At 44.5% G+C, this 68,489-nt stretch overlaps 6 protein-coding genes across 16 annotated transcripts; 4 read left to right on the top strand and 2 right to left on the bottom strand.

Moving 5' to 3' along the window:
- Positions 1–10,214: 10,214 nt before the first annotated feature.
- On the top strand, positions 10,215–18,949 carry fermt1 (FERM domain containing kindlin 1). 3 transcript variants are annotated; one of them, XM_067241388.1, is made up of 15 exons: positions 10,215–10,250; positions 11,711–11,869; positions 12,479–12,709; positions 12,884–13,021; positions 13,984–14,170; positions 14,397–14,499; positions 14,607–14,714; positions 15,337–15,468; positions 15,640–15,689; positions 16,669–16,793; positions 16,901–17,007; positions 17,241–17,465; positions 17,823–17,947; positions 18,082–18,223; positions 18,365–18,949. In XM_067241388.1, exons 2-15 carry the CDS (start codon positions 11,722–11,724, stop codon positions 18,536–18,538), a joined length of 1,995 nt encoding a protein of 664 aa, XP_067097489.1. In that variant the 5' UTR covers positions 10,215–10,250; positions 11,711–11,721; the 3' UTR covers positions 18,539–18,949. The 3 variants fall into 3 exon arrangements, with proteins under 3 accessions (XP_067097489.1, XP_067097487.1, XP_067097488.1); XM_067241386.1 differs by having other exon boundaries at positions 12,476–12,709; XM_067241387.1 differs by having other exon boundaries at positions 10,218–10,250; positions 11,708–11,869; positions 12,476–12,709.
- Positions 18,950–19,218: 269 nt separating this feature from the next.
- On the top strand, positions 19,219–23,662 carry trmt6 (tRNA methyltransferase 6 non-catalytic subunit). The gene is made up of 12 exons (XM_067241925.1): positions 19,219–19,434; positions 19,686–19,813; positions 19,902–20,011; positions 20,113–20,204; positions 20,289–20,372; positions 20,719–20,843; positions 21,141–21,311; positions 21,545–21,711; positions 22,021–22,106; positions 22,437–22,539; positions 22,850–22,936; positions 23,049–23,662. The coding sequence occupies exons 1-12, from the start codon at positions 19,328–19,330 to the stop codon at positions 23,199–23,201; spliced, it is 1,413 nt and encodes a 470-aa protein (XP_067098026.1). The 5' UTR covers positions 19,219–19,327; the 3' UTR covers positions 23,202–23,662.
- Positions 23,663–23,757: 95 nt separating this feature from the next.
- Positions 23,758–28,552, bottom strand: chgb (chromogranin B). Its single transcript, XM_067241651.1, has 7 exons — positions 28,507–28,552; positions 28,223–28,269; positions 28,016–28,109; positions 26,622–27,337; positions 25,774–26,582; positions 25,589–25,643; positions 23,758–24,174 (listed from the first exon to the last, which is right to left on the bottom strand). Exons 1-7 carry the CDS (start codon positions 28,550–28,552, stop codon positions 24,091–24,093), a joined length of 1,851 nt encoding a protein of 616 aa, XP_067097752.1. The 3' UTR covers positions 23,758–24,090.
- Positions 28,553–37,907: 9,355 nt separating this feature from the next.
- On the top strand, positions 37,908–49,973 carry gpcpd1 (glycerophosphocholine phosphodiesterase 1). 7 transcript variants are annotated; one of them, XM_067241155.1, is made up of 22 exons: positions 37,911–37,995; positions 38,216–38,299; positions 38,405–38,553; positions 38,643–38,757; positions 38,948–39,038; positions 39,157–39,241; positions 40,207–40,282; positions 41,379–41,420; positions 41,967–42,090; positions 42,462–42,696; positions 42,916–43,078; positions 43,256–43,385; positions 43,651–43,705; positions 44,118–44,210; positions 44,333–44,410; positions 44,522–44,561; positions 44,872–44,930; positions 45,061–45,126; positions 45,413–45,549; positions 45,950–46,085; positions 46,238–46,398; positions 48,454–49,972. In XM_067241155.1, exons 4-22 carry the CDS (start codon positions 38,709–38,711, stop codon positions 48,650–48,652), a joined length of 2,019 nt encoding a protein of 672 aa, XP_067097256.1. In that variant the 5' UTR covers positions 37,911–37,995; positions 38,216–38,299; positions 38,405–38,553; positions 38,643–38,708; the 3' UTR covers positions 48,653–49,972. The 7 variants fall into 7 exon arrangements, with proteins under 7 accessions (XP_067097258.1, XP_067097256.1, XP_067097259.1 ...); XM_067241158.1 differs by adding an exon at positions 47,405–47,457 and having other exon boundaries at positions 37,915–38,299; positions 48,454–48,635; XM_067241157.1 differs by lacking the exon at positions 38,216–38,299 and having other exon boundaries at positions 37,908–37,995.
- Positions 49,974–51,666: 1,693 nt separating this feature from the next.
- Positions 51,667–57,771, top strand: napbb (N-ethylmaleimide-sensitive factor attachment protein, beta b). Of its 2 annotated transcripts, XM_067241480.1 has the most exons (11): positions 51,667–51,806; positions 53,403–53,482; positions 53,822–53,938; positions 54,994–55,040; positions 55,387–55,464; positions 55,551–55,606; positions 55,692–55,776; positions 55,856–55,960; positions 56,059–56,127; positions 56,206–56,256; positions 56,482–57,771. In XM_067241480.1, exons 1-11 carry the CDS (start codon positions 51,706–51,708, stop codon positions 56,581–56,583), a joined length of 891 nt encoding a protein of 296 aa, XP_067097581.1. In that variant the 5' UTR covers positions 51,667–51,705; the 3' UTR covers positions 56,584–57,771. The 2 variants fall into 2 exon arrangements, with proteins under 2 accessions (XP_067097581.1, XP_067097583.1); XM_067241482.1 differs by lacking the exon at positions 54,994–55,040 and having other exon boundaries at positions 51,770–51,806.
- gzf1 (GDNF-inducible zinc finger protein 1) lies at positions 57,728–63,330 on the bottom strand. 2 transcript variants are annotated; one of them, XM_067241479.1, is made up of 8 exons: positions 63,216–63,330; positions 60,965–61,982; positions 60,679–60,862; positions 60,360–60,535; positions 60,151–60,245; positions 59,864–60,031; positions 59,289–59,446; positions 57,728–58,968 (listed from the first exon to the last, which is right to left on the bottom strand). In XM_067241479.1, exons 2-8 carry the CDS (start codon positions 61,954–61,956, stop codon positions 58,261–58,263), a joined length of 2,481 nt encoding a protein of 826 aa, XP_067097580.1. In that variant the 5' UTR covers positions 61,957–61,982; positions 63,216–63,330; the 3' UTR covers positions 57,728–58,260. The 2 variants fall into 2 exon arrangements, with proteins under 2 accessions (XP_067097580.1, XP_067097579.1); XM_067241478.1 differs by lacking the exon at positions 63,216–63,330 and adding an exon at positions 62,535–62,628.
- Between the last annotated feature and the right edge of the window lie 5,159 nt (positions 63,331–68,489).

Below are 68,489 nucleotides of genomic sequence, written 5' to 3'. Positions count from 1 at the left end.
GTTGACCCTAAACTACAAACCTCTGCGGAGGAGTGAGAGTCCACCTAACATCACAGTTTACCATGCGGCCTTTGCGGATATGACATTCACAATCCCTGAAGTGATGAATTGAAACTCTTCGGTATCCCTCCTGCATGCATCAGGTCCCCCAAGCAACACCCTGAAGGAAGGAATCCGGCCAGGTTCCTTCTTAATTTACACTAGAAGAGCCATATATTTAAGACAGGTCTAACTCCCTCCCCATCAGCCATGTTCTCATCCCCATATTTAACAGTCTGACGTCAGGCAGGCAGGCACAGAGTGGAGGACCCATGGAGGAGACTTTAATACTAAATCTCTCCCCCTGTCATTACGGGGTAGTGCGACCGCCTATCAGGGGCCTGTGAGTGATGTGGGAAACTCTGGGCCCTGTCCTCCCAAGCCTGGCTCCCTCCAAACCCAACTCAAAGTACAGGACAGGCCGGCCCGCTGACATCACCGAGCCGCTGAGCTCTTTATGCCCACTCTGTGGTCACGAGGAGAGAGGTCTGGATATTAATCTCTCCTTCGCTCTCTCTCTCTCTCTCTTTCCTTCTCTTTCTCTGTGTCTCTCCTCCTTCTGTCCCTCGCCTCTCTTGCTCGCAAGCTCGACTCAGCGGAAGCCGTATTTCTGGCCTTTCTTTCCTATTAGAGCTAAATCAAACGCAGGCAGAGACTGTTCTCTTTGATAGCCACCATCTTTGGAGGAAGTATGTTCTCACACTGCCTTCTTGGACGGGACACAGAAGGAAATGAATGCTGCAGCCCCAGCCTTGTTCAGGGTGATGGATGGTACCTGAGGTTCAAGTTGAGGTCCGCCTAGTTTCAAACGTTAATTATTTTTATTAATCACAGCCAGTCATGTTTTGCTTAACCCGAATAAGTCGTCCTCCCCTTACCAACCACTCAGTCAAAACCACTGATACCAAGTTCAACCCTCTCAGACAGACTGAAACCTTATACGGTACTTTCACCTGTGCAGTGAAACCCTAATTACTCATACAGCAGAGAACATAATATTACTAATAGTCAGACCTTGTTGGATGTTCTGAGATGTGAATGATTATACAGAACAAAAAAAGTTTAAAAAGCTTTAAAAAGCACAGTTTAACTACACAGATGTCCACGCAACAGGAAGTGTTCCTGCATCTAATTTAACGAGAATCCCACCGCCACCTGTAATGAGAACAAAACAACCGTAGCACTCAAAACACCCCCCCTCCCCAGCCCCCTGTACCCTCTCAGTCCATGTGACGAGGATCTGTGTAGCCAGCAACACCTGCAGCCCAGAGTGGCTGGGCTGTGCCATTAAAAAGACTGAACTGGTCTGGGTACAAGAGGGGGGGGGGGGGGGGGGGGACAGGGGGAGACCCAGGTCTGGCCCTGCAGGCCTTGCAAGCACTCTAGTCCACGGGCTGCTTTTGGCCTTGCTAACTGTCCCATGAAATGGGCCTCAGGAACAGTGTGAGCCGCCCAGAAACAGTGCTCCCTTTGTGTGAAATTGTCAAAGCTGGCTCTTTTCCTTCACTGGTCCTCCCTTTCTTTTGAGCCTCAGCTGTGAGCAAACAAAGCTGGCTTGACGTTTCGCATGGAGCTCTTGCAGGCTAGCTGGCTAGCTACAGTAGCGCTGATGTCAATGAGAGCAATGGAGTTTGTGTTTCCTGTGATCTGCAGGTGGGTCTTCAATAGGCTAATGAGAGGAGTCTCTGTCCATGTCCCACTGATGGGAGGACCGTAAAACCAACAACCCTGAGTTGACATGGATGGGAGGAAAAATGAGCTAATTTAAGGATCTATAGGTCTTGTGTGTTCCCAGTCAAACGGCAAGACTTCAATGGCACCCATGATTATTAGTTTACACTGTCAAAGCCAGTGTGTATAAAGCTTACCAAAAATATCATTGCTCCCAACCATTGACCGCAGTTTAGATTTCCTGTAATCCTAAAACGAAATAAAAATGAAATAAAATAGTGTTTATTGCCCCACAATAATTTTAAGTAGAGGGGAAAGAAATGATTACTTTAGCAGATGAATAAATCCTCCTTTATTAATTTCACAACAGAGGCTAACAGCCAGGCATGTGACAGGCTTGCCACTGATCTTAAGGATATTTATTGTGTAGTCAGAACATTATACTGTAGCTGGAAAAGCCAATTACAAAATTCTCTGAGGGTTTATCTGCATCTCTAATGGACCATCAACTCACCGCAGCCAAGGGTTCACTTGGGCTTCGCTGTTTCAGCGAGACACGGGCTACTGACACCAAACAATAAAATCTAAATGGACTCTAAGTTCAGTTTCTCAGGAGCGTTAAACACCAATAAGCCACAAAACACAATCCAAAAGAGAGAGTGAAAGTTGGAGCTGCCAAAACTAGGATAAATGTTTAAATGTACTTTTTCAGGCAGATTGGTTTTTGCTACTGCAGATTCTTTTTCTCTGGGTGGAAATGAAAACCAGTAGCACTTGGTTTAACGCCTTTCACTTTGCATAATTGTTCCCAAGGTTGCAGTTTTTTATTTCCAGGCTTTCTGAGCCAATATAATTCAATTTCTGTGGCCAAGACCAATATTTGCAGCGTGGCCCACACGTCTAAACTGAGCTTCAGAGTATAGAAGCTTCCTGTGTGCCACAAGTGGGCTGTTGCTCCACAGACCAGACAGCACATAGATGCTCATCCACTGCATGGATCCTCGGTGGAAACATATTTTGAAATGAATGCATAAATCCACCACTAATGCATTGGTGGAAAGTATCTAACTTACTTATATCATGTTGGTATGACCATAAGCTTGTCAATGGATAAACCTGTTTTCTACTAAATTGGTCACACAGACTGAGTCGGGTTCTTACTCATTGACAGTTTGTTAGCTACCCAGTGTCCGGCCTGTAAGGTGCTTATTCCACAGGCGCTGCCGGTAAATATTTGCGATGATTTCCATTTAAATCTAGGTCACTCAGTTCCATAGATATTGCACAGGTGAGTTGGACTGTGTTTGTTTGGCATTGGTCCCTGGCTGTGCTTTCCTTTCCACAGGGTTTGGGAAACAACCAGCGCAGCAAACAGCTCAACAGCTCACTTCAACAAGAGATGCTTTTGTCCAAAGCTTAACTCTGCAAAATTACACCACTAAGCTGCTCGCTGCCCATGTAGTCCAGTTCTTCCAGGACAGCCCCCAAGGGCCGAGAGACCTGCTGCAGGAACAGAAGAGAGAGAGAGAAAGAGGGAGTGGGGTAGTCCCCAGAGAAACTGGTCCCACTAACAGCCAGCATTGCTCCTGCACCACCAGGATGAAAACAGCCTCTTTCTCCTGGGGTGTGTTTTGGCCTAAGAGGCCATAATCATGGAAGATTAGCCTAAGAACTCCAAACTGAAAAAAATCCTTATTCCTGTCACTCTGTCAGAAATTATATTTACCTACCACTTCACTGCTCCATCCAGGGGCATGAAAGCATGGATGATAGATTGACGTAAATCAGGGAAGGACGTGATGTTGGTTTTAATGTCAACCATTAAACCCATGATGAGTAAAGGCCTCGGTGCATTCAGCCAATAGTGGAATTGAATGGTAAAAGTATGTCCCACAATTTACAATCTACCAATCAACCAAGGTAAAAGTAAAAAAAGTTATATAGATATATTTCATGGAAGCCCTTACAGTAAATCTAACAATCCTAGTGAGAGAATAGAAACATGTTTGGGCTGTGTGGTTTCTTAGGAGAACTAGTCTATGTAAGGCCTAATGATAATGTTCCATACAGACGGGTCCCTTTGGCTGTAAACCAGTTCATTTTCTCAGTCACTTCTCAGAACTGATGTCACCCATGGCGGAAGTCTGTCTCACCCAAGGACAGGTGCAGCTTGTCCTGTTACCCGTCCCCCCTTTTTCTCTCCCTTTCCCCTCTCTCTCTCTCTCTCTCTCTACGGTTCTCCCTCTCCAGCTTGTTTTCTCCTCTGCGTGTGGAAAACAACTGCATAGGTGGTCTCTCTGTCCCTCATCCCTCTCTCTCTCCATCCTGTTTTATTTTTTTTATTATCTCCCTCTTTCTGTGTCTCTCTCTTCCATTATATCCTATCTCTCTCTCTCTGCCTGTTGGGTAGTCAGTACTGATAGTAAATACACGAAAACTGTCCCAGAAGAAGCGGGTTGCGTATTTCTGGAGTGGAGCTGAGAGGTTTACCGAAACGTATTTTTATCACGAAAAGCCAACATGGAATGGCCTGCCTTGCACAGCTGCTGGTCTAATTTGTTCTAAGCATGTACAAATAGGACGGCCCACACAGGCCATAAAAAGTGAGTGGAGGTTTTGCTCAACGCGGCACTTTTGTCTGGCCAAAGAGAGAAGGATGTCTTCCAAAGAACAAACAGATCACAAAAAGAGGAGGAGGTGGAGGAGGAAAACACACACTGAGATAGACACTCACAAAGTCCTGAAGCAGCCAGAGGGGGGAGAGGGAGGGGGGGTATACTGTACTAGCATAGCGTGTCCAGGCTTGTATAATATTGATTACTCTGCCGTGTATCAGGACTACAACTGCACTGTTCTCCTATCTTAGTATTCCTTGATAAAGCATTAAGAGGATAGCGTCCTGTCCAAAGCTTCCGTTGGGAACAGTAGTTCATATTTATCAACAAGCCAACTGTATTTTAAACTGCACATTGTGAGTTTTCCCACTACATCTAATACTACTCTTTCATACAGAGTCAAGGGCACCCGCTGTCAAAACGTATATTTCAAACCCATATGTATATATTTTTTCAACATGAATTCGCGAAGTTGTTTCCTACCTTCAGAAGTTCACCATGTCTGCCCTGTTCTTTCCCTATACATTTTATTGCGCCATGGAAAGTTTTATTTGCTCTTGAGCAATTTGCTCTGGAAACCCCCTGTGGATGCAAGAGTACTGTACACACACACACACACATATATACATACGTCTGAACGGGGTTCCCCTTTAGGCACCGGATAAATAACAAACTTCAAACACTAAACTAGGTGCTAATGAACTGGATCCTGACAGAGTTTGCTTTCCCTGAGTTGAGACTAACTCCACAATGGATCCATTCACACAATCTCAGCCATGGAAAGTGTCGGTAAAGTAATCCTGCTAAAATTTGCGCGACCTTTTCAAACCCTCAGAACGTCTTCCTACCCCTGGGCCTTTAAGCCCTGTCCAACAACGACACTGGCCCGCATCAGCTGATACAGGCAGAGGCTGCTCACATTTGCATGCGTTAAAATGGCGTTCATTCAGAGCCAGTTGGCAGATTGATGAGGGGAGAGGAAACGAACGCAACAGTCCTCTTCCTCCTCAAACCTGTAACTCCCAGTAAACTGAGAGTCGAGTCAGCAGTGTTCTTGTTGGCCACAGCACATCATAGGCAGCTGACACACACACACACACATCTGGACGGATCAGGCCACAACCCTACCTGTAGAAAAGACAGGTTTGTGTCTCCAGGCAACAGTGGATGGGCTGTGATCCCACTGTGTGTGAAGTGTGTGTGTGCTCTGACAAACCCAATAAAATTCAGTCCCCTGTTTTTCCTCCAAGTGCTGGTGTTCACTTCCACAGTGGACTGCACTGTGCGGTGTTCTGATGTTTGCCAGGTCAGAAGAGAAGACACCTGTTAACTTCTTCATGGACAAAAAAAAAAGGAAGAGCCAAGAGCCATTTTGACATCGGTCCAAAACTAACAAAAGAGCACACCTCGTCTAATCTGTATGAACGATCTAATTCTCTGACCTCTCTTTATTTTTAGCTTGAAGAGAATGTGCCAGTGCTTCCAGGGGAAGCCCCTGGATGAGTGATCACCATCTAGCCACATGGCTCTGTTCATCCATATCTTTTATGTCTCTGGACTGTAAGAGGATGAAATACGGCCGGTGACAGGTAAAGCGATACTCTGTAATGGAAGTTGTTTTACAGTAGCCACTTTTCAAAAAGACGTGCAATATTTAAACATGTGATATCCCGTTCCAAACCGCCGCTTTTCTCAGTCTCCAGACTGGCTGTGAGGGTCGGCTGGGCCCAGCTTGGCTGACAGGCTAGATTTATGGCTATCTGACCTGACACCATGAAAAGTTTTATTTCTATCAGATGTTTCCATGCGAAGAGAGCAAGCAGAGGAAGGGATATCAGACTTGGCCGTTTCAGATGGAAAGTTAAGATCTATGGGTGAACAGAGAGATAATTGAAAATGCATGCCCTTTGCAGTGTTAGTTTTATTTTTTCACACTTTTTTCTTTTCTCCAAACATTTTTTTGTGTTCTTAACATTTTTATAGTGCGGACCTCGGCATGGTAACATTTTCATAAGCTTCGATGGAAACATCCACAAGCAAAGACATGGGACGCCTTTTTAACGAAGCACCTATGGTTCCACCCATATAAATAAACAATTAATTTTGAAATAGAGGAGTCTTTATGCTGGACCTATACTGCAGTACCTGGCCTCTACCGTCTATATGAGGAACTGTCTGTCATACGGATGTAAATAGAAGGACTTTTATCAACATATATAGAGCATAAATTTAGTCAATCATTCTGCCTTGAGACAGATCCTCTCTTCACCATCACATCTGGAGTTGCTTAACTTCTTCCATGTTGTACTCTCACAAAACCTGGCATTTTATGTTCACAATATGAGTATTGTCCCTATTGTCTTATTTGACTTCCTTAGTGGAAAAGGGATAACTTCCACAAGTCAAGTTGATTTTCGATTGAAGTGGTTTATGGTTTTTAAGTGGAACAGTGGCATTAAATGCCTTCATATTATATAAGAAACTGAAATTGAGAGAGATTAATACCCCATCCTCTCTAAGAGAATGAGAGATGGATTCCGAGCAGCGTTAGTAGGGCAGAGGGCATGAGTAGCTCTACTCAGGTGTTCCCCAGAGCCCCAGAGCTGTCAGGAACCTCTCCTCCGGTGCTCCTCCACAGCCCTCCTCCGCCCCTCAACCCCTCAACCTCCACCAGCCCTACAGTCCCTGGGGTCGTCCACTGGATAAGGCTGGGTGTTGTGTAGGGCTGTGGAGGTGGGAGAGATGGAGGGGATGTGGAAGGTTGAGGTGAGCCGTGGTTGGCAACCTTATGAAAACAGCCTCTTTGAACAGTGTTTACCCCTGCGCCTGTGTTAAGTCATGAATCTGAGACCTACACTGACACGTCAAAGAAAGGTGAGGTAAGTCCGTTTCTTGTTGCATTCATTACTACTTCCCCCTTGCCTCCACGTCCACCCCCCCCCCCCCCCCCCCCTTACCTAAAACCCCCAAAGCGTGGGGCTCGGCGGCATGAATGGGGCATTGTGATGCTTCTCCATCACGCCGAAGAATGTTTTCACTTCCATTTGATCCTTCGGCGAGGCTGCTAATTGGGTAAGCGTGTTCTCAGGTCACCAAGAGGTTTCTCTTTCCTTAAACACAGAGAATGCTTCTACAGATGTTGTGTCCCACTCACTTCCAAGTAGGTTCAGACGAGCTTTAGGCAGCAATGAAATGTATTGTGTCTACCGTCCAACTATCTCCTCCCCCACATCCAGAGAGTTGCATTTGATGATGAATGCCTTCATTGTCATCGCACATAACAACGAAATTCAATTTGGTGTCTCTTCCCGTCAGCCAGTGTTAGGGGTGAGGCGTCTCTCTTGTCTGTGAGCCTTACTTGACACATGATGCTGCCTCTACAGCCACAGGTGCTATGATGACATAGGACTCTGCTTTACTTGGAGGGCGCTACTCCCTCCTGTCAGGGCCTGGCAGGTTGACATGATGTGATTTTCCATGTTACTATCCACCGATGACACAATTTATGACACCGTGGGTTGCTGTGTTTGTTTTTGTCAGGGAATTTATATCCCCTCTCCTGCACAGAGACGCAGAAAAACTGCTTCAGATGTGCGCAGTAAAGTATCAGTTGGAGTGGAGCTCCTGACATGCTGCTGCCGCCCTTCATCCCTTTTCCCTATCTATGCACTCCTATTCCAACTACTAACCAAACCTCGACGATTTACTGTGTGGGGAGAAAAGTAGGATTCCATTTTGAATCCAAGAGGAAGTGACATACCTCTCAGTAGTGCTGGCAGTCATACTGTACTCAAAGGCTACATACTGCTTCAACAGCTTCTGCAGGCCGTTCTCCCAACTCTCTAATGACGGCCATGGAGAACATAGTCTTATGGCGCCACCGTGTGGATGTACAGAGAACTGACGGGCCACTGGTCACAACTTCACATGGTGCCATCGGTCATTATGTTGGTGTCAACATGATATCCACACAAGCCATCAGCACACAGGTGTGGTGGAAAGACGGGGTGGACATATAAGTGAACCCCAAAAAATCTATGATTTCAATTACCTCAATTATTATTTTTTTTCAATATTAACCATGCCTTTTACATGGAAGCTAACAGTGTAGGCTACTGAAGATAAAGGACCAACATATGCAGTAGATCGAGTGACAACCGTGTAAGCTACCTCTGTGACTGTAATAACCAACAGCCGCATTCAGACAATGGCACACGACTTCTCTAAGATAACCACCGTCCTGACCTATTCCAACTGTCCGTTTCATATAATATTTTTTCTAAAGCCTTGTAAAGTCAGTAGATACGTGTAACAGCAAAATCACCCATGAGCAAATGCCCGGCGTCAACATCATATTAACATCCGTGGAGATACATTGTATATGACAGCTAGAGAGGGTACAATTTTGGGGGAATGAGGCATGCATGCTTGCTTTTTTTTTTTTTTTTCTGTATTGCAATGCAATACCCGAGATTAGCTTATTTATTATTTTTAGTCCGTAGATGTAAAGGGAACAAAACTTATTCTAAACGACCTGTCAGGCTAGTTTTAGTAGAGGCCGCCTGCTTGATTTTTCAAACGCAACACATAAAGGCCTACGCTACTGCTCTTGCGTAACCCGTCATCCACACTTAGAACTGGTCCCAATGTTACAGTAATAGCCTACATAAAACCACAATAGACATTCTCAAATCAGTAGGCTATAATATTATCCAAATTTTATTTTCCAACCATGCAATTTCTCTATGCAAGAAGCGCCATTTAGCCATCACCACGTGTCAGTAACAACTTCCCTGTTCGCCTCCTGCTTCTAGAGTTATCCACTCCAATCTTTGTTTGGATATTGAATGGCATCGATTGCTCTACATGACTTACGATCATCATTTGATACCCCTTTCCTGGTTTATTGCTTCAATATTATCAGTCCCACCACAATACAAATACAGCGCAAATACAGGGAAATCAAAGCTGACTAAGTATCAGCTAACTGGTTGGTAGCTAGCTAGTCGTCAACGTGCGGCTACCAGCTGGTACATCCGATGCGTGAAGAAGTGCATAGTATCAAGAGCACTTCCTAGCAGGAATAATGTACCATTTTGCTCACCTGGAGAAACTGGCATGTGCTCCGTTTTGCGCATAGCTTCAGACCTGACCCCCGGACCGTTAAGAATCTTGTACAGTGAGCCAACTACTGCTGCGTGGGTGGTAGAGCTAACCAGTACCAAGGGCGAACATACAGGGTGTTGATATCACACTGCCTGGAAACACAGCTAGCTACATACGATGTTATTACCCTGGCCTGTTGCGTTTCTTCTGCTTTTTGTTGTTGCAGGTTTAGTTAGCTAGCTATCTCCCAAAAGCTAACGAGTTTAGGTAATTGCGCGCAGGTTTTTGACGTTAGTGACGTTTGTGACTGTTAGATAGCTACCGTTAACTTCACTTTTCGCTACAAAAAACTAAATTATACCTAAACCGTACAACGGAACCTTCTAGGCACAAGCAACGCAGTCGTTATCAATACTAACATTTATATTTATTTATATAAATTTGTATTTATATAAAGAATGGTTGTGGTTCGCGAAGGAAAGCACATGCAATTACACGTTGACTAGCTCTAAGTGTACCGTGATTCATTCTATAGCATGCTCATAAACAGGATGAGTGTGGCGGTGTTCATGAAAAGTGCGCTGAATCATAATCCTGCTCTAGTCACTTTTGATCATCCTTTTGCTACACGTCCCAAAATACGTAGCTAAGCAGACGAAAGCCAAATCACTGTAAACTTAACACACTGTTACAGGAGGGTTTAAAACCCACTTCCTTACCTGTCCGGAATGGGGCGGGTTTCTTTCGAGCTGTTACTGACTTTACACTGGAGAGAGAAAAAATCAGGGCAGGATTATCGGTTAGAGGACTTTGTGTAAGGTAAGGTTCAAATATCTCGTGATTTATAATATACACTTTCATTATATTCATTTAGAACTTTTAGTCTCAAATAGTTCATTACATTTTGCTGCATGGTTTTTGGTGTTTACTGTCGTATAAGGGAATTAGACAAACAACATCTGAACAAGTTGTGGTTTTGAATCAACAGTCGCTATTGATAGGCCTCAATGTGTGTGCCCACGGATTCATTCACTTCCATTAGTCCGCATTCAATGTTGTTTTGCCCCCATGACCACAACGCGAGACTATTGTCACATTTCTCACCTGATTAGCAATGGGTGTTAATTTCTCGTATTAGGTCTACTTTTATTCATGAATGAATTAATACCAATACTAACTGTTCAACTACGATGAGTTCGGAGTTTATATGCCCTTAGTCTATCGTGAAATACAAATGTAATATAATTCAATCGCTCTTTCTGTTTCTTTGACACCATGTGTCTGATCTAGTCAGACAAAACATGTTAAACACAAGTTGCACTGTTGCCGCACCTAATACGGTAGGCCTATGTCTCTCAGCTATGTTTGTTCTCAGTTGTTTTAACTCGATACAAAAAGTTGTTTTCTCGCATTGAAATATGTATATTAGCTATCTACCACATGCCTTGCAGACAGACATGCTCATACACAGATTGTACCCTGCAGCTGGTTTTAACGACACACTGGAGAAGAATTGTGCAATCTCGTTTATTTCAATATGTTGGGTGCAGGTATTCCCACCAGTAGAGAACGCGGCAGGTATTTTTGCTTAGCCTCAAGCAACAACATTTGAAGTGTCACATTTTTTCCTTGTCAGTTGCTCTGTGTGTGTGTGTGTGTGTGTGTGTGTGTGTGTGTGTGTGTGTGTGTGTGTGTGTGTGTGTTGTATTGTTCACTGGGGCAGAGCTGAGTATTAGGGGGTAGTGTTGTGGGATGCATGGATGTTGTTTTGCATGGAACTCTCCTGTACCAAATTCATGTTCCAGCTCGTCACACATTCCATGGATGAAGCCTTAGGTTTGGCCCATCTCTACTCCTGCTTTCCTGTTAGTCATGAATGTTTACTCTGTCTCTCTCTCTCTATCTCTGTCTGTTTGCAGCTACACAGTCAGCACTGCCTATCCAGCAGTGTGTGTCTAGTGGTGAATTCTCAGATGGTTTATTCGTAGCCCAGAGGCAACTCTGTGGATGTATTTCTAATAGAAAGTACACCAGAGCTCTGCCTAGGGCCACAGCAGGACTGGAACACTCAGACAACACACTGCACACAAACTAAAACATTCTTATATAAATAAATGTTTCAACAATGTTCTAACAATTTCAAAAGTCTCACATACAGACAGCAGAGTATTGTTGAATGCAGAGGGCAAAAGTAGGAGAGAAATCAACATTAGACGGTGGCATCACACAGCCCCATTCATCATCTTCCCTGCTCTCCTCCCTCCTGTCTTTCCCAGCAGACGGGGTCAGGATGGCTACAGCGGAGGAACTCCAAAAGACATGGGAGCTCACAGTCCAAGTGGACCAGAGAGCTGGAGATGAGTCCATGAAGTTCAAGCTGAGAGTGAAGGGAAACCTGCACATCGGAGGACTTATGCTTAAACTGGTGGAGAAGATCAGTGAGTCTGTGAAGTCCTCCTCCCTCTTTTATCTCTCTGCTACAGTGCTATGGGGGGCACGCCCTTGTTTGCCCTGCATTTTTCCAGACTGCAGTGCCATTGTTCTCCCACAATGCTTTGCTGCAATAGCCGCAGGGGCTGAAGTTCAGCTTAAGTGTTAAGTGTGTTTACTCAGGCACATTGAAGGAACTCTAGGGGGATCACAACATGGAGGTGCTTATAGCTCTGTGTATACAGTGTGTGTGTGTGTGTGTTCTGTGTAAGTACTGTAGGATGTGAGTGGCATGACTGTTGGTCATGACTAAGCTGCTAGTCATCAGACCAGACTGCCAGTGGTCTGGGTGAAGTCAAGCACCAGAAAGTGATGTCATACGGAATCTCTGTGCCACACCTCTGTGCTTCCTGTGTGTGTGGTAAACCTGGTAGACCCCACAGTAAAACAGCTCTCCATTCTTGGTACAGTGGGGAGAGGCCCAAATACCGCTAGTGTGAAGTAATTCAATTATGCAATAAACCTTTACCACATCCCATAAACAGGCTGACTTAACCAAGATCGTATTCGCCAAGAAGTAACATTATGCCGCTTTGTGGCTCTGTCCTGACCAGTAGCCCCTCAGGACTGGTCTGATCATGCCCTATGGTGGGAGCAGAGGAACTGCTGGCTGCTGAAGACCCATTGGACCCTGGACAAGTATGGGGTCCAGTCAGATGCAGACCTGCGCTACACACCCCAGCATAAGCCCCTGTGTATACAGCTGCCCAACATGAAGTACATCAAACTGACCGTCAGCTACTCTACTGTGGTCTTCAGGGCTGTGGCTGAGATCTGCAGAACTCTCAGTGAGTACTGCCTTGCAAACTGTGGTCTTGAGCCATGACTCGCTTGATCATGGCTGAACGAGAGTTGTGCACGAGCAAGGGGGTTATCACCGCATGGACCCATCCCTATTGTTCTATAGAATCGATGAACCAAAAAGCTGAATGATGTCATGTATTTTCTCCTTTCCCATCTAGACATCCGGAGATCAGAGGAGCTGTCCTTGCTGAAGCCTACTGATGAAAACTCCAAGAAGAAGAAGAAGAAAGACAAGAACCCTGTGCTGGAAGACATCATAGACATGGACGTCGTCAGCGGAGGATCTGGAGGCTCAGGTGATACAAGGAAGCACTCCTGAGCTCATGTTTGCATGTATGGGGGTCAGGTGGCTGAGCGGTTAGGGAATTGGGCTATTAATCAGAAGGTCGCCGGTTCGATTCCCGATGGTTCCAAATTATGTTGTCCTTGGGCAAGACACTTCACCCTACTTGCCTTGGGGGGAGTGTCCCTGTACTTACTGTAAGTCGCTCTGGATAAGAGCGTCTGCTAAATGTAAATGTAAAGGTAACAACGTAAACAGAATGTGCTGTCCTAGTCTTCGACCAGCATCTCAGCTGGACCAGGATTGGTTTCCTCTGTGGGTTAAAAATATAACGAAACAAATCAAAATCTCTCACACCTCTCAACATCATAGTGCTTTGAGTGCCAGAAAGGTGCATTACAAATAAAATGTATAGTTATTATCAATGTTACAATCATAACGTATTGCTCGCTTGTGACTTAAGTCACTCCCCTAGAAACGGTACCAAAACTTATTTTACAGTCCACAGAAATCCTAAATACCTCCTCCATTTCCTAAGATGTGAAAGAATGTTATAGCAGGCTACCATGTTCTCAATGCTTTCATTAACAGTTTCCCTCTCTCCGACACACACACACTGATTGTACAGTGTGGGTTAGTTGAGAAAGCTACACCAACAGATGGTAGTCTCTGACTGTGCAGCCCAGACCGCTTCAGAAGACTTGTCTCTGACTAAGGCTCTGCTCCTCTTAACGAAGACCTCCTGCTCTCTCTCTCCTACACACTTCTCTCTTCCTCCTCTCCCCCCTGTAGCTTCCAGCACTTCCTCACAACATCTGATTAAATTTGCATCGGCTCGCCCTGCCTTCACAAATCTGTCTTTCCGAAAGATTTACCGTAAAAGTGTTTAGTCTCTGGACTTTTATGCATGGATACAACCAGAGTTTCATTGATGTTTCCTTTTAAAATCTTTGCCCCACCCTCCCCTTCCCTCAGCCTCCCCTTTGTACAGTAAGACCATGATCCCGACCTACGACCCAGAGAATGGAATGCCAGTCTCGGCCACCAGCATGTGGTTTGGGGACAATCCTCTAACCTCCAGCCAGCCCAACCTGCCCCCAGCAGAGCTGGCCAAGATGTACCAACCAATGTCCATGGTGGACAAAGCTGTCATCAACGCAGGGTGAGAGGCAGCAGGGGCTCTGCTCAGAATAAAAGTGTTATCTGCTGTTTGTGGGAAATCAAGGGGATCTTTTGGTGGTATCTTGAATATATTCAAAAATCTGTCTACCTTGTACTGTAAGTGTACTGCTCCCTCTCTCAAAGCAGTATGCAAGGAAGATTTGCACTCAACTATGCAGTAGATAAAAAACCTTTTAATTGTGATTAGTTGCTGCTTTGATCAACAGGTGGCTTGACTCCTCACGCTCTCTGATGGAGCAGGGCATACAGGAGGAAGACAGGTTGCTGCTACGCTTCAAATACCACTGCTTCTTTGATCTCAACCCTAAGGTACAAGTCTTGGAAGATACCACAGAGTCTTTCTGCTCTGTGTCTGCATATGACGATTTCACATTTATTGACGACCTGCTTTGTGCGTGTGTGTGTGTGTATTCCAGTATGACGCAGTGAGAATTACCCAGCTCTATGAGCAGGCTCGCTGGACCATTCTGCTCGAGGAGATTGAGTGTACAGATGAGGAAATGCTCATGTTTGCCTCCTTACAGGTACATTTCTATCCACCAGTTTGCTCATTCTATCGTGTTAACACACAGTGTATCCCTGTGGGTACCAGATGACAGTGTTTGGGGCTGGGAGGGGAGTGGGTGTAAATGAGCCCTGGACCAGTGACTGTGTGGCTTGCGGCTCAGACTATGCACCTGGGAGAACTGGTTTGGTGTCCTAATCCCAGGAGACAAGTTGAGGCACGAGGACAATCCTAGACAGGAGGGATCTAGGAGAGGGAGTCTGGTTACTCTCCCATGTTCCCTGAGGGCTCAAACCAAGTACATAAATGTGAGGTTGTAATTTGAACTCTATTAGGAGTCATAATTTGAAGTGTTGAGGCAGGACAGCCTCCTTGTGCACGTGACACTGTGCACCTCTGTCTGTGAGCCACTCTGAACCCACGTCTGTCATGGCTGAGATTGATCTACACAGACAAACGGCACCAGACTGTTAACAAGCCTCTATCTGATCGTATTGTTTCATAGTGAGGGAATACAAGCCAGGTCCCTCCTTGCCTTTTGTAAAAGCTTGTAAGGCTTTTTTACCAATTGTGGTACTATTTACACAGTATGGGCCTGATCAATATATTGATTGAGAGTTCTGCCTTTTACGATGTTCCAGTATCACATATGCAAACTGACTATGTCAACTGAACCACTGGACTTCTCCAATGAGCCGGAAATTGATGAAGTAGAAGCTGCCTTATCCAACTTGGAGGTAACACTGGAAGGAGGACACGCGGACAGAATTCTGGTAAATAGTGTTTAAACCGTGGATACAGAATAAACAACTGTTTGTTTCGAGCTTGTTTGTCACTGAAGAATGGGACAACAGCTGTTCTAGAATGACATTGGAACATGTCTCCACATGATGATGTCACTGGAAGTCACAGGATAATTGACAGTTGCTTGTTCCCGCCCCCAGGAAGACATCACAGACATTCCACAGCTGGCAGACTCCCTCCGGCTGTTCAGGTAAAGTCTGAGGCTAAGACCTCACTGAACTGTAGAAGCACATCCACCAAACATCTGAGACATGATGACCTCTCCTCATACCATATCCTTCATCGGCAAAAATCGATCATGTTTATATTAGTGCTGTCAAACGATACAAATATTTAATCGCATTAATGTCATAGTTAACTCGTGATTAATCACAATTAATCGCACATTTTTATCTATTCTAAATGTCCCTTGATTTCTTTTTGTCCAATAATTTTTTCGAATTGTAATGCTATTATCAACATGGAAAAGAGGATCGGATTGCTTAGTGCAAATGTTTTAGTTTTTTTTAATTGAAAACGACATTGCAATCGCCTGGCTTTGACGAGGGGGCGGAGAATTCGCATCAGCTGTGTGATTAACATTAAGTGGTATTTCAGACTGGACTTGCTGCGATGATAGCTCAGTTCACAACGACAAAACACACAGATAACTTTGGTCTTCTCAATGGAACCATTTGGCAACTTTTTAAAAGTAAACTTTCCATTCAGAATTTTATTGGCATCCATTTCGGCGTCTCGCGCTCGCCATCCACTCAAAACATAACGTTAGCCTACTACTCTTTAGCCGGCTCGCAAGCCCAAACCAGAGAGCGGCGTGCCTGTTGTTTTGTTTCCGGTCTACATAGATCTGCACTAGTTTATATGCTAATTTACTTAATTTTATTGGCTTAAGGTGCAGTTTTAAATGTTAGGGAATCGGGCTACCAATCAGAAGGTTGCCAGTTCGATTCCCGGCCGTGCAAAAATGACGTTGTGTCATTGGGCAAGGCACTTCACCCTACTTGCCTCGGGGGGAATGTCCCTGTACTTACTGTAAGTCGCTCTGGATAAGAGCATCTGCTAAATGACTAACTGTTTAAATGATTCAATTTGGTCTCCTGTTTTAGAACTGCTAGCCCAGTACACTTTTGCATGTGACAGTGTTCATGATTTTAAATTTTTTTCTTCAGGCCTAAGAGATTGACGCTGCGAGCATATAAGGATTACTGGTTTGTATTCAAGGACACGACCATCTCCTACTACAAGAACAAGGAGGTCTCCAGCGGAGAACCCATAGAACAGTTCCACCTCAGAGGTGAGTAAAACACCCAGAACCCTCCCTGTGTCCTGTGTTTTAACATCACGTTATTATTATAAAAGGGCTAAAGCAAGTCTGACGTGGGCTTCCTGATCACATGACAGGATGTGAGGTGGTTCCTGACGTCAACGTGACAGACAGGAAGTTCGGCATCAAGCTGCTTCTCCCGGTGGCTGATGGGATGAACGAGGTCTACATCCGCTGTGACAACGTAAGCTCCGCCCTCCATGCTCCTCTCTCCCCTCCCATCTCTGGCTCTGACTCCATAACCTGTTGGTCTTCTCACCTTAAGAGAGCTGTAGACGTGCTATTGCACATTAGGTTTTAGGAATGTGATTTTCCCTGTACTGTAACGCCTTGAGTGCACGAAAGGTGCATCACAAATGCATTTTTATTCTTATTTTTCTATCTGACTACGCGTTTTCTTGCCTGTTGTGAGTACAGGAGAATCAGTACGCCAAGTGGAAGGCTGCCTGCATCCTGGCATCCAAGGGGAAGACGATGGCCTACAGCTCCTACAGGGCAGAGGTCAAGAACATCCAATCTTTCCTGAAGATGAAGAGTATGGCGCCCCCTCCTGGTCAGGCAGCCCCCGAGCTTGAAACCATGGAGATGAACGCGGAGTGCTTTGTGTCCCCGCGCTACTCTAAGAAGCACAAGACCAAACAGGTGTGATGTAATGTCCTGGGTGTACACTAAGACGGTTGTAAATAGGGGTGGGAATCTTTTGGTACCTCACGATTCGATTCGAATTGATTCTTGGAGTTACGATTCGTTTAAAAATCGATTTACAATTTTTCTGAGATTGAGATATATATATATATTTTTTTTTTTTACATAATTTGAAAAAATCGATTCAATTTGTGAATCGCTAGCAAACTGAATCGCGATTTAAATGTGAATCGATTTTTTTCCCCCACCCCTAGTTGTAAACATGAGCCGTCTCTGTTCTTGTTGAATGAGATGTGTTTGATCTCGTGTGTGTGTTATGCTGTTCCTCTGAGTGTGCTGTGTGGTTGTGTTCAGCTGACCTGTCGCATCCTTGAGGCTCTCCACAACATCGCTCGCCTGTCGCTCATGGATGCCAAGATGCGTTTCATTCAGGCCTGGCAGTCGCTGCCTGAGTTTGGAATCAAGTATTACATTGTCAGGTACATAGACGATAACCTTCACTTTGAAACCTGTACACGGAATACAGATACTGTACCATCAACACATTGGAAAGCTTGGAGCAAGCTGTGTGACTGACTGTGTGTGTGTGTGTGTGTGTGTGTGTGTGTGGCAGATTCCGAGGGAGTAAGAAGGATGAGCTGCTGGGGATCTCCTATAACCGTTTGATCCGTATCGACATCTCCACGGGGTCGCCCGTCACCACGTGGAGATTCGCCAACATGAAACAGTGGAACGTCAACTGGGAGATCCAACAGGTAGAAATGCCTTATCGTGACTCTTATGATGACATTCCAGGCTGCTGATTCTCATACATAACATCAGATTATAACTAGAGTATACATACATAATATCACCGCTAACTACTGTACATGGTATGCAATCATTCATTTTTCCAGGTGACCATAGACTTTGACCAGGGTGTGTCAATAGCGTTCTCCTGTGCGAGCTGTGACTGTAAGGTAGTCCACGAGTACATCGGAGGATACATCTTTCTTTCAACAAGGTCCAAAGACCAGAATGAAACTCTGGATGAAGAACTGTTCCTCAAACTCACAGGCGGTCAGGAATGAAAGTTTGGTTCTTGTTGTTTATGAGCCTTGGGTTGAAGATCTGTGTTATCAAGCCATTTTTGATGGTTTTTGCTAAATGAACTGACTGCTGGCACTCAATTAGGTTCTACCTTAGCTTATGAAACAGACTGATCGATTGTGATTTCACAAACTTTTCAGAAAATGTTTTTATTTTATTATTTTTTTACGTTTGTTTGATTGTAGTCTTTTACTGTTTTAATGAATACTATTTGAATGCCGTTTTATATTCCATATTGATGTTCATTTTCCAGGTTTATTAAAAATCGAAAGCAATCGCAGCGTTTTTAGTGGTGGGATCATATCATTCCAAAAAAAGAAATGTTGCGTACTCAAAGGACATTGGAGTGTTGTACTTTTAGAGCTTCGAGGAAATATAAATAAATCGACGAATTGTGATCTTGACTTGTTGTCTTTTGTAAAATAATATATATAGATATGTGTACTATCCAACTTGCGTAAACAAAACTTCCAAGAAATTATGAGGACCGCTATCGATGTTTCTGGAATGTATTGCTTAACCTTCCGTTAAGGGAGCAGTAGAAAATTCCCGGTGTCTTAAACTGCTGGGCTAGACCGCGCTGCTCTAATCCACTCATCTGTTATCGGCTCATCGCCCTGAAATGCTAGGGAAATGAATGCTAGCACGTGTGAATAGACAACACACGTTTTTTTTATGTTTCTCAGGGCTTGGTGATTCAATACAAACATTAGTGTCCTTTTATTGTAAGAGTAACTAAGAAACTGGCTATCAAGCCACCTTTAGTAGAAATGACGGACAATGTAGATGATGATTCTCTGAATCGAGTCAATGAGGGTGACTACGTTGTACTAAAACGAGGGGAGATTTACAAAGCTGTGCAAATCCAGAGGAAGAAGTGAGTATGCCTGTTTGTGGTAGATCCATCAGTAAGAAGACTATCTGGACAGTCGAGTAGCTTGCTAGAATGTGTGAATTGGGCCAACGTTAGCTGCTTATCGCGTCATTATAGCTTTTGTTTTGCCTGATGCATGAATAGTGTGTCCATTCTAGCTACAGTAGCTAGAATTAATTATCTGTACCCAGTGACATGCCAGCTTGTTTTTAAAGAGTGTCTGATAGTAGGTTTTGGTATCACCCTGACTGCAGGAAAGTCATCTTTGAAAAGCAATGGTTCTTCCTGGACAATACAGTTGGGGAGCTGTACGGGACCGTATTTGAAGTGAATGGTGGAGCTCTCCAGCCACGCAAGCCCAAACAATTAGAAAGCTCTACTGGTAAACTACCTCTCATACTCATTCAAACATTTTGTCGTCATGCTTAAATCATACAACAGGGATTTATTGTGGTTTTTCCTCACTCCAGATGCCAAAGAGGCGGGGACCGACAACAGGAACATAGTAGACGATGGGAAGTCCCAGAAACTCACCAGAGACGACATCGAGACCCTTAAAGAGCAAGGTCTGAAGGGACAGGTACACAACGGAGTTATGCAGGATTTCGTTCACGCATGTATCAAAAGGAAGTAAAACAAACGAAAGACTGGACTCGAATTGTCTTTCTCTTCTCTCTTCAGGAAATCGTACAGCAGCTTGTGGAGAACAGCTCTACGTTCCGAGATAAGACTGAGTTTGCCCAACAGAAATACATTAAGAAGAAGAAGAAAAAGTAAGCCATAGAAAGTGGCCCAGCTGTTGTTGTTTGTACGTTGGTGAAGAATGTGTTTCCACGGTGATGTTTCTGTTCCCTCAGGTATGAGAACAGCGTGACGATACTCAAGCCATCCTGTCGCATTCTAGCCATGATGTACCATGGCAGAGAGCCAGGAAAAGTGCTGTGAGTTATCCAGAAAGATTGAAACTTGCCGATGTGCTCTGTAGTGTTGGGGTGTCATTGTACGGGAGTCAGGTGGCTGAGCGGTTAGGGAGTCGGGCTAGTAATCTGAAGGTTTCCAGTTCGATTCCCGGCCATGCAAAATGACGTTGTGTCCTTGGGCAAGGCACTTCACCCTACTTGCCTCGGGGGGAATGTCCCTGTACTTACTGTAAGTTGCTCTTGATAAGAGCGTCTGCTAAATGACTAAATGTAAATGTAATGTATTTAGATTATTTGTCTCCTTAGTTATAATTGTTTTCTATTAGTTCCATTGATTTAAGAGTAGGTGTTTTGTTCCCGTTCTCAGCCATCTACGCTATGACACGCTAGCCCAGATGCTGACCTTGGGGAACATCCATGCAAGCAGCAAGGTACTGGTGTTTGAGACCTGCGCTGGCCTCGTGCTGGGAGCCGTCATGGAAAGGATGGGAGGTATGCTACTTCAGTAGTTTCTGCCTGTCTGATTTCATAGATTACCTGCTTATACCAGTTCCATTGTATTTCAAAAGAACCTGAAAATGTCTACTGTGGCAATGTTTTTTGTTTGATTTCTTTGTTGTGTAGTTAGTTAAGCCTTTTCTTTCATTGTGAGCAGTGCTGTACATGTTCGTACTTGACTGTTCATTTCCGATGGCCGTTCTGCACTATTGCATCTCTACCAGTCGTTAATCCGCCCCTGGTTCCTCCTCTCTCTGGCTGAGTGTGCGCTCTGTCCTCCTTCTCTTCCAGGGTACGGCTCAGTGGTTCAGATGTACCCTGGAGGGGGCCCTGTCCGGGCAGGGATGGAGAGCTTTGGCTTCCCGGAACACTTCCACAAAACTCTCCACGAATTCCCCATCTGTCACGTCAACGCCCTGCTAGCAGGGACCCTCGATACCGCCTCCAGAGACCCTGATGGAGGTAGGGTTAGGCTGCTACTGATGTACAGTCCGGTAGAATAGGAGAGTGGAATGATCCCTAGAGAGCACATCTCTTTATCTCAATCTTAAGTGGAGGTACAGCTTGGTGGTTAGAGCATTTAACTGCAGCTCCAGCGGTTGCAGGATAAAATATATTTGAATAAATGCTTATGAACCTTTGGATGAAAGCGTCTGTCTCAGTGAAACCATTGTGTTTTTTCTTGCGATCTCCAGATGCAGTCCAGGCCAATGGTGCCGTGTCAGGAGAGCAGGCTGGCCCAACCCAGACAGACCCAGGGCTGCAGGGAAGCCCGGAGGTCCAGAACATGGAGACCAGCACCAGCACCAATTCTGCAGAGGAGAAGGATCAGGAGGAGAGGGAGAAACGCAGAGAACTCAGAGTAGGCCCACACTCTAGCTTATGACGTGAGACACGACACGTTTCTCATGATGGGGTCAGATGGCTGAGCGGTTAGGGAATCGGGCTATTAATCAGAAGGTTGCCGGTTCGATTCCCAGCCTAGACAAATGACATTGTGTCCTTGGGCAAGGCACTTCACCCTACATGCCTCTGGGAGAATGTCCCTGTACTTACTGTAAGTCGCTCTGGATAAGAGTGTCTGCTAAATGTAAATGTCTCTCCCCTGCCTATAACTGATCCCATGGATACGAAGTGAGTAGATGTGTTTTTTTTGCTGTTGATTTTACAGACTCAGGAGAAGAAGGTGAAGATGGAGGAGAAGAGAAAGAAACTAGCAGCCGCTGCCGCCCTGTTGGAGGGAAGAAACGCTGACGGGTCAGTCTAGTTTGATTCATTTTTTCCCCCCTCATGACTCCCCTCTCTCTTTGTACGTCACCACACTTTCCTAACGTGCTGTTTGTTCAGTGAAGCGTGTCATCTTTCACATCCCAATGCCCCTCGCAAGGTGAACAAGAGAGCATCACTAGCTATTTCTTCCCACGCCACCCGGTGTAATAGCCAGTTCAGAGTGATTGACTGTCTCTGCTCTGGAGTTGTCATCTCACCCCCGAGCTGGTATTGATCTGTAAGCCGATCAAGCAGCTCGCTGTTCTCAGTCAGCTCCTCAATCAGCATCACTCATCTTCTTCCTCCCTCTCTCCTCAGGTTGATCATAGCCAGTCGCTTCCATCCGTGTTCGGTTGTGACTGGGCTCATTAAGTTCCTGGCACCCTCCAGACCCTTTGTAGTGTACTCCCAGTACAAAGAGGTAAGACCGGTATCCTACTGCAGCCCGTACACAATCCAAACGGGTTGTTAGACGGCTTCTCCTATGTGCACTGTTGTGGAGATGGGGGGGGGGGGGGGGGGGGAGTGGGAGTGTGTTGCCGGCACTCAGAGGACAATCTTCCATTACCTTACTTTACAGCATGTCACACTACCTTGCACCCAAGGAGTTATTACACCAATGATGTTCCCCCTGGTGTTAATCATGTTGTGCTCTTTCTTTTATTAAAACTTCCCACCCCCATCTCCTCCTGTGGTTTTCTCCTCCATGCCTGTCTCGCTGGGTCCTGCAGCCTCTGATTGATTGCTACACGAAGCTCAAAGAAAAAGGGGGCACGGTCAACCTCCGACTTACTGAATCCTGGCTCAGACATTACCAGGTGATAAGTCTCGTGCACGTGGCGATGTCATTCGTGGACAGTCTGAATGCTCCTCCTTTTTCACCAAGCTTGCTGTGACCTCTAACCCTAAACCCTGGGTTGTGTTTACTAGGTGTTACCTAACAGGACTCACCCTCAGCTTACCATGAGCGGAGGAGGGGGCTATCTTCTCACCGGGACAACGGTTGCCATGGACACCCCAAAACCCGCAGGTTCACAGAAAACCGATGAGCCGGCACCAAAGCGACCAAAATTAACAGACTGAAGGACAGCCAGCCCTGGCACTGTGTGTCTGGAACGATTAACACTGAGGTGTCTCCCACCTCATGTTTCCTTTAACTAAACTGTGCTGCCTTAAACATGACCTGGTCGGCTCTTACCATTATAATTTTTCCTGTGTTTTAGACCAATACATTATAAGAGAAAATGATGAGAGCATGTGCAAAATGCTCTTACTGTTAGAGCATTTTCATTATAGATATACTGTTGTCTGGGCTGAGGAAATGTTTCAGTCCTCCTGAGATTGTAATAAAACAAGGCTATGGTTTTGCTAGTGACTACTAAGCTTTTGGCTTAAAAATGCATCCGACTGATTCAAGTTCAGGTTTTATTTTGAGTTATATTTTTTTTTAGCAGTAATTGCCATTAGTAGTTAAGATTCCATTTTGTGTAATAGCTTTGATCTGTGGGTCTCTGTTGGAATGATAATAAATACCATAAAGCCGTGCTGTGCTTTCTGACGATAACGGCCATCACTTTAATTATGTTTATACATTTGGTGAAACATTTACGCTGAGAAGAGGGGAGGTTTTGGTCCCAGAACAAGTTATTTTATTTGAATGCAAACTGAAACGCAGTCAAGAAAAACACAGACAATCATTCAAAGCCTGGAGCGCATCTTGCGTAGCGTCGAATATAGAACTCAGCTCAGAAATGCATTAGTGTATTCTTCACATCTCATATTTAAATGTCAAAATGACCCTCATGCTGATAATTGTTAAACATCACAGGTACAAATTGAACCACTATAATCTGCTGCAAGGCTCTCTTTTTTCAGTTGTTTTTGTGTCTTTTACATTAACAAGATAATACAAGCACACCGATCTGGGCACATAAGCTGTAGCTCACATCAGCTGGTCTTCACCATCTCTGGCTCAGCCGGCTCTGTTGTCGTGCATCTTCTCTGCGATCTGCTGCAGCTCCGTGTCCATGTCTGCCAGGTTGGCCAGCTCCTCCTCCTGCAACACAAACACGTATAATAGGTCAGATGCTTGCTCTCTCTCTAAGTGACTTATTGACTGGTTGGTCTCCTCTGGTCTTTGATTGCATGCTTTAGAACAGACAATAGGCCTAACTCCCTTGGGAAGTCCTACTTTTGAAATCTGCTGAATAGGTGACAATTTTCCCCACCTTAATGACCAGTAAGTGTGGATATCTCCAATCTGCTTGGTTTATGCATCCCATTTGGGAAGATGAATAATAGAATATATAATACAATAACAAGTCATCCATCTCTACAGACTGTTTCACCGTTCATTGGTTACCTAAGGACCCTGTTAGGGGAATGTGAGGTGTTTGGTGCAATTGCCGCAGTGTGCCCAAAAGCCAGCAGATGCAGGAAGAGGTACCAAGAGAAAATTAGGAGGTTTGGAGGGAGCAGAGCGAGACGGAACAGAACAGCCTCACTGTATGCAGTTGTGTGCTGGCACCCCAAAATAATCCTTGCACATGAATTTCGGAGGTGTGTTCCTGCATGCATTTGCGTTTATGTTCGGAGGTATAGAGGGCTCATTTGGATTAACACAACGTCCATGAACACATGAACTCCCAGAGCACATGCTTCTATCACGCCTCAGAGATGGAGCCAGTCCGAAACATATGATAATGACCCATTAACCCTTGTGTTGGCTTCGGGTCACATGACCCAAAGGTTCATAACGAACCATCGTTGTGTTTACCCAATACAAAAACAAATAAAAATAATTTTCTTTTAACCATTCCAATGTGGGGACTCTGAGACAGCCCGACAGTTAAAAGAAAATGCTTCACTTTGTTTTTGTATGAGGTAAATTTGTCGCAATACGACGGTGGGTCACAATGACTGATGGGTCAGAATGACCCATCAGAATGACCCATAACACAAGGGTTAAAGGTTATCTTCAATGTTGTGGAAATTATGAATGGAAGAATGGGTCTCTGGTGTAAACTTTTCTTCCTCCTCTCCTCTACTTCTGATTGGCTGGCTGGCTGGATATTATTATAGCTCAGCAGCTTGACCAGCTATCTCTGAACAGATCGTCATAGTTTGAAACAACTGTCCACTGTAAACTGTAATGACTAAATGAATTAGGAAAGAGTTGGAGATAACGTGCGGACCTTGTGTGTGTCTCTGTGTGTGTCTCTGTGTGTGTCTCTGTGTGTGTCTCTGTGTGTCTCTGTGTGTCTCTGTGTGTGTCTCTGTGTGTGTCTCTGTGTGTGTCTCTGTGTGTGTGTCTGTGTGTGTGTCTCTGTGTGTGACTCTGTGTGTGTCTCTGTGTGTGTGTGTGTCTCTGTGTGTGTCTCTGTGTGTGTCTCTGTGTGTGTCTCTGTGGTCCTTTTCCACCAAGCAGGACGGTAGGAACCCCGATAGGCCCAGGGAGAGCGCTTTATTACCTCCTCTTCTCCCAGCAGGTTCCTCTCCATCTCACTTCTCTTCTCTGCTAGGTACCTGCCAAATTGGTGAGCACACGCAAAATATGTCAGCAGGGAAGATCGTAGCATCTTCTCGCTAAGTGTAGATCGTATGGTCACAGAAATTTGGGAATGATGAATGAGTTAGATTGATGGAAGTGTCGTACCTGATAGCCTCCTGCCTGTCCCTTTCTCTCTCGTCCTCCTCCGAGTCTTCCTCTGTGGGGTCATCACTGCGTCTGTGCTTCTTCTGGTGGATCCTTCCAGCTCTCCATGATCGCTTTTCTACCTCTGCATCTTCCTCCTGCACTGATCTCTTCTCGTCTTCCAGACCCCAAGACTCCTGGCTCCGAGACTCATCCGGATCCTCCTCATCCCGTTTATAGTGTTTCTTGTGGTGGTAGCGGTGGGTTGGCTTCCAGATCCTCTTCTCTCTGTCTTCATCCTCCTCTGAGTCTTCCTCAGAGCGTTTGTGCTTCCTCTGGTATCTAGGTCTCCATGATCGCTTTTCAATCTCTTCTTCTTCCTCCTTCTCTGATCTCTCCTCCGAGTCTTCCTCAGAGCGTTTGTGCTTCCTCTGGTATCTAGGTCTCCATGATCGCTTTTCAATCTCGTCTTCTTCCTCCTTCTCTGATCTCTCCTCCGAGTCTTCCTCAGAGCGTTTGTGCTTCCTCTGGTATCTAGGTCTCCATGATCGCTTTTCAATCTCGTCTTCTTCCTCCTTCTCTGATCTCTTCTCCTTGTCGTCATCCAGGCCCCAGGACTCTTGGCTGCGGGACTCATCCGGTTCTTCCCTCACTTCCTCTGAACCCTCCTCATCCCGTTTATAGTGTTTCTTGTGGTGGTAGCGGTGGGTTGGCTTCCAGATCCTCTTCTCTCTGTCCTCGTTCTCCTCCGAGTCTTCCTCAGCGGCATCGTCACTGCGTCTGTGCTTCTTCTGGTGGATCCTTCCAGCTCTCCATGATCGCTTTTCTACCTCTTCATCTTCCTCCTTCTCTGATCTCTTCTCCTTGGCCTCATCCAAACCCCAGGACTCCTGGCTGCGGGACTCATCCGGATCCTCCTCATCCCGTTTATAGTGTTTCTTGAGTGAGTCTTCCTCAGAGCGTTTGTATTTGTGCTTCTGGTATTTAGGTCTCCATTGTCGCTTTTCAATCTCGTCTTCTTCCTCCTTTTCTGATGTCTTCTCTGAGTCTTCCTCAGAGCGTTTGTGCTTCCTCTGGTATCTAGGTCTCCATGATCGCTTTTCAATCTCTTCTTCTTCCTCCTTCTCTGATCTCTCCTCCGAGTCTTCCTCAGAGCGTTTGTGCTTCCTCTGGTATCTAGGTCTCCATGATCGCTTTTCAATCTCTTCTTCTTCCTCCTTCTCTGATCTCTTCTCCTTGTCGTCATCCAGGCCCCAAGACTCCTGGCTGCGGGACTCATCCGGTTCTTCCTCAGCGGCATCGTCACTGCGTCTGTGCTTCTTCTGGTGGATCCTTCCAGCTCTCCATGATCGCTTTTCTACCTCTCCATCTTCATCTTCCTCCTTCTCTGATCTCTTCTCCTTGGCCTCATCCAGACCCCAGGACTCCTGGCTCCGTTCGTCCTCCGGTGTCTCTCGTTTCTCATCCACAGATTTCAGGAGCGCCTCAATATCTTTCACATCTGCTTCCTGGGCCAAAGGCTCTTCTTCTTCGTGAGTCAGGTCCACATCATTACTCTTTTTCTCCAGAGGAGCGTGTTTGGAGCCTGACAACACAGATAAAGTTAATACGGGTACCCCATGGGTATAAGGTGCAGGACATACTCATTCAACATATAAATACATCAACTTTATTACATGATCTGGTTTGTTGGTGAGAAATTCTTGCTCAACATGTGTGGGTTGGTTCAAAGACCTGAAATCCATAGAGCTTCTGCAGTGTTTGCCTCAAACTCATCTGAACATTATGTCCATAAATAGAGTGAAAATGCTTATTTACGGTGATCTATTCAAATCACTAGCTCATTGCCAAGATGCAGTTGAGACTCCCTCTATCTGGAAACACGTTTTACTGAGCATCGCTGACCCTCTGAGTGAGGAGAGTCAGGTGGCTGAGCGGTTAGGGAGTCGGGCTAGTAATCCGAAGGTTGCCAGTTCGATTCCCGGTCATGCCAACTGACGTTGTGTCCTTGGGCAAGGCACTTCACCCTACTTGCCTCGGGGGAATGTCCCTGTACTTACTGTAAGTCGCTCTGGATAAGAGCGTCTGCTAAATGACTAAATGTAAATGTAAATGTGAGTGGCATTAGCCACACCAAGCAGCTGTTTTATACATCGGAAAGTGAAAAGTTATAAATGAATCTTTCCTGGTTTGCATTAATAATACATTGCTAATTTATTATTTTCTAGGGAATAATGACTTTCATGCCATCCCAGCAATTTACCTGCTTTCAGAATATCTTTGCATTCTTGATCTAGAGGCAGAGAGTTGGGTTTGGAAAGAGCTTTGGAAAGGACTTCAACTAAACATCTTGAAATCTGAAGCATACAATACAACATGAAATTTGTCATTAACACCCCAATTAACTGTATCAGGCAAAACATTTCAGTTATTTTTTGCACATATATTTTGTTGGTGGAACCATGCCTACCACATATTCTCTGTGACGTTCTTTTCCGACTGGAAGAGCAACATTTCCTGTATATCATAAAGATAATGCAATTTTGTTACCACATCGTGTAGGACAGTGTTAAAATAGCTTACATAAATCCGCAATATATTTCGAAAGGTGTTTTGGATAGTTAAATAAATGGTCTAAGAACAGCACAAATGGATCGAGGACGTCCCTGCAAGCGTCACAGTGTCGCTATCCATGGTGCTGAAAAATTCTCACCACACGCATCAAACACTTATTTACTGTTAAACGTAGCTTACCTGTAAACAACGACGCAACCGCAGTGAAAACAAACACCGCTTTCATCTCGAAAGAGATTTCCTAAAATGTTTCCGAGCAAATCGGTTACTTCATGCTAAAAGTCAGAGCACTCGTCCTCTCCAACTCAGGTGTCCTCGCGCCTGCAGGAGTTGGAGTCTTGAGTGAGGTGCGCTTGTTGGAGGCTCCAGCACGAGCTTTATGAGATAGGGGGAGGCTCAGAAAGGTGGGGGCGAAAACACGTGGGAGGATGGGCTGCTTCACCATGCGTCATTTACCCCACCCCCAGCAAGTACCCAAAGATAGGGATTTCTCATCTATAACAGTTGTTTACATAATCAAAAAGTTCCTTTGAATTGAATTTTTTTAATATGTTTGACAAGACACGTGTGTGTGTGTGGTTTGTGCGAATGGAACTGAATGAGATTGTTGACTTTTAGTTTTAGACTCATTGGGCTCTGCATAATGTACACATTAATTCGATCTTTAAAAAAATAAACATAAAACTGTCCCTATAGCAACCAGTGCTCTGGTTCAATTAATTTGGTCTTGGCATAATGTTAAGGAACAAGTAAAATGTATCCACATTTTCTTACGGAAGAGAAAACTATGTATAAAAAGTGCTGTACTGTATTTCCTCTTTAACAAGGGGTCCACTAGAGAGGGAAATATTTGAGCACCACCTCTGGAGTTTCCTGGGCACACAATTTTTTAATAAGGAGCATTGCCTAACATTGTGCATGTGTGTAGAAATGTGTGTGTGTGTGTGAGAGAGAGAGAGATACAGAGAAAGAAGAGAGAGAGAGAGAGAGAGAGAGAGAGAGAGAGAGAGAGAGAGAGCGATAACCTAATTAATATTTAATTCATCCATAAAGAGAGCGCTTAAAGGCAGTTGAGGGGATTGAGAGACGAGCTCAATGCGTTCAGACAGGCTTTGTGAGCAAGCCTGCGAACGACAGCCTTCATTAATAAACATTCACATGCAGGAACAAAAAGGCACAATAAAAGCACACTGTCAAATCGAAGCATGAAAGCTCTCTAAGCTTTGATCTCGACTGTGACCGAACGTTGCATCTGGCTTCGGCTCAAGAGGGCGAGACTTTCATGAGGATTCAGGCACAAAGGATGAGTCCGGAGGTGGTTGTCTGGGGTCACAACGTGCCTTTATTTTGATGTGACGTTCAATTGTATGGGGGATGATTTTATCGGAGTCATTACTGCTGATTAGAATCCGAGAATGTGTGATGTAATTAAATCGTATATGTGTGATGTAGTTAGAATTGTACATGGGTGATGTAAATATAAATTAGGACATTAGTGTGTGATTAACACCAATTTGATGAAGTCAGACAGAGAGCGGTGGTGATTGGGAGGGGCCAACCTTCATGCTTGGATCATTATAAGCTGGGCAGGTGTGATTTCAAAGCCTGCTGCTACATTATACATTCAGGAAGGAGGCGATTAGAGACAGTCTCGTTGTGGCTGTACCTTTGTAATACTCATTGTTATTATCCCTTCGCTCCAGCACTAGTCCCAATCTCCAAATACACAAATTTATAATCTGTGGATCTTGAACCATCAAGCCCATTGAATTGGTCCACAAACTCAGGATAGAATCCATTGTGAAGCATTTGGATATTTTGCTATGGGTCTTGTCTAATAGGCTGTACTGCCCAGCCTGATTACAATGTTGTCTGTTAATTACATGGGCTGCCATCCACCTCTCTAGTTAGAACATTAGCATCACTCACACTGAAGATGATTCCCTTTTAAATGAGCTTTAGAATGAGAAAACCTGAATTGTGTATCTGGGACACAAAATGAGATCTGTGGTTATCAGACAAATGTCCCATCATGCTCCGTTATTTCAACAAGGTTCATCCAAAGTTTCTCAAAGGTAAGATGTGACCAAACTTAAATACTGTTACAAATTATGAAGATTGTTCATGGTGGTGTATCTTTAACTCAAATCAAATTCAGTCCGTAGAGATCAACCTTGAAGCTTCACATCTTTGCTGAACGTGTTAAACCACCTTCAGAGCTAACATTGAATGTTGGTCTTCATGTGAGCTTCTGGTTGTTAACATGAGCTTACAAGAGGTCCACATGTTGCTATTGTGGCTCTGTGAGAACGCTGATGCAGCTTTAATGAGGTCCGTGTGGCTGTGCTGCATATGTGCGACAGACGAGAAGGCCTTCCTCTCCAGGGCTTTCATAACTCTCTCGGGAATATCAATCTGACACCATTAACACAATATTATACACAATATTAGACTTACACACAACACTAGTGCTTGGGAGTCAGGTGGCTGAGCGGTGAGGGAATCGGGCTAGTAATCCGAAGGTTGCCAGTTCGATTCCCGGTCATGCCAACTGACGTTGTGTCCTTGGGCAAGGCACTTCACCCTACTTGCCTACTTGCCTTACTGTAAGTCGCTCTGGATAAGAGCGTCTGCTAAATGACTAAATGTAAATGTTGGGAGAGCACAGATGGTCAGGAGGAGATCATTTCACCTGAGCCAGCTGAGTCTTTGCCCGATTGCTTATTATCTAGGAGGATAGACATCTTCCCATATGTGTACATGGATATTACTGCACACCAAATGCTCTTGGATTCTGAATGGGTTCACATACATTTATTTGAGTAGAAATGTATTTTCGCTGTTCTAACAGGACTCAAACAAGATAACAGCCTTCCTTCTCTCCTCTGGTAACTTTCATGGTTGCTGTAAATTTAAAATAAATCTGACAGGAAAAAGAGTGCTCATGACCCCATTACTTCAGTCTGTTTGAGAAAGAAAACCGAAACGTGTTCATTGCATAAACACTCTAGAAAGTATTAGTCAATAGCAAATAAAATTCAGTAATAGATCTTAGAGCAGAAATGCCAACCCCTCAAACTGACATCCTTCATGTGTGAAACTCTCGATTCTCAAAGGCGTATTGGTTTCAACTCACACATAATTGCTTGTGAATTAGGCTCCCCACCCAAAGAGAAGAGGTCTCATATGAAGCCAATTAATCCAGCAGCTTGTGTTTGTCTGGCCCTGAGCTAGTTTCCATAATCGACCACACAGGACTGTCTAAGCTCATCTTGCTAGATCATAAAGACATAGTATTATTATAATAAATTATACTTTGTGTACCTTACTGCCAGACCACTTGTGAAAATGCAAGTTAAGACTACAGTGTAGTGGCAGTGAATGCTTCACAAATGTGTTAAAGAATGCTGTACCACAGAGTATTACCCTTCGCATCTCTCTAAGGTGTGTTGCAGTAAACAAATGTGGCAACAGAGAAAGAGGGCAAGATTGATGGGTACTCTGTGACAACCCAATCTCCTTGTCACATGAGTGTCACTGCTGATACATCTAGCTCTATTTAATCCATTCTCACAGAAAGGAAAGACGTGAAAACTGCAAGGAGGGAAGAATTAAATTCAAGCAGTTGAAATACTAGAAAAACTTTATTAATATCGTTTTCTTCCCAGCCTCTCAGACTCACCACATCCAGATCATTATTCTGATACAGAGCTAAGCACATGTGACAGTCCACACAGATTTCATCACTTTAATTCATGTTGTTGTTGTCCTTCCTACTCTATTACAGGGAACATCAATGGCAGAGGCCAAACCCATCCTTCAGTGACCTTTCAGCACATCCAGTTCAAATGACACTGATTCTGAAGTGTTTTCCAGAGTGTGTGAGAGACTGGTGAGGAGAGGAGGGGGGGAGAAGGACTGGGAAGCTGGACAGTGTGAGGAGACAGGAAACAGAGACAGAAAGAAGGAGAGAAATTTGATTTGGTTAAGCTCCAAGCTCCAGGCTCTGAGAATTAGTGTAATTTGAGGTGGAGAATCTGCCAATGGTCACAAAGCTCACCCCCCCCCCAATTAAAAGGTTAAACTGATCTCAGACCAGCTCTTCTTGATCCGATCGTTATGTTTGAAAGGTTGACCTGAACCAAATCTCATTGGCCCCACATCCATCCACACTCATTAATGTTGTCTTCCTTCCTCCAATCATGTATACTTTGTGATGAACACTGGACTGTATATCTTACTAAACATGCGGCAAATACGGATGAATATATTCCAGATACTTTCATATTCCTGTTGTGCCCCAAGTGAAATGTGTGACTCATCAGATTCCCTGGCTGGCAAGTCTGAATGAAGCGTTTTACATCATCCAGGGGCTGCATGGACCTCAGGTAGATGGAAGCACAGGATGCTCTGTTACAGGAAATAACAGACATAACAGATACTTTTATCAAAGAATCCTTTTTCTGTTTACCTAGCATGGCTGTGCTAAATGTTCTAGCTACCAAACTGTCCCTGTACCGTTGAATTGGACATGAAAGGTTCACATGTATTGGAATGCTAGGAAGAAAAGTAGGAAAATGAAGAGTTGTCAAAAGGGGATGCTTGAACAACAAAGCGAGTGTTGGAAGCATTGCGATTATTTAAATTGGTAGACGAGAATGAAAAACTCAGTCTTTGTAAGGATAACTAAACCTTTGGACAGATTGAAGTTGACATCACTTAGTTTTTCAACATAGAGGGCCTGTCTTCTCAGGTTGTTGTTGTGGTCATCTGCTCATTGATGTGGTTTTGCTCTGTTGGAGGGCTTGGGGCCATAGAGATAGACATGCGATGCAGAGAGCTCCAGGTTCCCCCAGGGGCACCTATCAATCTCTATCCATCTGTCCCTCATCAGATCTCTCTCCTCGTGCTCACAATGTTCTCAACTGTCAGTCAAGAGAAAACATCTAGTCACACCATCCTCACACAAGGAGCTCCTCCCAAGGTGCTGCTTGTAGAGATAAACATCGTTTTTTTGCTTATTTTTCATGTGATGTGGTTTCACAACAGTATTGGGACATTGATAATCTATAGTGGTTCTTTATACTTCATCTCAGTTCAACGAGAAATAAAAGTTTGGAATTCTTTGATGAGTGGTCAAGATTATGGTGGGTACTGGTGAAAAGGAATAAGCAATGTTTTCTTGAGGAATCCTCAAAACAATCCATTTAAATTTACTTTAAAAGAGATCTGAGTTTGAGGGGCTACATTTGGCAAATAAAACCTCCAAATTTATCATTCCCATCATCCCAGATACCGAATGTTTTTCAGTTCCCATGTCATATTTGTTCTCCCATTTCTGTTTTCTCTCTCTCTGAATGGACTAAGGCCATTTGCTTATGGTTAAAGTGACCAAAAATCATCCAAGCTGTGACTTGTAGCAGTGCATCGCAAAATGGCTTCACTTGCTCTCTTGAATTGCCCACATGAATGACAAAAAAAAAAACAAGCACGTAAGTTTCTCTGAGAGAGCTCCCTCGGGAAAAGTAATTTTACTTTGACGATCTTTATCAGTTTATCTGCCTATCTGCCTTTTTAAAGCCTGTCAAAAATATGTACGGTAGTCAGAGGGTGGACATTTTGTATGTGATCAAACACATTATGTAGTGGAATTGTCAGGGCTTAGACCAAAGCAAGGGACTGGGGATCAGTTGTGGCATCTCTTCACACTCTGCTTTCAAAGGAAATTAAACTGGGCTCGCTGCAGAGTTTATACTCACACTGTAGAAAACAACGCCTGCACTTTTTCAACACACTGCAGCACTCTCGAACAGCAACAGGAAGAGCCACTGTGTGTGCGTGTGTGCTCGCGTGTGTATGTGTCTACATGTATGTGCAGAGCCCTTAATCGTACATAGATTGTCTTCCCCTCCCTCTTTTGTCTTCACCTCATCCCCTTCTCTGTTCAGTCTCCTAAATCAGCTCTGACAGGCAGCAGGCAGGCACCGCTGGGAGGAATGCAATTCCTGTGATCTGTGAGGGTCCAGTTGGATCTCCTGTCTGTGGGGACCAGACAGGAGAGGACTCCACAAGAGTGGCTGTCTGCTAACACACGTCAAGGTTGTTTTTCCCTCTTTCTAAGACCTGGTCTTATGTGACCAATGCAGCTTCAAAGTCGGGTGCATAGAGACGGATTTGGGTCTTTGATTCTGATTTATATAACACCCAGATTGTGGTCTTATTTTCAGTGCTAATGGTGGTGATAAACTCGTTTTCTCTTGCAGTTGGAAAGGCTTTGACTTCCCCATTAGCATATGTGGTTGACGGTCTGTCATCCTGGGACAAGAAGCTTTATTTGTTTATTTTGTATGACAATTTATTTTGTATGACGTACTTATACCTTTATATTATTAATCTTGAGTAGAATAAGATCTCACTGATTATATTAACACGTGTCATAAATTGAAGTGTGTGTGTGTATGTGAGGTGTGTTGTTTGTATACATCTAAGACCACTAGATGGAGGTGTGATTGCAGGCTTAAAACACTGATGGTCTCTTCAGAGCACAGTGATGATTCGTTTAAAGATGACCTTGTATAGAAAGGTTACGAGATAATCCTGTGGTTTGATGACAGTTCAGGATGTTTTCCTCATGTATTGTTATTAAAATGAAATGCTGGAATGTGTCGTGAATGAGCTCCATGGAAACGGCTATCCTTACCTCTGTGTCTTACAGGAGGGGGGTTGTTCATTAAAAGCTGCCAACTATCTGAAGCTTGGCATATTTTATGATAGGATGGAAACAAATGAGTTCTGGAGAGACAGGATTCAGTGCTGAACTTTAATGAACACCCTGAAGGCCCATATTTCCTGAGCTACAGATTGAAAGTTCCTCATGAAGCACAATTCACCTCTTTAAAATGTCAATCTGAATTTATTTTATTGTAAAAAAAAAAATCTTATTTAATTGAAAATAATTAATATTTACATTCTAAAGAGGTGAATTCAAAACCAACAAATTGGGTGGTGTTTAAATTTCAATATTAAGTATTCAATGCCTTTTACATTTAAAAACATGATGTCAGTGATTTGCTTACATAAGGGGAGTTCTATTGACAAATTATGCAATGTCATAGACTGTGTGTTGATGTACTATAATGACAAAACGACAACCAGTCGGTGTTGGCTTTCCAGAAGTGGAATCCGAGTTCCACATGCAGCAACACTGTGGGTGTGAGAGCAGCTGTCAGAAGAGATAAAATATGCATTATGCTGCAGTCTTCCCATAGCATCATGCTAGCTCTTCATCTGCCCTCTCTCTCTCTCTCTCTCTCTTTCTCCGACCAATCATCTCTCTATCTCCTCCTTTGACATACACACACACACACACACACACTCTCTTTCCCAGCCTCTTAGACCCCTGCAGCAGCAACCACAAGCCGATACTGATCCAGTGTTACGTATCGAGGCCTCTATTACACAATAGCGTACGTTCAACCTCCTCCACCTCTCTCCAATGTATTGTATGGTACTTAAAGAGCACACACAGAGACTAAGGAGTATTGCAACGGATATTTTCTTCAAAACACTACCCAGGATACTGTGTCCTGAAAACATATTTTTCTCTCACTGAGACTTGACAAGGGGCTTAGTGCTGTCCCCCTGGGTGTTATTAAAAAGACATGGGTGAACACAGGAATCCACTGGAGAACTCAATAATGCTAGCACTAGCTGTTTGTGTTGTATACATAAATATTACATGTACGTTTTCTTTACCCACTATGTTGCATACCTGGACCTTGGTGTTTACAATCAGAGTCAATTGTGATTTATCTGTTATCTCAATACCTCTGTTGTGGGTCTGCATGGAAAGTTATAAAAAGTTATTATTACTAAATACAACTTAATTAATCTTAATTCATTTTAAAACATTTCACATACATTCGTCATTGTCCTCATCAATATTAAACCCTAGATGTCCTGAATCCGTCCAATACTACTATAGGTCTCCTTTCTTGTAATACTCCATCTGAACACTAGAGGGGGCTATAGACTTTGACTCTCTTTTCTCTTCAAGTCCTTCTGAGAATTTGTTCCCCTTGTTATGAGGACATCGTGTACAAATAAATGAAATTCCAATGCGACACATTCCCTTCTGGATGTTTCTGAAGTTACCCTGTCCCTCAGTTCTAGGAGGGTCACGGGTCCTCGAGGAACTGGGAGAGAGCGCACACACAGTCAAAAACATTCTCACAAATACATTACATTTAGGCCTACATTTAGTCATTTAGCAGACGCTTTTATCCAAAGCGACTTACAAGAGAGAGCTTTACTAAAAGTGCATAGGTCAATGATCATAATCAACGAAATAACCCAAACATTGCGGGCAGCCAAAACATGAAGCAACAATGTGAAAAGCAAATAAGTGCCAATGGGTGGAAACAGAAGAGCATGTAGTTAAACAAGTTACAATTAAACGACAAGATCGAAAGTGCCCAGAGTGTACCTGGAGGAAAGCAAACAACAATAATATAATTCACAGCCAGTACCAGTAGTTAAACCAGTTACAACTAGGCCTAACCAACAAGTGCAACAAGTCCCTCAATAACTGTCATTGTGTTCCTGGGGGAAATAAACTAACATCTGATCCAACAAATCTTTCCCAAGTACCGTTGTACTCCCGGAACAGGTGCGTTTTTAGCCTTTACACACACATACACAACCACAAGCTACAGTTCTGTCCAGTGAAGGTTTCACCACTGTAACGCTGTTGTGTAAATGGATGCCAACTCAGTTGACTTTGTAAAACCAAGCTACAGATCTGTGAACATAAGTTCAGAGGTCATGTCATTCTTGAAGTTCACCCAACACACTTCTGAACCAAAATAAAATGTCTCGGTAAAATATTTCTTCACGAGCTGTTGAATGTGAACTTGTAAGCAAAGATGCACCAAGCACTGTTTACAGACACACAGACTAACAGAATTAAACTTGATGGATGGTTAACAGGTGCTAACCTGCTGCTTCAGAATAGCAGTTTTGCATTCCGGATGAACAAAACAAAATGTACTATTGTAAGTAGTCACTTTTTATTGCATGCAATAATGCATGAAAATACATTTAAATTAAAGGATAAAAGAGTAAGAGTACAAGCATTTAAATACCATTTAAAAAGCACAATTTAAAGTGCAGGGTTTGCAAAATAAAGCAATTGTAAACTAACATGTTTTGTTTTAACTCTGGGGAACTGGGAAACAGACCAGTCCCAAATGACCTGAAGGATCTAAGGGTCCAAGTCTTATTTGGACACCAAGTCTTGCTAAGGTGATTAAGTTAGGCTGATTGTGTTAATGACTTAATGTGGCTGTTGACTAAGATTTCCGGCTATAACTTTGGCTATTTCTAGTATATTTATATTAACAATATCTACTGTTGATATTCACTTTACTATCTCTTAACTCAAAAAATAAAGATGAAGGAAGACTGTCTGTTGTTCACCGAATTAATTGGAGTTATACATCTCGTACACATTTAAGACATTTTGCATCTTTGCTTTTGTGCTGCATTACTGTAAAAAGTCTGCGCTCAGCCACAAAGGGAGAGACCAGCGACAGGACGTCAACAACATTTCTGCCGTCACATCGCCACACCTTGCAGAATATCCTTGTTAACTACATGGATTACGTATCGGTAAATTACCAGTCTTTGTTATCTAGCCATATTATTACATTCCCTTATCAAATTTATGACTTTACATTTCGATGTATTGTTAAGCGAGAAGCTAGTAGCTGGAGGATATGCTACCTAGCTAGCTACTGGTTGGCGCTCAGTTTGCTTGACGTGGTCAACAACGATGTTCGCTAGCAAGCTATGCTAGTTCTAGTTTAGCTTGTTTTCGAATCCGGTGTAGGGCGGTTTGATCTGAACGAGTCGGAGCCATCGATTGTGCTGTCTGGATTCAGTATTGAACATAGCTTGGTGGCTTAAAAGCTTGGTAGGTAGCTAGCACTACATCACTCTGGAGGGAAGTGAGAGTCAACTCATTTGGTCGACCAAGCATTTCGGTTGTGTTTTTGCTGACATGTGTAATGTTCTACAGCTCACGACCATGTTACCGGGTCGTGACGGTGTTCATTTGAATAACACCGGGACCACCTCGTATGTCTCTTGAATTCCCCATCGAGCTATTCGCAGTGCGGTAGCTGCCAGCGTATTCCTCCGTCACAGCATCCAGGTTCAGCCGCCAAGGTATTGTATTTAAAACATCGTACTGACAAGCTATCATGTGTTCGATGTTTTTATGCAGTTACATGTCATGTAGATGTTCTAATTAACAGTGGGGCTCCTGGACGTTCAGCCTGATTTGCGCCTTCAATTGTCCTTTTAATCAGTGCCTGTCAACTATGGAAACCACTCAAGTGACTTTGGCCGTAAGGGGAGAAACATCCCCAGGTAAGGCAACCTGAACACAAGTGAGAGCGCTAGGCGGACCTGATATCAACGGTGCAATGGAAATCAGATTTTGGACAACCAGCTTGCTAGAACTGATCATTTAACATAACTTTGCGAGAGCCAGAACTGGTTTGTATGTGTAGTTTGGCGTTGTAAAATATATTCATAGGGTTCGTTGTGTGTCTAACAGGTGAGTTGATAGCTGTAGTTGGAAGCTGTGAGGCGCTTGGGTGCTGGAGTTACCAGAAGGCTTTAACTCTTCAGCAGGATGACAATGATGGGTAAATATGTAACCAAAACCAAAGCATATCCACTTGTTCTAGAAAATTGGATCAATGTATAATTCAGTTAGCTGTGGACCTAAAATAAATGAACATGTTTACCCTTTGCCTTTACAAGCACTTTATGGAAGAAGACCATCTGTGTTCCCCGGGGTGCTGTTTTCAACTATCGCTACTTCAAGGGATACTTCCTGGAGTCAAAGGTGAGTTGAATATCTTTTTGGGAATATTGTTTTTTTGGTACAAATGTATTAATGTTTTAATGGACATAAAATGTAAAATTCTACATATGTGCTGTTTTACTATTAAGTAGGTCGATGTGTTTCTTTATGAACTGGTTTAGAGTGAATTTTGAATTGTACAGGTTGATTGATGCTGTGTTCTTTCCCATTATTGACTATAAACATGTTTGCAATGTTATTTTTATCCCTCTGTGCTTGGACGAGACGGTATTGATAACTTGTCAGATTGTCCGATCAAATTGTCAAAGGATTAATTGGCCTAATACCGTGCCAACTTCACAAGGTTTACAGGGTTTTTGCATCATGCTCCTAACCATTCTAAGTTGTCCAGTGTAAGTCTAGCATTATAACCTATGAAGATAGAACTGCTTCTAAGATCATAACATCAAGTATTTATCTCACTTTCCTGCCATCTGTGTTTGGTCTTTACAAGCTGTTCCCAGTTCAGTTACTGTAGTTCTCAGAACAGACAGCTGGCATCCACTAATCTGAACACGTGAGGTTGTGTTATATAGTTCTGTGCTAGTCTAGGCTACATGCCAAGAACCGTACACACACACACACACACAGAGCAACACGCACATCAGGCATTCAAATTGACATGAGGGTGAAATATATATTACGTGTTTCCTCAGACTAGACTGTTGCCTGTTTATAAAGCAGACGTCCCTTTCAGAGGGGATATTTGAGTTTCGAACTGACCCCTGAAGCTCATTTCCTAGCCTGTAGGGAGCTGTGAACACTAACAATTTTTTTTTCTTCTTGACCATTGGAATCCACTTTTCAGATTTCAACCAATAATGTCTGACTGGGTCTGGGGGAATGGGGGATGACTCCTGCTCATTATCACTTCACTTTGGTCCTTGGGACCAAAGTAAAAAGCGACTGTCCTTCATGACCTTAACACTGTGCTAAACAATTTTCAGAGCGCAGGTGGTCCCTGTCAGGTCATAGTCCTTAAATGGGAGACCCATCAGCAACCACGCGCGATGAGCCCCACAGGTATAGCACCAGAACAGTGCACGGTTTGTTTTGGCCCAAAGTTTCCAACACCCCTAGTAGAGCCACTGGCCTCCTCTGCTTAGTCCAAGCAGCTGGTAGTTGGCCCTCATGACCTACATGTGGTCCGCTATCATCCTCCTCACTCTTATCAGTCAGACAATGTGTGAATGCAGATTATTTATGGGGGGAGGGGGGGTGTTGAACCTGCAATCTCTTGATTTGCAATGACATTTAGTCATTTAGCAGATGCTCTTATCCAGAGCGACTTACAGTGACATACTCTACCCCTGAGCCATAACTCTCCCATTGTATGCATGTACATCTGAAAGTGGGTAACTTGCTTCAGTGTTCAGGTTCCTTGAGCCACACCCAGTATTTCCCCTGTTTACTGGAGGTTGCACTCAGTGGGAGCACATTAAAGGGGGGGTGGGGTCTGTCAATTCACTGGGTGTCCGAGGTGCAGCTTTGTTATAGTAGCCAGAAAGCTCTAGGTTACAGAGAGGAAACACTAGTGGATGTGGCTGCTAGATAAATCCTCTTAGTTTAAACACTATTGTGTTAGAAACAAAGCTCATTCTGGGGGGGTGGGGGGGGCCTAGATACATTTTTGGCCCCTGGTCCTTCAATACTGTTCACAGTTTTGATTTATTTAAATTAAGTATACACATGTTGTTTTCAATATAATCCATGAATTTTTATTTATTCGTGTTTACAGAAAGTTGTTAGTAATCACTCTTGAATGTATGATGGGTTAGATTGTAATTATGTTTTTCTAAAATATACTAAATACCCATCCATATCCACCAGTTGCTTGGAGTGTGCTTAATAACACTCATAATATCACTAACCGTTGCACAACTGAGGAGTCATACCCAATTCAGAACAAATAGTGCTCATTTGAAATAGAACAAAACCCATACCAACATGCCTTAACTACAATGCTTCAAAGCACATAGTTCATCAGTTTTAACTGAGATGAAGATGAAGAATGAGTTATCTATGAATACTGCTCAGTTGTGGTTTGTGCCCAGCACCAGGGTCAGTGTAGGAGGGCGGCACGTATCTTGTTGATGATGCTAGTTTCTCTTTATCACAGAGCCACTCCTTGCTATCGACGATGGACAGTTTGGATTTCACAGTAAGTCAATTTAAGATGATCAGGCTTGAGTTAAACCTTTCCATCTATTATATTGCAGTGAAATATGACATGAAATGATTGACAGTGAATTTTTCCCTGTAAATTGCAGATTGGACATTATCTCCACATGGTGGATAGTATATTGAAGTTAGCAAGTGCTTTGGAATGCACTCATATATATATATACATACACATATTCTGGATGTATGACTGTCTTATGAACCTTTAACCTTAAATGAGTGCAACATGCCTTAACTACAACAGTGCAACATATATATCTCAGCTCTGAAGTACAACGAAAATCCCTACAGATAACATGTAAAACACATCACCCATTGTAACTGTTGAGGTTGTTTTATCATGGACAAATACCCACTATCTGACATGACTGCCTGTGTCTCCCCGGTTCAGATAATGTGGTTGAATAACAGTGCTTCTGTCTCACCAAGATCCTCTTTACATGGTTGCAGGGTAAATGCATACTCATTCCCTGGCAGCCATTTTGTGTCATGCTCTGCTCATACGTGCCTGCCTGTTTCCTTATAGATGGGTCAGAATGTGTGGACTCCGGATGGCTGACATGCCAGACTGAGATCCGGCTGCGTCTGCACTACTCTAAGAAGTCTCCGGTTTCCATCACCAAGAAGAAGTACAAGAAGTCCCGCTTCAGGTACAAGACAGCTCACTGAAAGTCCTTTTTAATCGGACTGTCTCTCAGGAATTAAATTGTCGAGGATGCAGACCATTAAATGCCCACAGCTTTTGTAGGAATAGTTTCAAAGCTACTCTAACATTACCACAGAACAGGAAAGCACACCATCTGTAATCCTCCTGTCCTCATCAATCAATCAATCAATACCTTCATTGTCACTGCACAACTGTGCATGACCGTGACCTGACTGAACGAAATTCAATGCCTCTCAGTGATTCACACATGCATGGGAAACATGCAACAGATGAGACAAAAGAGCATACAAATAAATGATATGATGATTTATTTATTTTTTTGTTGACTTTTCCACCCGTCTGCTTCTCCTCCAGGATCAGACTGATGCTGGAGGGCGTGGAGGAGGAAGATGAGGAGGAAGAGCTGTCACCGTCCATCTGGCACAAGATGACCCCCACCCTGGAGATCAGTCTGATCAGCCGCGATGGCTACAAGTCTCGCCACTCGCAGCCCGAGTGTGGCTACGCCGTGGAGCCCTCCCAGTGGACCGAGTACAGCATCGTCACCATGGACCCCGACAACCTGGAGCTCACCTTTGAGTTCTTTGAGGTAATCCCCCCCTCCTCCCCGTCATCACTCTGTGATTGGCCAGTTCCTATAGCTGTCGCCCTCCTTCATGCTTTGCGGAAGGGTGTTTCAAACGTAGCGTCAAAGCCTCACTCTGTCTGAAATGTGTTTGGAAACACGGCAGCTGTTTTACGAATGCGAGCCAGTGGGCGTCCACCTCAGCATCGGTACGGTAATGACCCCTACCTCCTCTGCCCACAGGAGGACCTAGGAGAGCACATTGTGCCGGGCGATGCCCACCCTGGGCACGTGGGCACGGCCTGCCTCCTATCATCCTCCTTCGTGGAGGTCGGGACGGACCACGGTGTGGCCACTCTGCCCATCATGGGACGCAACTCCAGGCAGACCATCGGCAAAGTCCGAGGTGAGACGTGTGCGATGGCCTGGTGTTCCGGGTTCTGGAATTTGCTTGCGAGCTCGTAATGTAAACAAAGGAGCCGTTCATGCTGCCCTGTACCATTTACCTGTGTAAACATAAACATACTGCTGTGTGACTGAGCTCTAATGTGCCTGTGTGTGGTTTGGGTGTGGTCTGTTCCAGTGGACTACCTGGTGATCAGGCCTATCCAGGGAATGCAGTGTGACATGAACTCCTCCTTCACTAAGTACTGGAGGAAGAGGAGTGCGCTGGACGTGGGGCACAGGGGAGCTGGAAGCTCACATGCTGCCAAGTGAGTTGATCACACATGCGCACACTACCAAGATTTAAACACACATACACACACATGACCCAGATATATGCACACATTACCACATTATTATCATAAGCAAACACACAATACAGCTGGACCTCCAGGGCTTAAGAGCTTTTATGACTTGGGAAGGCGTTGTTGAGACATGGGAACTAGGGGTCAGGGTTGGAATGTGGCTTCTCGTTTCATCGTGACCTGGACCGGCTTGTGCTCTACATTTTCCTGTTATGTTTTTGTTTTTCAGACACCACAAAATCAGGGAGAATACAGTCGCCTCCTTCAAAAGTGCTGCCAACCATGTAAGTAAGACGAGGGCAGAAGAATCGTATACGTTTCATTAGAATATGGGTTTCTTCTTCTGAAACGTATCATTTACATATGTACCTTCTTGCAGTGTCTAGCGTGAGCTGGAAGTATCCATTTCTCGAATGCTGTGTTCACAGCTCAAATATTTGTGTGTCGCTAAAGTTGATCAATATTGAGATGTCGCTGACATTTTAGAAGAAATGGAGGGCAAGAGTATTGCAGCTGTCTGTGGACGTCCTCTGCTGTAGACACTACTTCGTATTCCTTTATAGTCTTCATTTCGGACATGGTTGACGACCAAACAAAGCAGTTGGTTAGGGTTATAACATTTTGCTTCATTCGCGCGAATAATTCGCTTTGTGTGAACACAGTGTAAGTGTTTTTGTGTTGCCGGTATGTCTGCAGGGAGCTGCCTATGTGGAGTTTGATGTCCATCTATCCAAGGACTCCATCCCCATAGTCTACCATGACCTCACCTGCTGCATCTCCAGCAAGAAGGTAAAAACACCTCCACATGGTACTGCTTGATGTTGTCTAGAAATCCAACATTTCAAAATCATCCACAGATGATTTATGTGACTGAATCAAGTTAGTTTTATGAGCTGAATTTAAATTTACAGAAAAATGACAAACATTCTCTGGAGCTGTTGGAGGTTCCAGTCAAAGACCTGACTTATGATCAACTGCAGATGCTCAAGGTATGTTAGTATGACACAGTGGAACATCCAGTAAAGGAATCTACTTTCCTGTTCTGTATGTTGTTAGTATTCATTTAAGACAGTTGTGACCAATGTTTCTATCTCTCACAGCTTGCCCATGCCACTGCCCTGAAAGTCAACGACCCCAAAGGTACAGGTTCTTACCACTCAGTGTGATTCACTCATATTCATGCGTGCTGCCTCAACAGGCTAGCTCATTCACACTGCACTAGTTACAAGCTTATTGCAGCTTGTTCTTTCATCATCTCACGTTACCCAAGGCTAGGAATTTGCTAAGATGAAGAGAATGGCATGGATCTAAATGTTAATTACGCAAATATTTAGTTGGCTACAGCATGTCCCTTCCTTGCATCATCGGGAAGTCATGTGATAGGAATGAGAAGGTACATTCGTAGAAAGCAGCTAGACTGTGGTTTAACTGTGGTTGGTACTGCCCGTAGATTTACTGGATGACGAGGAGGAAGTGGACGAGCACCAGCCGTTCCCCTCTCTCTCTCAAGTAAGTATCTCTCCATGGCTCACTGGTGTGGAGATCTGACATCTAAACCAACCTTTTCTTGTGTCATAACTAGTGTCCTTGTTATTCATAGATCTTTTATTTCTTTTTTTTTTTTTTAACCCTTTGCCAGATTTTCCAAGCTGTCCCTGAACATGTGGGATTCAACATTGAGCTGAAGTGGATCTGCCAGCTAAAGGTGGGTGGATCCAAGGAACCAGACCAGGCTATCTGCTGATCTGAGAAAAAACCCTTATTTATGATATAGTCAGCAAAGTCCAAAACTAGAAAAGGACTTACGTTGTTGTTTCGACTTATGTTGAAATATGACTGTGTGTTACATGAACAGGACTGTGTGTGGTACTGTGTGTTACATGAACAGGACTGTGTGTGGTACTGTGTGATACATAAACAGGACTGTGTGTGGTACTGTGTGATACATGAACATGACTGTGTGTGACATGACTGTTACATGTGGTTGACAGGACGGCACATGGGATGGAAACGTGTCATCGTACTTCAACATGAACTTGTTCCTGGACACCATCCTGTCTTGCGTGCTGCAGAAAGCTGGCAGGAGACGCATCCTGTTCTCCTGCTTTGACCCTGACGTCTGCACCATGTAATGACCTCGGCGGACTCGCCACAAACACACATCTTGGTTTACATTTACATTTAGTCATTTAGCAGACACTCTTATCCAGAGCGATTTACAGTAAGTACAGGGACATTCTCCCCGAGGCAAGTAGGGTGAAGTGCCTTGCCCAAGGACACAACGTCATTTGACATGGCTGGGAATAGAACCAGCGACTTTCTGATTACAAGCCCGACTCCCTCACAGCTCGCTTAGTTTAGATGTTGCTGTTATATAAAATATTTGAACCTTGTATCACGTTTGATGTACTTGCTTTTGTCCTCCCTCTGTGTGGATGTACATGTATAAAACTACAACCTACATGTGTGACAAAGTGTTGTTAAACATCTGGTCAAAACGTTAATCTTCCACCTCTTCCTTTGCCCAGGGTGCGGCAGAAGCAGAACAAGTACCCCATCCTGTTCCTCACCCAGGGCATCTCAGAGCAATACCCAGAGATGATGGACATCCGCTGCCAGACCACCCAGATCGCCATCAGCTTCGCCCAGAGCGAGAACATCCTGGTGAGAGCCGCAGCTGCAAACCAACGTCACAGGAACCATGCCGTGACTAGACGTTTGTCATTCTGTCTGAGTTTGTTATGAATTTCACTTCAGTGGCTGAGCCTCTGCTCTCTCTCTGTCTCTGTCTCTCTTTCTCTTCCCCCCCCCCCCAGGGTATCAGTGCTCATGCTGAGGAACTGCTGAAAGACATGAGCCACATCCAGGTGGCCCAGTCTAAAGGCCTGGTCATGTTCTGCTGGGGTGACGACAACAATGACCATGACAACAGGATGAAGCTCCGGGAGAAGGGTATCGACGGGCTCATCTACGACAGGTACGATACCCGACACTCAGCCAGCCCTGCCTTGGGGCTCCATGGCCTGACAGGCCAGGGTGGATAGATCTTTGAAGGTCGGAGGTCATAACCAGGCCCAAACGTAATGCGCTGATTTTTGTCAATTTTTTTAGTTTAGGTCTGGTCATAACTTGAAATGTGCTTCATGGTTTAATACCAAGCAATTATCTCGCTCCACAGACTGTGTTTAGAAATGATTTGTGATAGAAAAACATGTTTAGAGGTAGGTCTAGCTTTAAAGCCTTACACCTCCTATGAATATCATTTTGTTGACATTTTAGTCATTTTATTTTTTTAGCAGATGTTTACAACCAACAATGTCATCCCTTAAGTAAGTGAAGCCTGCTGCCCTGGGCGTAAACATAATTGTATGTCTGTTTACACGGTAAATAATAATAATTCTACTAGTTTTTGTCACACGACTCACCCTGATCCCTTGACCTGGCCTCTCCTACTGTGATCATTAGATTACCAGAAGCACTGTTATGATACTTGGCCTTTAATCATCAGGGAACACCGCATCATAAAGGCTTTCATAATGTGGGCATTATTACTGACATTTTAATCACTTGGCATGAACCACAATAGTCATCCTGTAATATCCTGTTTTTTTCCATTATGTAATCTGTGACTGAAAGGGGCAGATAGAACCAGTTAATGGACTTATATAAAGTGCAAATCGCTGACTGTATTCCTCCAGACACTGGACACTTCCTCTAAAGAACTGTCTGACCTTATCCAAGGATTCCTGTTTCAGCAATCAGCTTCGCTTTGAGACTTATCCATGACCTTTACCCCAGATATGCAGTAGATTGTAAGCAATAGACTTGCAGATCTGGGATCACTTTCCACTCCCTGATTGATTGCTGATAATCGCTGAGCTGGTCACGTGACAGTCTTGTTTGGGGCTTGGTCCTGGTTCTGTTAGGCGGGACCTTCTCTTCACTCCTTGTTGTTCCATGATAACTCTGCCTCTTCTTTTCAGAATATGTGATGGCTCGGTGCCAAATGTCAATGGCTGGAGTTCCTCAGATGCCAGTAATGTTCCTGTAGTTTCTGGTTGTGTTGTGCTAGTTTACAATCCCATGTCCTTGGCTGGTTATGGTTTCCCTCAGAGTTCTGCCTGACAACCTGTGTTCTTGACATATTACACAGCTGGAACTCAGTGGCGTTCCTTGACAATGATGCAAGACGGTTGACTTTTCAATTTGCCCACTCCTTTGTGAACGATTGTACATAAAATCGTGCAAAAGGTAGTGGGGGTTGACAAGTTAGATTTAAGCAAAGATTGATTTGTCAACTGCTTTGTGTCATTTGAGACTAGCTTTCCCTTTTGGTTAGCTTCACTTCTGTATGCTTGAAACCCCTCGTACATCTTTTGTAATTTTCAGATAAATGCCTTTCATTTATGCATGTGCAAAACAGTATCCACAAGTTCACAATCAAATCAAAATGAGATTATGAATTCATCTTTTGCTGGAATGGCAGCATGATGGCAGAATTGGCTGAAACAAAATGCTTGTAAAACACGAGCGCTTTATGTATTGACAAATGGGTGTGTGCACGACACATTGTCTGTTGGAAACTGTATCACATTCTTGTAAGGATTAGGGCAACAACACATGTAAGATTGTATGAACATATCAGACCTTAAGGCACGTTTGAGCCTGTTGTGTTTGCTAGCTTGTAGCAAGGTCTCTATCCTCACTAAAGTAAACACCTCAACAGCAATAGTTGGATCAACCCAATAAGGGAGTGTTTTTTGTAAGTGTATGGTTAACATTTTATTATATTGAGCAATACTGATGTTATTGCCCTGTTATATAATGGTCTGTTTATTGTTATTGAATGATTCATATAGCTGTAATAAGAGTTTGTTCTTATCTCCTTGGCAGCTGTGTCCGCTTTGTGTGATTGAGCACATCGAGTTCACACTGTCCACATTTCAAATGAGCATAACACAAAGGTTGAAGGGAATTACTGTGCCGTCCTGCTGGCGTAGTCCTTCTAACCCTGACCCTCCTGTGCTTACAGGATCTGCGAGGACCATGGAGAGCAACAGAGCATTTTCAAAGTAGAGGAGCAGCATACCTTGCAGGAGGTGATCTCTGAGGAGACCAGGAAGAGCTGCACGTGCTCCACCTACGCCATCCCCTGTGGCTCCGCCCCCTGCACCGCCGCCGGGGGGAACGGCGGCAGCGCCGAGTCCGACTCAGGCCTCAGCTCCTCCTGAAGCTCTCTCCCAGGAGCCTCCTGCTGTCACTGGAAGTCCAGGCGTCGTGCACGGAATACTGCCCTTTGGTCCAGTTGAGAAGACATAAACTTTTCGTTAACTTGACATAAAATTTTCTTCGAATTTGAGAAGGTTGTGGTGATGGTAACTTGGATACGCCTGTTGGGTCTGTCCTTGAAGCAAGGGCACACTGGTTAGGGGAAGCAGGTTTGTGATGACCTGTGGCCCAGACGGTGATGAGTTTGTGTGATCATCCCTCATAAACTGACTGCCTCATCTCCTTCTGTGACCTAAGGAATTAGAATACTATGAGGAGATGTGTAGTCTGTCACCTGTTTGTTTTGACTGGGAAGGAATGTGTATTGATTTGCCAAACTAGTTATGTATGGAAAGTCTGTTGATGCAGAGAGGTTCAATACATTAGTCACGAAACCACAACTACCAAAAATATATCAAACAGGTTTTCTTTTGTTAAAATGATGCAGACTCAAGGATTTTATTTTCAGGTGTCTTGTGTAGCCAATTTTCTGATTATTTAAAATGATAAGTTTTCAAATGGACTATGTATGCTTCTCCAGTTATATACACGTGGATGACTACATTCAGATTTGCCATCTGCATTAAGTTTTTATTACAGCAGTGTTACTTAAAATAAACATGCTTCAGTAGTCATAAATAGATGAACATTTTAGAAAAAATAGTTAAGGACAACAAATGACACATATTCTGGAATTGTTGATCTGAAAGGATCATTTTACTCTGTCTGTACTTGATTGATCATCAGATAGCCTTAATGGAGAATTCCAGATTTTTTTCCTGTCTGCACAGCAGCATGTTTGAATCTCTCTATACCTCACTCTGACAGTTCAATGCAAACCAGACGCAAGATTTTTCTGTAGCCTCAGTTGAACAAAATGTTCTGTCCCTGTCTTTTCTCCACTGTTGCAAATCCTGTTTCACTTTTGTATTTGTGTTTCAATCACATCTTAATCATGACAACATGACAGTAATTGTCCATTTGATCATGACATTTTGAGCTCCGCTGCTTTCTGTAGATATATTGTGTCTCAACTATTGATATCTGTTTACAGATTATATATATCTATACAGATATATCAATAGTTACGTAAGTGTAAAAGCAAAAGTATATGTAGTTAGTATGTCAGACAGAATGAGTCTTGCGTGTCCTGAAAAAGCACATTTTGACTGAACAAATTAGATTTATTCAGTGTTAATTTCATTCTGTATTCCTACAGAAAATAAATAAATAAAATAAAGGTTAAAAAAAAATCCTTGTTCACTGCCTTTGTTTGTCTTAATAATAGTTAGCACGTTCACAATTAATCTGTTTCGGGATGAAGATGTCACTGTTTTTATATTAATGTACCAGATACTTTTATTCAAAGCAACAGGGGGATTTTGACCCTGCAAACTCTTGATCTGCGGTCAAGGTCTCTAACCACTGCGCTAAAACCTCCTTCCTTAATGTAGCTTAATAAAAGTAGACCTATGTCATTTCTTCCCAATTATTTCCCTTTGAATCATTCATTAAAGGGCTCTTACTTGTACCAATATAGCCTAAATGTTTGTGTATAAAATTGTTCCAATACCACCCTGCCCTCTGTTCTGGCCTGAGTTTAGGTCGGGTTGGTTATAATCTCGGAGCCCAGAAATCCGTTTTTTATTCTTCCTGTTAATCTCTTTCGACATGAGATTTTTTTCAAACTTTTGAAAATATTTTTTCAACCTGACGACAGCTGTCAAAATATGTGACCTCTTGTGCAAAGAAACAACCCCACCGCTAAAAATTACTCTTGGCTGACATTCGCCGGCACCAGGGATCGAACACCACCTTCCGTGTCTCTGATTACACATAAAGAACATCAATTACATGGGGGGTGCATTCTCAGTGCAGGGCTGTGTTGGGCCTTGCCAGGAAATGCACCCCGTGCTAACTTTATGAAAGGGCCAGATACCTGAAACCTACAGTGGATCCTCATACTCGTCCCCTAAACTAGAATTTAGACACTGTAAAGCTAGTGATTAAAGTAGATGTGGTTAGTGGAGACAAATAATACATTTATGCTATTTAGATGTGGTACTTCATACCACCCCTGCATAAACGTCAGTGATGTACTAGGTCCACCCCTGTCAAAAAAAGTCTGGATACGCCACTACATTCTGTTGAGGAAATGAATGTTCAAATCAAATTTATTTGTATAGCCCTTTTTACACGCAAGCATGTCACAGAGGGCTTCACATACGGCCATAGAACTGCCCCTCAACCAACCTAAACCCTCAAGGAAGACAAGGAAAAACTCCCAGAAAAACTCCCAACAGGAGAAAAAATGGAAGAAACCTTGGGAGGAGCAATTCAGAGAGGGATCCCCTCCTCCAGAGACGGTTGGTGAGAGAGAGGAGCAGAACACAGGCTAAACATAGTCATACAGTGTCAATGGGTTTTGAAACACCAGTTCAACCTGATCTATTTTTGTCTGCGACACAATGTTGAACAACCGGGCATGTGACTACAGGCCACACAATTGTCAAAACATGAGCACCACCTGCTGCATTACATGTACAGTACCGAACACAAGCCTGACGTTAAACACCCGCTAGAGGTCATTGTTTTATATATATTTTATGTCTCCTCCATTCATGAAAGCGACTACATTTTAATGTTGCGTTTTCAGAATCATAATCAGATTTTGTTTTACAATTTCTATAAATTGCCTGACTAATTATTTAGTGTTTGTTATCTGAGTCTCAGGGATATTTGACATGTAAAACAGGATGTAAAAGTTATAGAAGCCTTTGAAGCAGTCAAAATCATAAGTGGCTCAAAATGTATGATTTTTTCCGAATGGAGTTGGAGTTTATACCGCTCTTTATGGCAAGCACTCCAAATCCCAGGATGCTGTAAACCACTGTAGGTACACGCCCACGCTAAATAAACCCGTTGGCTGTAATCCTTCATTAGCTACTAGCTAGAATCCTGTGCGAGTACTTTCATCTAACTGTTAGCCGGTGTTTTGCACCTTTGTCCTAAGAAAATGGATAACTCTGGAAAAGAGAAGGAAGCCATTCAGCTTATGGCTGACGCTGATAAGAAAGTGAAGTCTTCTGGGTCTTTCTTGGGAGGAATGTTTGGCGGGTAAGAAAACGCTGCACCAAAAAACAAGTGCCAGCAAAATAGCGTAGCTAGACCTGTTCTTAACGCTAGCCGCACAAACGTTTTAGCTGATTAACTGAGTATCACCTTTAATTTCAAGATGCTACATAACAGTTCAAAATAATCACTAAAAATGTCATTGATAAACAAATGATGTATACCTAATGTTAATGGAAGACATAATAGTTATTCAACTTGCTAACCTAAGGCAATCTATCTTATTCTTACAGCTCTAGCATTCTGGCTAACGTCGACTTTAGCTTGCTAGACGAGACCTACCGAAATGCAATGAACACCTCAGCAGGTCAATACTGATGGACTTAGTCTATTATGCTTATTTGCTTGTTAACTGCCGGTCAGGTTCCTTCAGCAGTTGTGTGTCTGTATATTGTGTACTGTAGCGTTAAGCTCCTCTTAAGAGAATTTGAGATTTTGACTGGGTTGCAGTCCCTTGGTGATACTTTTCCTCTTCACAATCAACGGCAAAATAACAATTTTCAGCAAAACGCGGTGTTATCACGTATGCCTCCCCTACATTAAGATCCATTTGCCTTTACGTTCCTTCAAGTCGTTGCTTAATAATCAGTTAAAATTACAATAAAGGCAATCCCCTCAATGGAAATACAAAATATTTTTCAAGTTGTCCAACCAACTCCCAGCTATGGTCTGTCGAGGTATTTCAGGCTTAAAAATCCCTCAGCATCAGTGCAAGTGCCCTAAATTTTTGTTATTTGGCAGGATCCTGTCAGAAATTGAGGACATTGAGCACAGCTTGGTATCCTTTATAGTGGTTTACCTGTCCTTCTTCTTAAAGTTTGTATGTTACTGATTTGCGTGTGTTTCTATTAGTGTGTGTGCTGTGCAATACAATTTGAGTCATGACTCAGTGGTGCACTGTCATTGTGACACCTCTACACAGCACTGGGGGTTGAGGGGGTGGGGGAGACACTGAACAATGATGTCATCCCCTCTAGCTCCAATGTGATTGGCTGGCCAGGGCATCATTAGTGCTCCAGGGAGTTCCCAGGGGTCACCTACAGTAGTAGATCACAAAGACAGAAATCAATACAGACGTCAAGGCAGCTATGGCTGTAAGCTGGAGCAGAAACACAAATCCGATAGCTTGGTTCCCTCCCAACAACTCTGAACCTGAGTGGTCATACTGTTGTGTTTCTGTTACGTCTCTATGACTCCGACAGCCACAGCTGTCTTCAAATGAATGAGTAAACTGGATGTGCTGTATTATGCAGGCCGATTTTTTATTTCTGTGTTTGCATCTTTATGGTGGCACAACTTCTAAGAATTGTCCATTGTTTATTTAACATTTAGTCATTTAGCAGACGCTCTTATCCAGAGCGACTTACAGTAAGTACAGGGACATTCTCCCCGAGGCAAGTAGGGTGAAGTGCCTTGCCCAAGGACACAACGTCATTTGGCACGGGCAGGAATCGAACTGGCAACCTTCAGATTATTAGCTCGCTTCCCTAACCGCTCAGCCACCTGACTCCCGATTTGAAATCCACCTCAATGTGTCAGTGTTTTGTTTAATGTTCACGTTTTTCTTTCCTGTTCTTCCAGCGGGCCCCATAGAGTGGAGGAGGCGTGTGAGATGTACGCCAGGGCAGCCAACATGTTCAAGATGGCCAAAAACTGGAGTGGTGGGCTTTTGTTTTCTCTCTCACTGATAAACACCATCACTAGTCCTGGAGAAACGGGTGGCGATCCTTTCGAATTGGAATTTGGCTGTGTTGGATTGGATTAGGGGCAAGGGGGGGGGGGAGGGCACAGATTTCAATGCTTCATGTTTTGGCTACCCACAATGTTTTGGGCCTATCTCGTTGTTTATGATCAGTGACCTATGCACTTTTTGTAAAGCTCTCTCTTGGAAGTCGCTTTGGATAAAAGCATCTGCTAAATGAATAAATGTAAATGATTTCACCTTACGTGCTTATGTGTGTGTGTGTACACTGTGTGTGTGTGTGTGTGTTTCTCTCCAGCTGCTGGTAATGCGTTCTGCAAGGCAGCCCGCCTCCACATGCAGCTCCAGAACAAACACGACTCTGCTTGCAGCTTCATCGATGCAGGGAACGCCTTCAAGAAGTCCGACCCTAACGGTGAGCCCGACCGCCTGTACGCTCTCTCCCCAGCCTGGGGACAGCTCCAGGGTCTTCTCCTTTCTGAACTATATATACGAGCCGTCTCCACAGCAACCGGAGGATAGGCGGTTGACGAAACGAAACACCCGCTAAAGGACCAGCTCTCCTGAGAGCTGGAGGGTAGACAGACTGAGACGCCTAACGGCAGGGGCGTAACACGCGTCCAACACAGCCCAGTTAGACTGATGGGTCGGTGCATCCACGTTCCCAGCACAGGAATCTGAGGCTGTAGAACTGGAGCAAACTCCCAACAGGGGGACCAGTTTAGTCTGCTGGGACGAGTCATAATGAGATCCAGTTCAAAGGATTTCCTAGAGAGTTCTCGTTCCCCTCGCTCTCCAAAATTCTGAGATGAGAGCGATGGCTCTCTGATGGGGGATGCAGAAATCAAGACACAATAGTCGGGATTTGAGTCGTGATGCAAGTTTACCAAGTGCATAACCTGATTCTGCCGTCTACTGTCAATCTCAAACTGCTCCTGAGATGGAGGAGATGGAGTTCTGGGGAATTGACATATTTCTCTTGAATTCATAACTCAATTGATTCGGCTGGAGTGGAGTTTCTCTCTGCTCTTGTGATTCTCTCTCTGGAGCAGTAGTGGGGTTATTATCTGGGTTTGTCTGCCATACTGTCTACTCAGTGCATGGATTTAATATCTTTAATACAAGCCTTCAGCAGTGATTTATAGAAGGATATGGCGGTGTTCATCCCCATATGCCTAGTTTGATCCAGCACAAGACAATTCAATAGATTATGTAACCTTGACCTTACTGTGTATTAACCACTGCATATGTTGGGTAAGTCTTTCACTGCATAATAACGTATAGCTACTATATTACTGTCCCAAATGAATGTTTATGAAATGTACCCTGAGGGTGATGTTTAAAATCTAGTTTAAAACAGATGATAGCTAGATGTAACTTCCCAGCCCCCCCTTGTATGTGTTTATACTATCACTAACATTGTCCTCCCAGTCTGACTGTACCTCCTTTTCCTTTTAATGCTGCCATTAGAGGCAATCAAGTGTTTAAATGCAGCCATCGATATATACACAGACATGGTAAGATGCACAGAAACACACACCATCCGCTCTTTATGAGCCACTTCCCGTCAGCCGAGCATGTACTGTAGGTGCTTGTGCCTGCAACGTTACAACACGAGAGCCTTTAAGCATTTCTGAGTACAGGTACTTAGTGTTATGCTGCCTTGTTCTGTAGCATGAAGATGTGAAATCGATGTGACACTGCAGGATTTCCTAGTTCCTCTCCTAGTGGTTGTGAGGCTTGTGGCTGTAGCGCTGTCCTGCTCCCTGTGCTGTAGCTGAGGAAGGACGCTAGCAGCAGCGATATCGACGCCAGGCTCCTCTGCATCCAGTTAGTCACGATTCCTTCCGTCTTGTTCTCCAGGGAAGGTTCACCATCGCAGCCAAACACCACATCACCATCGCAGAGATCTACGAGTCGGAGATGGTGGATGTTGAAAAGGTGAGTTTTTGTCTCCTCCTCAAAGTAATTCTCTTTAATTACAGGTTGCTCCCAGTCTTTACGTCCCTTGTCTGGGTTTTCTTTAGGCGATTGCCCACTACGAGCAGGCAGCAGACTACTATAAGGGAGAGGAATCTAACAGGTGAGTATCCTTCCAGCCTTGTGTACAGCTAAGGTTATATAGAGGCTGTCTGTCTGCTTCACATCTCCCCATCTCTGTTTCACAGCTCTGCTAACAAGTGTCTACTGAAGGTTGCTGCCTACAGCGCCCAACTGGAACAGTACCAGAAGGCCATCGAGATTTACGAGCAGGTGGGTTCTGATTTAAGGGAGTTGACTTTGATGTACCCATGCTGAGGCAGTATTCTAAAATCCAGTGTGTGGTTGCCAGGTTGGATCCAGCACCATGGATAACCCCCTTTTGAAATACAGCGCCAAAGAATACTTCTTCAAAGCCTCCCTGTGCCACTTCATCGTGGATGAGCTGAACGCAAAGGTTTGTTCTCCTGTCTCTTCGAAGCCAACGCATCTCCTAGTGTTTGGTGTTATGGTCTCTCCGCTAAATTCAAATTCTAAACTAAATTCTTCCGGCAGCTGGCTGTGGAGAAGTACGAGGAGATGTTTCCAGCCTTCTCTGACTCCAGAGAATGCAAACTGTTGAAGGTGCGTGACCTGAATGACATGCTTCTGCTCATTTGTTATTCCAGCCCTCGTTTCTAACCTAGATTTTGTCTTTGACAGAAACTTCTGGAAGCTCATGAGGAACAGAACAGTGAGGGTTTCACAGAAGCAGTAAGCCTTTTTTAGCCCTATAATTCTCAAAAAAGATTCTGTTTCGTTGTCTGCTGGTCCTGACAATTCTTTACTTAATAAGAATGACATTTTGTGTTTTTTTCTAGTGGGCTTTGATCATTTCAGTAATATGAGGTTATTATCCCACTTCCTGACAACTTCTTAAACCTCACCATGTACCTCTGTCCCTGTGTGTCTGTTCTTTCTTTCTGCGTCTGCCGTCAGGTGAAGGAGTTTGACTCCATCTCTCGTCTGGACCAGTGGCACACCACCATGCTGCTGCGCATTAAGAAGAGCATCCAGGGCGATGAGGGCGACCTGAAGTGAAGTTACCCCAAGGGGAAGCCTCTTGGCGTGGGGACCTTCCCTGGCAGGCCTCTCCTCCCCCTCCTCCAACATCTCCTATTGTTTTAGTGTAATGACTCAGTACGGATTCTCCATAGACTACACTCATGTACATTCAGCAGCAATGCCTAGACAGCATCTGTAGATCAGAATACTTGGTTTCATGTACCATTTATTTATAGTTATATGGCTGTTTCTCAGTATTAACATCTACCATCTAAGGTATCTAGGGTGTGGAGACCTCCTCTGTGGAGGACAGCCGCTCTCTCCTCTCTACTCTGGTCGACCAGTAACCATGGAGATCTGAGAGGTCCAGACCTCTCAGATCTCTACCGAAGCATTATCAAGATGTTAGCATTGAGATCAAGCGCCGCATGATTTGTACAGTTGCAATTTGGTCTTCAGTTTCAGCAGATGTGACTGGCTTTTAATCTAGAGATGAGTAACTATGAGTATATATTTTAATATCACATACTTGGAATTATAAGTGTGTTTAGTTTTATTTCTAAAAGTTATTTGGTTGATAGTGACCATCATAGTATGTGTGTGGCTTCCAACAGGAAATGTATTATCAGGGATTTTGTAACAGAAGAAAAACAATCAGACCATCTGACTGGTTGTTGCTGCAGCCTGAGCAGGCACAGTCCTGCCCACTCCTGAGAACATCACCTGTACAAGTTACTGTTAAAAAGCATACGTTTTGACGGTGAAATTATGGTTTCCCTGATTCTTTTTTTTAATGTACTATCAATTGATTTTCAGGGGGGGGGGGGGGGGGGGGGGGTTAAACCACCAATACATTTTTTACTTCGTATGTCCAGCAGTTTGAGGTATCTGCCTGTATAAGTGTATTTTTGAATGCAAGGACTAGTTCTACCTTCCCTGTACATGTGAGGGCAGTCTCTTCAAACAGACAGCCTGTTCTATGTAGCCCATCGTGTGGTAGGTTGTGACTTAAAGGTTTCCCTGTAGAGCACCTCCTACACGCCCCTTACAGAGCATGTCAGCGTGCAGCTTAGTTGTAGCTTCGTGTCGTGTTACTTTGATTGGCGTGAACGGACTGCACAAACGTTTCTACCGAATCAACCTGAATATCTCTGGCTAAATAATGGTCTTTTTATTTACTCTGTCCGTCTGTGTAAATGTACAGTAATAAAAACACACCTACCACCTGGTATTTTTGTTAAGTCTTTGAACACGTGGTAACACAATACCTTTTACATACATGATCTTTATATCATAACCAAGGCTAGCCTGGTTATTAATCATCTCATTGTGTGAAGACAAAACAATTATGGATGAGCTCCACATCAACACTTGAAAGATTTGTACCATATTATACTTTATGTAATGTCCGTTTAAAAGTGCACTACACAAGCAATGCTGCAAGTCTGATTAAAGAATGATCATAACACACCGTTTGATCTGGAGGCGTGCTCTGCAAGATCCGGCTGGACCTCGGACGTGCGTCACAGGGACAAACACCGTCCGACTCACAAGACTGAAGAGGCATTCTGTTAAAATGTTGAACTGAATCCTATGAAACATGATCGCTTCTAACTACATAAAAACAAACCACATCCAGGTAGACAATCCACCTAAAAGGTCTGCATGAGCTTGATGCAAACCCCAGTTTCTTAAACACAGTTGGTGTATGGTCTAGTTAATAGAGACGACCAAGGCCCCTATAGCACCAGAGTGCTCAGTAGCACTCTGTCCTCTGTCAGAGGGAACAGAGGCTAGCTGATACTCCTGTGTCTCCAGGTCGGCTGCCTGCACTGTAACACAGTCCTCCCCTGAGACGGAAGCGCTCTCTGCTTCCTCCTTGTCCTCCGAGCCTGTAATCCCCATCTCCGAGGCAGACTCGACCACTGTAACAGGAGCCAGCAGGGTCTGAGAGACCACGGTTTCCAGTACGGACGCGGTGGGGATGGTGGGGTTTTCGGACACGTGAGCCAGTATGGCCTCCGAGGACGAGCCGGGAATGGAGTGAGAGATGGAGACGGGGATGGAGTAGGGGATGCCGATAGTGGAGCCGTCCAGGGAGAGGATGCTGTTCCCTGTGCTGTCGGTGACGATCTGGGTGCCCTCTGTCTGGATGACCATGATGCCTCCTTGGCTGGGGTGGCTGACCAGGGCGATGGTGCCCGGACCGGTCCAGTCGGCAGGGAGGGTGACGGGCCCAGCTGGAAGCATCACTGCCCCCTCCTGGACCTTACTCCCATCTCCAGATGCGGCTCCTTTCGGCTTCTTCGCATCCCCATTCTTTTGGACTTTGACCTTGGTTAAGCCTTTGGGCTTCTTGTCCTCCATATTTCCCTTGAGAACCACCAGATAGTTCTTCCAGGGCGCGTCCATGTCATGAGTCTGTCAACGACAGGATAAGAAACATCTCTCAATTTACACAAACACATAATTAGGTCCTGTAATATGTACATTTAGTCATTATCAGACACTCTTATCCAGAGCGACTTACAGTAAGTACAGGGACATTCCCCCCGAGGCAAGTAGGGTGAAGTGCCTTGCCCAAGGACACAACGTCATTTGACACAGCCAGGAATCGAACTGGCAACCTTCAGATTACTAGCCCGATTCCCTAACTGCTCAGCCACCTGACTCCCTGTACTTAGAAGTGAAATAGTAAGTCAATGAATGAGTGTTTTCCTGTGCAGGTATATCTGCCTCACCATGGTGTGCCTGCGGACGGTGGACTTATCGGTGAAGGTGCGGTTACAGAGGCCACACATGTAGGGCTTCTCCCCTGTGTGGATACGCTGGTGCCTCTGTAGGGCGTTCAGCTGGGTGAAGCTCTTGTCACAGAAGGTGCAGCTGTAGGGACGCTCACCTGACGCACAGACACGCGGATAAACACAGCGACACGACAACAGATGATCAAAAAGATGTTGATATGTGTGTTAAGATATATAAATGTGTGCTCACCTGTGTGTATGTGCTCACCTGTGTGTATGTGCTCACCTGTGTGTATGTGCTAACCCGTGTATGTGCTCACCTGTGTGTACGTGCTCACCTGTGTGTACGTGCTCTCCTGTGTGTACGTGCTCACCTGTGTGTACGTGCTCACCTGTGTGTACGTGCTCACCTGTGTGTACGTGCTCACCTGTGTGTACGTGCTCACCTGTGTGTACGTGCTCACCTGTGTGTACGTGCTCACCTGTGTGTACGTGCTCACCTGTGTGTACGTGCTCACCTGTGTGTACGTGCTCACCTGTGTGTACGTGCTCACCTGTGTGTACGTGCTCACCTGTGTGTGTTTTCATATGCTGGTGGAGCGAGTTTCTCTGTGCAAAGCCTCGCCCGCAGCGTTCACACTTGTACGGCTTAGAGCCGGTGTGGATGTTGGCGTGATGCCTCAGGTATTCTTTAGACGCAAAGCTTTTACCACAGCTCTCACACATGAAGGGCTTCTCTCCTGGGAGACGGCAACACAAAAGCGATACATCTATTCAGCTAAACACCACTGGTCTTAGCGTCAGTCACTGTTGACGCTGAATGGGGAAACTGTACAAAGACCTGTGGAAGCACTCTGACCTGTGTGTGACCTCTTGTGGTAGCACAGCATGTGCTTCTGGTTAAACCTGGCTTCACACTGGTCACAGGCAAACGGCTTCTCTCCTGTGTGGATCCTGAAACACACATGCATAGACAGATCAGATCAACAATAACCATCAATATAACCTCACTCGAAAACCGTCAGAACAGCATGTTTTCAGAGCTGCTCGGGCTGATTGTGCGGGTACCTGCGGTGCGTCTTGAGAGCGGAGCTCTGGGAAAACCTGGCCTGACACTCGGGACACTGGAAGGGCTTGTCTCCCGTGTGAGTTCTCTCGTGCAGCGTGAGGGCGGTGCGAGAGCTCAGAGACTTGCTACAGACCGGACAGACATGGCGCATGGCCCCTGCTCCACCCTCGTGGACCTGGGAGAACATTAAAAAGAAAATTCAACATCGTAAAACTGTACTGATTCAACGGGGCCACTCGCAGACAGGAGGCACGGTGGCAGAAGGTGTTCGAACGTGGGAATCCCAAGTTGTTCGAAACTGACTTCACCGGACATCACCTGCCGCTGGTGGCGGATGACGTCCTTCTTGCGTTTGAAGGTCTTGGTGCAGACGTCGCAGGAGAAGAGCCGCTCGTCGTTGTGGACGTGCCTCTCGTGGATCTTCAGGTTCCCGCGGTTCGCAAAGGTCTGCTGGCAGGTGTCACAGCGGTACACCACCTCCGCCTGGACACCATGACTCACACTGGGACCACACACACACACACAGAGGGACAGGTGACACTTTATGACAACAATCACGACTACATCGCTTACTGTGACCGGGTCGTCAAACCCCAGCACCCACCTTATGTGTTTCATGTAACTCTTCTCATAGAGAAATGTCCTCTGGCACTTCTCACACTTGTACTGAGTGTCGCCTCGCTTGGCCACTCTCCTCCTCGTGCCCTCCTCCTCCTCTTCCCCCTCCTCCTCCTCCTCCTCCTCCTCCATGAACACAGGGTCATCCCCTGGCTCCTCTTCCTGGATATCAGCATCTGCCGTTTTCTCAGAGTCCTCCTCGTCGCCCTCCTCCTCGTCACCCTCCTCCTCCTCTCCTTCCATCACAGCTTCCGTCAGAGCCTCATCCTCCTGGGAGGAGCCGGGTGCATCCTGGTCGGAGTTCTCCGCCGGACCTGGGGTGATCTTCAGTCTCCGCTTCTTAGGAAGGCCAACGTAGACCTTGCGGCCGGCTAGTCTGTTGCTTAGCCTTCTCCCCGGGAGTTCAGGTTTCACCTCAGCTGTGACCTTGACATTTGCCTTTTTAGGGCTTACCTCCTTATTCTCAGACATCCTTGGATCCATGGATCTCTTCATCCAAGACCTTCTTGGCAGTTTCACAACTCTAGTATTTTGTGTCAACTTCACAGCATTTAAACCTCCCTTTGTCTCTTGTGATGTTTCTATTATAGGTTCACTTGATGTTTCTGTATTCAAAACTAAGTTGCAAGCCTCTGTAAGCATCTTACAGTCCAACAGTTTTGACATCTCATGAACATCACAGATTCTCTCTTTGGCAACCTGCGCTTTACCAGTGTATACATACTCTAAAAACGTGCTGAACTCAATGGTGTGTATATTGGTGAGGAACAATTTCTTTGGAGCATCTCGGGCAAGTAGAATACATTTAAAGTAGCCACTGGAAGCAGCTAGCACCACTTGATGGACTTCAAACTCTTCCAGCTCTCCTTGGAAATTCACCTGTACTGTGACATCACACAGGTGACCCTTCTGTCTCAGTTGGTGCATAGCCTCCAGCATGTCCTCATGGTGACTGTCGGCCAGGAGCTGGTAGCTCATGTTTCCTCGTTACTGTTTGGAAGAACCTGTAATATGAGAAGTAGATGTATTTGACTTTTATATTCACCTCAATTTCGACTCAAAGTCTAAAATATAGTTACAAGTCTTTATTCATATTGGTAAGTACTAACATAATTTTTATGCGATGCTTTCGAATGACAGCCATCTACAGTGCTTAGGGGGCTAGCATAACATTAATCTATCGTTACTCAGAATAGCTAGCTAGCTATCTCTAGCAAGGTAGCTAGTTAGTCTGGAACTAATTGAACAGCTAGCTAACGTTAGCTAGATACCTGGACACGTTATTATTGTAATCCATGCACCTTAACTCAATTAACTAGCTAGCTAGCCATTAACATGTCCAAACATTTGTAATAAAATAACTATGCTAAGGTTTAGCTTGCTCGCTAGCTGATGAGCAAGACGAGATCCGCTTAACAAACTATTGCGGCTAATCAAAGACTGCTAGCGGCAGGTCTGAATAGAACATTAATTGTAGTCAGTAATTCATTCTTATGGTGTTTCAATGTTGTAAGCATCGGCACAGATGGTGATATGCGCGTCGCCAGCTTTCTTACCGTAAACTCGGTAATGGCAGTCCTTTATAAATGTAGCTTGCAAGCGGCTTCCATCGAAAGTATTTCCTGTAAAATGTGCTCCACGGACACTGACGTAATGGTCCCAATGGATATCCGGGTCGTCGTAATGAGTTAGGCTCCGAAAGTTGGCAGAATTTAGCCTACCTCTGTGTCTTTATACATCTTTATGTATCGCAGCATAGAGCATATTTAACTGTGCTCATAGACCCGAAAAAAAAATTGAAATGTTTCCGTGCTCCGATCTCAGACAAATTGTTTAGCATTTACTTTTAATGTCCACACGGTGGTGTCATTTCATCATATTGTTCCACCAGATTCCTCAACAAGCAATGTTTTCAAGACCAGTGTTAGGTTATTCAAACTCGCTTTTGATTTGTGGTTGGCTGATTAAAATGGATCAGTATTTATCTTAGAAACGAATGATGTGTGTCAAAACAACTGTAAAATTTAAATCAATAAAAACAGTAAGTTAACAAATAAACAAGCCCAGATGCCTCTTTTATTCCTCTTGAACTCAACCCAACGTGATAATCATCCACACCATTTTTCTGAACGTAGCCTACACTGTCATTCCAAGGGTGAATGTTAAGCTACTTGAGGATTCACTGGGGTGCTGTTCAGCTGCCAAGGTTTTTTTATTGACCGAGGAAATCCATATACCTTACATTTGCCCTAATGAGTTCTGCAAACTCTCATGCTCTTCCGGTGATTCATACTGCTCTCCTGTCGACCAAAGGCTGTGGTTTTCAGCTCAGGGCTGGACCACCGCCACCATGTCTACTGAAGCTACCCTACGCACGCACGTACGCACGCGCACGCACGCACGTCAAAGCACCCTTCAACCTTTACTCTTTGACCCAATTCAGAAAACCTTTCATAATGTTGGGTTGCCTGTAACTAATGGTAATGGTTGGATGTAGTTAAAGCGCTCAGATTACATAAACAAAGATGGAATGATTGTTGAAGAGAGATTAAGTTTGTGGGGTTTTTCTGTTATTAAAAATAATGTTTTTCATTTGCCATGGCATTACCAAGGTATTTTCTGTTTTTTTTTTCTCTCTCTCTCAAGGGTTCAATGTACGGGTTGTCAGATTCTGCAGGCTGAGGGATCAGGAAACAGCAAAAAAAAAAAAAATTAAGTACATATAGTAAAAGCAGATCATATAAATGTTTTACGGCAATGCTTGGACTTTCTCCTCACCAGCTGTGGTTAGGGATTGGGTTAAAAGGGTGTTGCACGTGAGGTTTTATAGTTCTGCATCAGGTGTCACAGGGTGCTAGTCCAAACAGGAGAGACCATCTCCAGGCCTCCACTCCTCCAGGGCTTCCATCCCTTATCAAAGACTTTAGTGTGAAGATCCCAGATGAAAGAGTCAACTTGTGACCAGATGATGAACTAGGTCTATTGATAGACTTGATGTTTATGGAGATACATCGCCATGTTGTTAGTCATGGGATGGGATGTCATGGGGTTCATAGAAGGTGAGGCGCTCGACACAGGAAACGACCTGCCAATGTTCGGCCTTGTTAGCTCTGCCATGAGCTAATGCTGCAAAAATGATGTCCGACGCATCTTGATGCGCAAACAACAGCGAGGGAGTCAGGTGGCTGAGTGGTTAGGGAATCGGGCTGTTAATCAGAAGGTTACCGGTTCGATTCCTGGCTGTGCAAAATGACGTTGTGTCCTTGGGCAAAGCACTTCACCCTACTTGCCTCGGGGGGAATGTCCCTGTACTTACTGTAAGTCACTCTGGATAAGAGTGTCTGCTAAATTACTAAATGTAATGTAAATGTACCCCAACATTGAATGAAGGTAAACTGAGAAGAGATGCTAATCTACTGGTTTTTGGAGGACATTTATGAAACAACACTGCAGAATTCAGTGGCTTAGAGGGGCTTTTTCTTCTCTGAAGTCATGCAAACAGTTTGACTAAGATGCGGTGAGGTTGAAACTGTGTCCTCAGCGGACCAGTGCATACCAGCAGATGTACTGAACCAGCCATGGTAACACACCCGAACATGGAACTGTGGAAGCTCACGGCACAGAACAGCCACAGAATTCTCTCTGCTCTCCTATCCAACCACATGACCAGTGCCAGGCCAATCATATCTGAGTCCAAGTTAGCATTCTGTGGTGTTTGCTGCCTCCATCCCATTGAGAACTGAACTCTGTAAGGGAATCATGGTTTGTGAAATAGCATGTTTTTGGGCTCTGAATAACCTTCGGTCATTACTGTGCAAATAGTTGTTTGTCCATCTTGTGCTTAACAGGCAAGTTATGGCCACGTATAGGTTCACTGAATGTCTGACTGCTGTTCTGATGGATTGTTTTTGTTGTATATGAATGATCCCTTTTTTGTGAATGACTGGAAATCTCCATCCATAATTATGTAAGGAGGGAAAACACTGATTCATTTACTCTACATTGAGTTCATGCAGCTCATTCATGGGTGTGCTATGTAGGCAAGGCACACACGCGCGCGCGCACGCACACACACACACACACACGCACACACACACACACATGCACGCACACACACAAACACACACACACAAAACCTGCACACATACAGACCTGTCACAAGTAATCTCTCTGGCTCACTCTCACTTCTTCTGCTTTTCCACTCTTCTTCTTGTTCCGTGGCAGCATGCCACACCACACTCACACTGTCCAGAGCAGGCCTCCCAACCACCAAGTATCACAAGGAGACAGTAGAAATCACACTGGCTCAACAGTGGAACTGATCGTGGGTGTAAGAGTGTCATTTATCCTCATCTCTGTTAATATATTTACATTTTACATTTTAGTCATTTAACAAACGCTCTTATCCAGAGCGACTTACAGTAAGTACAGGGACACAACGTCATTTTGCACGGCCGGGAATCGAACCGGCAACCTTCTGATTACTAGCCCGATTCCCAAACCGCTCAGCCACCTGACTCTCTAATAGGCAGTGATGACTTTTTTTGATGACTTCATGTTAGAAAAGAAAAGCAACAAGGCAGGATTGATCTGGATGTAGCCTCCATACCATCATCAAAGGAGTGGATCCTGACAAACGTTTCTTTGAAATGAACAGTGTGAAGATGAGCCCTGCCTCTCTAACTTCCCTTCCTATTCTAGGGTCACTCTTTGGGGACATGTTTTCCTTTCACTGCCATGGTTGGGAATTGGTGTGGCACTGATAGATAAAATTACTTTCAAAAACGGCCTCTGAGTCACCATCTCTATTCCCAGCGCTCAGCCTTCTCTCCTTCAGTCGTCCTTGTGCTTCCTCTCCAGTGTAACTGTATACAGCACTTAACACTCCAGGTGGCACAAACACCGGCTCAAGGACAATAACCCACACTTGTGATGCTCACAAATAGACTATTTGTCCATGCATGCCAATCACGTTAACCAGTCAGCCTTCCTGTCTGTGTGGGAACATAGGGACATTGTGTGGTTTGTGCTGACATTGTGTGGTTCTGATAAAAATAGATCATCCTCCACTTCAGTCTTGAGTGTAGGTGGATACTTATCAGCTCTGGTATTCTGAAAGATAAATCTCTACCAAGAAGTGTTTGAAACATTAAAGTCGAATGATTAATAATGTGTCTGATGTCCAAGCCACCCACATCTGTGGTTGATGGCATTCGGCTGAGGAGGGTTTCCAGCCTACCTCAGTCTGATCTCTGAGAACACAACAGCAGGTGGTGGCCCCTTCCCAGACTTCCCAGCATGCAACATTCTCCCTGACGGAGGGGGACATGACCGTCAGCACATTCCTGAAGATTTGGAATCCCACGAAAACCAATCTCTCCTTCCTCCCCTCCCTTTCCTCTCTTCCTCCTCTCCTCTCCCCTCCCTCTCTCTTCCTCCTCTCCTGTCCTCTCCCCTCCCTCCCTCTCTTCCTCCCCTCCCTTCCCTTCCTTGTCTCGTTTCCTCACCTCCCTTCTCTCCTCTCTCTTCCTCCCTTCCCTCCCTCCCTCCATTCCTTAAATCCTTCTTCTGCCACCCTCATGTCCTCTCTTTCTCTTCCGCAGATTGCATCACCCGTCTGTCTGGCCCCCACTACTCAGCCCCCGTGATGTTGCACACACACGCACACACACACACGCACACACGCACACGCACACACACACGCACACACACGCACACACACACACACACACACACACACACAAGCTCACACAAAATTATGGGCACAAGGCTCCTTCCAAGTTCTGGTTTTGTGGCGGCAGCATGAATTTCATGCCTGGTTAGAGAACAGAGTTTTGGAAGCCCTCCAACTTTGTTCCATAGACTCACCCTCCTCTTTCACTCGCTCTGTCCGTCCTTCAACCTCTCCTTCCCCCCTTCCATCTTATTTTCTTTCCCCCTCTCTGCACACTCACCCAGAGGTCAGAAATATCCTGTGGTTTAGGTCTGATCTTTGTGGATATGCGTCTAAATGAAAAACACACACACACGTACCCACACACACACACACACCACACACACACACACACACACACACAGGGAACACATGCTGAGCTGCATGTTAGGGACAGCAGTGTGATGACTACAGACACACTGGTACGAATTACATTCCATCTGTCTACAGTTCGCAGGGTCACCTGAGCCAGTTAACGATGGAGAGAGTGTGACAGAGAGAGAGTGTGAGTGGGTGAGTGAGTGAGAGAGAGAGAGAGAGAGAGAGAGAGAGAGAGAGAGAGAGAGAGAGAGAGAGAGAAAGAAAGAAAGAAAGAAAGAGAAAGAAATGATAGGAATTTGAAGGAAAGGAAAGTTTACGGGGCTCTATTTGTCAGAGTTGCCCTCTGGTATGTCCTCAGGGAGTCAGATGGCTGAGCGGTGAGGGAATCGGGCTAGTAATCCGAAGGTTGCCAGTTCGATTCCCGGTCATGCCAACTGACGTTGTGTCCTTGGGCAAGGCACTTCACCCTACTTGCCTCGGGGGAATGTCCCTGTACTTACTGTAAGTCGCTCTGGATAAGAGCGTCTGCTAAATGACTAAATGTAAAATGTATGGAACTAGAATCAGCCTATCCTCCCAAACCCTAGCTGTAGCCCACCAGCCCTCAACTAATCCATGTTTGTGGGTCACTGTGGTGGTTTCCCCTAGAGGGGTAGTTCCAGCAGGCCTCAAAGGACTAGGTTAACCCCTGGCTGCTGGGCTCACCCATCCTGTGGGTTGCATAACTTGGCAGCGTTCCAGCTCTTGTGTAACCGTGCCGGTCTAAATTAACCACTCCTCCATCACCCGTCCATCTTCTCGGAGGGTTGTTGAAGGGAAAAAGACTCGGCCAATGAACTAAACCACAAATTGTCTTTGGAAGCACAAGACTGCGCTGCTGGATTTTTGCTTGTTGACACAATAGCTCTGATAGATTGTCTTTCAAATACACAACCCGTTCCCAAATATACATTCCTATAGGGGCTCATAGTCTGCTCTCTGTTTACAGTAACGTAACCTCAGCTTTACCCAGCTCGTATAAACCCAAGACAGATCAAGCAACAAAAGATCCAATGTGCTGGGCCAGACATGCAGCTCTGTGATCGCTGCTGCTGGTCTTCCACCTGCCCATCTGGGCCAGGTTAGAGAGGAGGAGTGAACAAGTGGAGGGGGGAACTGTGTGGGATCAGACCCAGACCAGGTAGCTCTCCCTGGGTGAGCAGAGAAGGCTGGTATTTACAGACCCAGACCAGGTAGCTCTCCCTGGGTGAGCAGAGAAGGCTGGTATTGACAGACCCAGACCAGGTAGCTCTCCCTGGGTGAGCAGAGAAGGCTGGTATTGACAGACCCAGACCAGGTAGCTCTCCCTGGGTGAGCAGAGAAGGCTGGTATTGACAGACCCAGACCAGGTAGCTCTCCCTGGGTGAGCAGAGAAGGCTGGTATTTACAGTGCCAGGTTATCCAAGCTTGAGGAAACATCAGTTTCAGTGCATTCCTC

This window comes from Osmerus mordax, chromosome 8 (assembly GCF_038355195.1).
Source record: "Osmerus mordax isolate fOsmMor3 chromosome 8, fOsmMor3.pri, whole genome shotgun sequence".
Lineage (NCBI taxonomy): Eukaryota > Metazoa > Chordata > Actinopteri > Osmeriformes > Osmeridae > Osmerus > Osmerus mordax.
The sequence above is the reverse complement of the archived record's forward strand: the minus strand, read 5'-3'. Positions and strand labels throughout refer to the sequence as shown.

What these genes read in the sequence shown, in the direction of transcription:
- fermt1 (XM_067241386.1), top strand. Translation starts at nt 11,722, where the DNA reads ATGGCTACAGCGGAGGAACTCCAAAAGACATGGGAGCTCACAGTCCAA. An exon ending in AGAACAGTTCCACCTCAGAG is followed by an intron (nt 16,794 to 16,900) that starts GTGAGTAAAACA and finishes ATCACATGACAG; the next exon opens with GATGTGAGGTGGTTCCTGAC. An exon ending in AGAAGCACAAGACCAAACAG is followed by an intron (nt 17,466 to 17,822) that starts GTGTGATGTAAT and finishes GGTTGTGTTCAG; the next exon opens with CTGACCTGTCGCATCCTTGA.
- trmt6 (XM_067241925.1), top strand. Translation starts at nt 19,328, where the DNA reads ATGACGGACAATGTAGATGATGATTCTCTGAATCGAGTCAATGAGGGT. An exon ending in AGCAAGGTCTGAAGGGACAG is followed by an intron (nt 20,012 to 20,112) that starts GTACACAACGGA and finishes TTCTCTCTTCAG; the next exon opens with GAAATCGTACAGCAGCTTGT. An exon ending in CCTGGCTCAGACATTACCAG is followed by an intron (nt 22,937 to 23,048) that starts GTGATAAGTCTC and finishes TGTGTTTACTAG; the next exon opens with GTGTTACCTAACAGGACTCA.
- chgb (XM_067241651.1), bottom strand. Translation starts at nt 28,552, where the DNA reads ATGAAAGCGGTGTTTGTTTTCACTGCGGTTGCGTCGTTGTTTACAG. An exon ending in AACGTCACAGAGAATATGTG is followed by an intron (nt 28,110 to 28,222) that starts GTAGGCATGGTT and finishes TGTATGCTTCAG; the next exon opens with ATTTCAAGATGTTTAGTTGA. An exon ending in CAAAGATATTCTGAAAGCAG is followed by an intron (nt 27,338 to 28,015) that starts GTAAATTGCTGG and finishes CTGTGTTGTCAG; the next exon opens with GCTCCAAACACGCTCCTCTG.
- gpcpd1 (XM_067241156.1), top strand. Translation starts at nt 38,709, where the DNA reads ATGGAAACCACTCAAGTGACTTTGGCCGTAAGGGGAGAAACATCCCCA. An exon ending in TCACCTTTGAGTTCTTTGAG is followed by an intron (nt 42,697 to 42,915) that starts GTAATCCCCCCC and finishes CTCTGCCCACAG; the next exon opens with GAGGACCTAGGAGAGCACAT. An exon ending in GACGGGCTCATCTACGACAG is followed by an intron (nt 46,399 to 48,453) that starts GTACGATACCCG and finishes CTGTGCTTACAG; the next exon opens with GATCTGCGAGGACCATGGAG.
- napbb (XM_067241480.1), top strand. Translation starts at nt 51,706, where the DNA reads ATGGATAACTCTGGAAAAGAGAAGGAAGCCATTCAGCTTATGGCTGAC. An exon ending in TCGATATATACACAGACATG is followed by an intron (nt 55,041 to 55,386) that starts GTAAGATGCACA and finishes CTTGTTCTCCAG; the next exon opens with GGAAGGTTCACCATCGCAGC. An exon ending in TGGATGAGCTGAACGCAAAG is followed by an intron (nt 55,961 to 56,058) that starts GTTTGTTCTCCT and finishes TTCTTCCGGCAG; the next exon opens with CTGGCTGTGGAGAAGTACGA.
- gzf1 (XM_067241479.1), bottom strand. Translation starts at nt 61,956, where the DNA reads ATGAGCTACCAGCTCCTGGCCGACAGTCACCATGAGGACATGCTGGAG. An exon ending in TCATCCGCCACCAGCGGCAG is followed by an intron (nt 60,536 to 60,678) that starts GTGATGTCCGGT and finishes ATGTTCTCCCAG; the next exon opens with GTCCACGAGGGTGGAGCAGG. An exon ending in GCATATGAAAACACACACAG is followed by an intron (nt 59,447 to 59,863) that starts GTGAGCACGTAC and finishes TCTGTGCGTCAG; the next exon opens with GTGAGCGTCCCTACAGCTGC.